Source organism: Rhinolophus hipposideros (assembly GCF_964194185.1).
Source record: "Rhinolophus hipposideros genome assembly, chromosome: X".
Taxonomy (NCBI): Eukaryota; Metazoa; Chordata; class Mammalia; order Chiroptera; family Rhinolophidae; genus Rhinolophus; species Rhinolophus hipposideros.
The window spans coordinates 112244125-112312670 of NC_138046.1; the positions used below are offsets into that span (position 1 = coordinate 112244125).

Sequence of the window (68546 nt, forward strand, 5' to 3'; positions counted from 1 at the left end):
CTCATATGTGGAATCTAAAGAACGAAATAAATGAACAAACAAAACAGAAACAAACTCAAAGACACAGAATAAACTGATGGTTGTGAGATGGGAAGGGGGCTTGGGAGGACAAGTGATAAAGGTGAAAGGGATTAAGATGTACAAACTGCCACTTATAAAAACAGTCATGGGGATGTAAAGCACAGCATAGAGACTATAGTCAATAATATGGTAATGTTTGATGCCAGATGGGTATTAGATCTGTCGGGGGATCACGTTATAAGGTATATACATGTCTAATCACTATGTGGTACACCTGAAACTAAGATAATATTGTATGTCAACTATAATTGAAAACTAAATTTAAAAAAAAGAATATCAGAATCAGTCCCCATAAAAATGAATTAAACTAGTGCATTAGCACTATAAAGTTTAGACATTAAGAATTGGAAAGCCTAGATATAAAATCCTGGATGATTCCATTCAAATCCCACCAAGACAGGGAACAACAGAGAGAGAGAGACAGAGAGCTCTCAGAACTTAGTGGCAAAGACAAGACTGACAAGGTATGCCCTTGTGAAAGCTTTTTAAGATGTACTTTGTTTTAATTACATTTTATAATCATCAGGAGACTAGCTTTGGCTACTATACAACATTGAACTTAATCCAAGGTTATTTTTTAGAGGTGAAATTGAAGATATCAGATTCTGGAAATGCTTAGAAGGAAATCATTCTGAATGGGGTTGGAGTAAGTGATCAATACAACACAGCAGCTAATGCCTTTCTTCTCCTGTACTTTCAGCTATCCTCTTTTAAATGTGTTTTAACACTATGAGCTGCCTCTGATCACTTTTGGGAATATGTGGGTTATAAACTATGAAGAAAGACAGATAACCATATGGATTTCATTGCTTAGCAAAGCACAATTTTGTGGTCATTAATTAACCAAGTTAATTTTTGTGTATGGTGTAAAAGCGGTCTACTTTCATTCTTTTACATGTGGTTATCCAGCTGTCCCAACATCATTTATTCAAGAGACTTTCTCCATTGTATGTTCTTGGTTCCTTTGTCGTAAGTTAGCTGTCCATATATGTGTGGCTTTATTTCTCGTTTCTCAATTCTGTTCCACTGGTCTCTGTCTGTTTTTCTGCCACCACCATACGATTTTGATTACTACAGCTTTGCAGCAAAGTTTGAAATCAGGGAGCATGACACCTCCAGCTTTGTTCTTTTTTCTCAAGATTGCTTTGGCTATTAGGGGTCTTTTGTGGTTCCATACAAATATTAGAATTTTTTGTTCTAATTCTATGAAAAATGCCATTGGGATTTTGATAGGGATTGCAGTCAAGCTGTAGATTGGTTATGGACATTTTAATGATGTTAATTTTTTCAATTCATAAGCACAGAATATGTTTCTATTTGTGTCTTCTTTTCAACAATGCCTTGTAGTCTTCAGTGTACATGTCTTTCAATTCCTATGTTAAGTTTATTCCTATGTATTTTATTCTTTTTCTTGCAATTGTGAATGGGATTGTTTTCTTCATTTTTCTTTCTGGTAGTTCGTAGTTAGTGTATAACAACACAACAGATTTTTGTATATTCAAAATGTATTAAAAGACTACGATTTCACTTATATGTGAAATCGAAAGAAACAAAAATGAACAAAGCAAAACAAAGACAGACTCATAAAAACAGAGAACAAACTGATGGTTGCCTGAGGGGAAGGGGGTACGTGGATGGGTGAAAAAGGTGAAGGGGAATAAGAGGTACAAGCTTCCAGTTACAAATTAAATAAGCCACAGAGATGTAGTGTACAGCATAGGGAATATAGTCAATATTGTAATAACGTTGCAGAGTGACAGATAAGGTCCACAAACTTAATACTCTTCAGTGAAACTACCACATTTGATAAAATATTTGATTCACAGCATCTTCAGCAATTTGTTATAATGTGGTTGTTTAGCCTTTGATAACTGATCCCACATAACTTAGCTGCTAATTCAAATGTGTAAATTTAATGTTTAAAAATAAACTGTATAGTGGGCCATCAGAAAAAAACTATCATCTAAACTTATCAACATCTTTTCCCTTTTTGTAATATTCTAAGATAAAATACAATCCATTGACATTCTGTAGCCATGTGTATATTTTTTTAAAGTACATTTTTGGCACAGTCCCCTCAACTATCACCTTCTCCAAGTGCAAAAAAGCTGTTGGACCCAGAAACAGGCCCATGAATAAATGCATAACTTAACGTAGGACAACAAATGCATTTTAAATCATTGGGGAATGAATGGACAATTTCATCAAGGGTATTGGGACAAGTGGTGATCACAATGGAAAAAAATACCCAACAATTCATAACATACCGAAAAAGTAAAAATTCTTCCTGATAGCCTACAAAAAAAAAAAAAAACAAAACAAGAAAACAGAATGCCAGATAAATGAAAAACCTAATTATGAAAAGCAAAGATTTAAAATATTGAAAAACGTATATATGAGAAAATTGGACTAGGGAAAGTTTTTGTAAATGAGAAACTATAACCATAAACCCTAAAGGAAACAGATTGACAAATCTGACTATATTAAAATAAAAACTCATGTGTATCCAAAAATACCATTAATAAATGAAAAGACATTATAGCCAAAGCTAATCTTCTGATGATTACAAAATATAATTAAAACAAAATGCATCTGAAAAAGATTTCACAAGGGCAGACTGAGGGGCAGGTACTTGTAACAAAAAAGCAACACTGGATTATTATACTGAAGATATAAACACAGAGATCAATTGGAAAATAAAGGCTCAATAGCCAATGGACAGAAGACAGGCATTTTTTTCCACAGGAACACAGGCTGTGTAAAAATGCGCCCAACCTCATCAGTAATCACGTGAATGAAAATTTAAACCGTAAGAAATTACCACTTCACACCTCTAGACTAGCAAAAATGTTAAAGTCTAGCAAAGCCAAGTGTTGGCAATGGAACCACTTTAGCTCTCATGCCCTGATCATAAGTGTTTAAATCGGTACAACACTTTGGGAAGCAATTTGGTAACATCTAATAAAGTTGAAGCTTAGAGAAGCAAACATGTGAGAGGTACTGGAAGAGCTCAGGTGGGGGTTGGTTTTTGGTTTTTTTGTCTACAAAGGAGGTGCCTTTTCTAAAGGAATTGCACATTTAAGACCAGGAGCCAAGCTGTGGAGAGTAACAGATAGGAAAAGGATACAGCGTAGGTCACCTCTGATAAACTGCCAAGTACCTTTCTAACTTCTGATGGTTTTGTTTATTAGCCCTTCACACGTAGTGATGTTTTAAAGGAGTGATGTTTTTAAAGGAGATCTTTGGCATATAACAAAAACCCATAGTCATGTGAATATTTTCCAACTTCTCCGTTGCTTTCTTCTGTGAAGATGTTGGATGTTGGCATTAGTCTTCCAAGTTTTGCAGGCCTGTGGGTTTCGGCATCGTTAAATGCATCTATCCCATGAAAGGGAGGCTGGTCATTTTTTTTTTTTTTGGTTGTTAATTTCTGTCTCCATATATCAATGCCGAGTTAAAACATAACGTAGTCACTATTTTTACTGTTATGTTGAATAACCGGCTAAGTCCTTTGTACGGTACTGGGTCTTCTATACCCAAGCTGCCAGATACGTTATCTTTTTGATGGTTTGTTATACATTTCATGGTATCTCTTTGATCATTTATTTTCATTCTCTCTTCATTGGGTACTGTGTGCCTGCTAAAACTCTGGGGATGCAAAGCTCAACAGGACACGATCCCTACCCTCCAAGAGCTTGCATAACATAAATATCTAACCTTAACCAATTTTAACACACAAATGGAAGATCACCCAATCCCCCCTTAAATGAACCCTTCCAGGACACATCAAGAACATCTAACTATTTCATTGCCTCCATTCCATTATCATTTAATATAGCCAGTTACCTAGAAGAGATGTGCAGAAATTAAAGAAAAAAAAACTGAGCATTTTGGAAAACTATAGTCAGTTTTTTAAAATTACATAAAACCAATGTGTATCATTGTTCTTGGTGAATGTAAAGACTGAAGTGGGCATGGCACTTAGTTTTTTTTTATATTTTTTCAGGTGTACAAAATATAGTTTCAGGTGTACAAAAGAATGTAATAAAAATTTATCATTTATGTCCCTTATACTGACAACCTCCCTCCCCCATCCACTACCCCTCTGACATCGCACACAGCCATTACATTTCCACTGCCTCTGTTCCTAATGTTATACTCCATTTCTTGTAAATACACACACACACACATATAAAATTGTAGCTGACATTCATTATTGTTCAGCCTCAGGTGTACATTGCAGTGATCAGGTATCTACATCATCCCTGAGGTGGTCTCCCTAATGAGACAAGTATACATCGGATACCCTACAAAATCTTTACATTATTGATTACGTTCCCCAAACTGACTTTCATATCCCCGTGGCAATCTTGTGGTTACCGATTGTGCTTTCTAATCCCCTCACCTTCTCCCTCATCCCCACCCCCCTCCCATCTAGCAACCCTCAGTTTTTTTCTCTTTATCTCTGAGGCTGTTTCTAATTAGTTCGTGCGTTTATTTTTTTCTTTCGATTCCACATATAAGTGAGGTATTATTTGTCTTTCTCTGACTTATTTCACTTAGCATGTTCTCTATAGGTCCATCCATATTGTTGCAAATGGTAATATTTCATTCTGCTTTATGGCTGCATAATACTCCATTGTATAAATGTACCAGTTTCTTAATCCAGTTGTCTACCGATGGGCATTTTGGTTGTTTCCATGCCTTGGCTATTGTGTATAGTGCTGCAATAAACATAGGGGTGCATAAATTGTTTTCAAATTGGAGTTTTGGATTTCTCCGGATACCCAGGAGTGGAATTGCTGGGTCATAAGGCAGTTCCATTTCCAGTTTTTTGAGATACTTCCATACTGTTTTCCATAATGGCTGCACCAATCTACAATCCCACCAACAGTGCACAAGGGTTCCCTTTTCTCCACATTCTCGCCAGCGCTTGGTTGTTGATTTATTGATGATAGCCATTTTGACTGGAGTGAGGTGGTATCTCATTGTGGTTTTTATTTGCATTTCTCTAATGATGAGTGAGGTTGAGCATTTTTTCACATGTCTGTTTGCCATCTGTATGTCCTTTTGGCACTTAGTATTCTTTAACATCCCACCACCTGATTTCTTTTAAAGGCAGCAATGGCCCAACATTGGACAGTTTGACTGCACTGGTATAAATTGTGATTTTACATGACTCAATCTTGAAACCTGATACTTGTTGGTAAATAATAAAAGCTAACATTTGAGCACTTGCTCTGTGCCAGGCACCAATCTAAGCATGGATTCTTTTAGTTGATCGTCATGACAATCCAGAGGGAGGCTGCTATAGATTGAAAGTTTGTGTCCCCCCAAGTTCGTTATGTTGAAATCCTAACCCCCAATGTGATGGTATCAGGAGGGGGGGTGCTTGGGAAGTGACTCAGTCATGAGGGTATTTTACAGCCTTTGTGAACAGGATTAGTGCCCTTATAAGAGATCGTAGAGTTCCCCTGACCCTCCTACCACGTGGAGACAGAGATGTTTATGAACCAGGAAGACGGCTCTCACCAAACATGGTCCTTAGATCTTGGACTTCCAGCCTCCAGATCTGTGAGAAATAAATGTCTGTTGTTTATAAGCCACCTAGCCAGTGTGTGGTGTTGTTATAGCAGCCTGAATGGACTAAGACAGAGGTGCAATTATTATCTGTTTTACAGAGGGCCACGGTCCCAGAGCCAGGATGGGGCAGGATTTGAAGCCAGTGGTCCAGGCCCAAAGCCTATGTATAAAACCACTTTTACATCCTGCATCCTAGAAGTAACTAGTATTTGCAGGAGTTGGCATTGCTTATCTTGAATGTGATGAGCAAACTGCAGAATCAGTAAGTATGTGTGAAGCACTGTGGACTTCTATGCTTGAAAATTTAGGATAGTTTCTCAAGCCAGCCTTGATCCTACTATTGAAAGCAAGGAGTGAAAAGAAGGAACAATGCTGTCTTGTAACTCTTGACTTGCGTGTCCAAAGATTGAATACAATTCAGTCTTGTTTCAGCCTCCCTAATTACCAAGACAATATGCATCTTTCCTGTTTCCAAAAGTGTTCCTTCCAGGGAGCCACAAACTTTGGCATCTCATACCAGTGTAGGATGTCCATGCAATTCACAGTACCATTTTACTTATAAGGTACCTGTTAGTGCTTTTTGTTATTCCCTTCAAAGATTTTACCATCTCTTTGCTAGTAAGAAGCCACCTATTGACTGCTGAACTTCAAGTGTGATACAGGGCTCTAAAATTCTGTCTTCACATTTACCACAGTCAAGGTAGACAATTTATGTTGCCATCTCTAAGACTTTCCTATTTCCTTAAACACTATGAATTCTGAACGCGGGGCATTAAGCACTCTTTGAATTCTAAAGTTAAATGTGTTAGATTCAATTAGTGTTCCCAATTCTTCACTCCCCTGTCATCCATATCCTGGCCATGGTCTCTTGGTTGACAGAGCATACGTCCTTACCTCTCAGCCTTGGGCTTGGCCATGCAATGTGCTTTGGCCAAGGGGAGTGACAGACATGGCACAGAGGTTGGAATGTGCTTGCGTCATCTTGCTGGCCCTCCTCTCCTGTCTTTCACCATAACATGTCTCAGATAGCTACTGGTCCAAGGAGATTGAGACGTGGAGCAGACTTAGACTCAACACACAGCTTGGAGCAAAGCCCAGCAGAGTCTAGCCTGGCTCTGGATCCGCTGAACCCCAGCCAATCCATAGATGGGTGAGAGAGAAATTAACATTTGTTAGTATAAACCATTGAAATTTCACGTTTGCTTGTTATGCAATATTATGGCAATAGTAGCTAATAGACAAACTTTTCTCCATCTGTTGTCTATTTTGAAGACCATCTGTATCAGTTTCCTGGGGCTGCTGTAACAAAGTACCACAAACTGGGTGGCTTAAACAACAGAAATTTATTGTCTCACAGTTCTGAAGGCCAGGGGTCCAAAATCGAAATGCCAGCAGAGTTGGTTCCTTCTGATGGCCATGAGGGAGGATCTGTTCCAGGCCTTTCTTCTCAGCTATACCTTGTCTTGTAAAATGGTGTTTTCCACATCTTCACATCATACATGTTTCTGGGTCTAAATTTCTCCTTTTTATAAAGACACCAATCATATTGGATAAGGGCCCACCCCAATGACATCCTCTTAACTTGATCACCTGCAAAGACCCTATTTCCAAATAAGGCCACATTCACAGGTCCTGGGGGTTAGGACTTCAACATTTTGGAGGGATACAATTCAACCATAACACCATCCCATATGTCTTTCTGGTGGGGGAGTAATTAAGACTGAAAGACCTGATGGCCTTTTGGTTAATGGAAAATCTACAAGTTTATCTTTTGTACATAGCTGTAACAGCAAAATTGGGTTTTGCTGTCTTCTAAATGTTTGTTTTACAAAGCACTTGTAGTAAATCACCTCCATTTCTACCCATCCCTTAACTAAAACGTGTGCTTTCTTTATAGCCTTCTGCTTAGTAAGTCTACATTTACTCCTTCATGCTTCTATTTCCAGCACCCTCATAGTGCCCTGTGGCTTTGGGCTGGGCTGGTGTTTTATGCTGCCTTTTTTTTTTTCCTTGCTGTTTAAGAGGCTGCCCACGTGTTCACGTTCTTTCCTCTACACTCTGCCTTGACTATGTCCCAGTGTCTTCTGTGACCCTCTGCAGAGGCTAGAGCCAAAGTGGCCAAGAAGTGCTACTGAAAGCTGTTCTAATACAATGGCACAACCGAATCCTGTAATTCTTCCCCTTATTATTCTTTGTATTTTGAATAAAACTGAAAAAGACTCAAGCACCAATTGAAATTTGTTCCGGTTTTACTCTTCACGGAAATAAACTTACCTAAACCCATGAAATCAAAGAACAATCCAGGCTTCAGTAAATTGCACATTTAGTTGAATAAAAAGTATAATCCTTTATCCTTGTGTTTACAACCTTCTAGCTGTGCAGGCAACATCTACACACTGGACAGGGTCTCCATATCCTTTCAGAATTGCAGGGGGGACTTGAAAATTTCTGCACTGCTCATTGCTTCCAAGTCTCCACTAATTGGCCTCCATCTACCACCACTTCTGTCATTTTTCAAATGCTGCGAGTATACATAAATCCCTTTTGGTGAGAACTGGGAGGTTAAAATTGGAGCCCCAGATGAATGGTTTACCCAATAGCCTTTTTAACAAGATCCATGAGAACATTTCAAACCCTTGGAAGTCAAACAGGAACTCATTTTAGCAATTACTATGGCAACGTCTATTGCTTTTGAAGCCACTTGTAACAATAAGTTGATATTTCAAACATCTCCTTCCAGCAGTGTTTCAGGCATGTTTCTGCAATGCTACCCATCTGGCTTCCCCCTTACCAGCACTCTAGGTCAGGACAACTCAAGGCGTGGTCCACGGCCCGGCAGCACCAACGTCTGCTGCTTACACTGTGAGAAATGCAGACTCCTGGGCGCTGCCCCAGACCTACTGAATCAGGCTATTTTAAGATCCTCAGGTAATCTTTATGGGTACTCAAGTTTGAGAAGCACTGCCCGTTTTTTCATTCCCATTTCTAAGTAGCACAACAACTACTGTTCCAACTGAACCTTTTAAAGTCCTCAGCCAGTGTTCTCGTAAAACTAATGGAGTAGCTTTTCACTGTGATGCTACTTTCAAATTTAAAATATTATAATACGGGGCTCTTTACCTAAGTGAAAAAAAAAAGGCTTCTGACCTTCTCCTTCCCCCCCTTTCCTCCTCTGCCACATACACGGTGAAAGAAAACAAACTCCTTCATGCCCTGCAGTGTCTTAGCAGAAGCTCAGGAACAAACACCTAATAGCAGAGAAACTCTGGGGTCTTTGAAGCAAAATCTTTGCCCAAGGCCTTTTGTCTCGAAGCCAGCAGGACCCACAAGAACCTAAGTGAGGACCGCACGCCAACTCCCACACCATCCTCTTACCCTTGCTGGCCTCTCGCTTGATTTGGACCACAGCAGACATCCTGGGCAGAGCCCCGCTCCCCCAGCCTCCAAGATCTCCTGCAGGAGCCCTCGCAGAATGGTTTCTGGTTTCTTCTTCGTGCAGTAGTCAGAAAGCCTCAAAGACATGATTTAGCCCGTAGAACTTCTGCTGCTGTACTAACACCATATTATACTGCTAGACCCTAAAAGCCACACATGATTATTTGGGTGCTACGTAGGTCCCTTGGAGCCTTATTCCTCTTAGGTTTCTGACTCTATGTCCAAAAACCTTGCTATCATGCCCCTCAGATAGACAGGAGACCAACTGTGCCAAGAGCAGCCCTTCCTTATTTTTGTTAATGTTTAATGCTTTACTTGGAAATAATTTTGAAGTTGCAATAAGAACCTCAGTAAATTTAATACTGATACAATATTTGTATTGAAACTACTGTTCATATTCCAGCGTGCCAATTGATATACTACTGCCTTTTACCGTATTTTCCCACCAATACGGGTGCCAGTGTAGGGTCACAAGTATCGCATTTAGCTGCCATGACTCTAGCATCCTTTAATCTGGAAACCTTTTCAGTCCTTTGTCTTTTTTGACATTGTTTAAAGAATACAGGCATTTTTTTAAATAGAACGTTTCTCATTTGAGGGGCTAATGTTTCCTCCTAATTCCTTCGGGTAAGGCATTCTTAGCCAAATACTACATAGGTGGTGATGAACCCTTCTCAGAGTATCAGAGGCACAGGCTGTCTGTCCGTCCTGTTTAATTTCTCCACTCAACAGTTACTTTTTCTCTTGCCATGGGTGGTAGGCTGACGAACAACCCCCTTAGAATATCCACACCATAATCCAAGAACCTTATGTGCTACCTTGGAGCGCAAAAGGGACTTCGCAGCTGTGGTTAAAGATCTTGAATTGGGGAGATTGTCATGGATCATCCAGGTGTGTCCGATGTAGTCAGTCCCCAGAGGGCCTTAAAACAGGGATGTAGGAAGGGTCAGAAGGGAAGGCAATGTGACAAGAGAGGCACTGAGATCTGAAGATACTATGCTGCTGGCTTTGAGACTGAAGTTAGAGAACAAGAGCCAAAGAATGCTACCAGGCTCTAGAAGCTGGAAAAGGCAGGAAACAGATTCTCCCCTAGGGCCTCCAGAAGGAACCAGCCCTGCAGACACCTTGATTTGAGCCCCGTTAGGACATTTCAGACTTCTGACCTCCAGCGCTGTATAAGTTCGTGTTATTTTAGGGAACCATTTGCAGTAATTTGTTTCAGCAGCAATAGGAAACTGATACACACCTCCTAAGCCATCTGTGGAACATTTAAAGCCACATAGATATGGTCATTGTCAAAATTTCCCCAAGATTTTTCATCAGTGGATGATTCTTGCCTGATGCAGTCTTCACTGTGATTATAAAATGTTCATTTTCAACTTCAGCACTCCCTCCCCCTTACCTAGTTGGCACTCAGCATTCTATGGTAAGCACCTTATGTGTGCATTTCCACCCCCCCCCTTTTTCTGTATATTGGTTTTACATACATGCTCACGACTTCCATTTTTTGATGGTTTACAATTTATTACTATGCTTAATTATTTTAGTGCACAAACCCTGCTGGATTTACCCAGCTGGAGTCAAGGACCAGCCTCCAACTGAGCATGAGCAGCCAGGATTAGTCTGTCTTGCCACCACGTCCCTCAAACAGATGAGGGCAGTGGCCCTGCTGCCTGGCCGGATTCAGGAACCGAGCTTTACACGCGCACGTGCGCACTCAGGCATGCTGAGAGCCTGACTCATTGATTCTGTTACGTTCCTGTGCAAAGTTGCAGAGAAAGGGGCCTGTTCCCTGATGCTTCATAAAGGAATTGCTCACTGAAATGACCACCACATGCTTGGCTGTTGCCTGGGCACACCATCTGCATTAATGAGCTGGCCAGGATGTCTCTGGGACCCCCAGATACAGGAGGTAAGCATACCTGTCCGGTCACATTTATCATCTGATTGCACAGGGAAATCACATCCAAGAGTATTCAAATAGCTTTCCAAAAGCACTGCACTATTTCTTGCCCATGTTCTATTTCTCATTTTTGAAATAATGAGTAAAGCAGAAATCAGTGGACTGACTGCACTAGGTAATTGAGATTTTAAATGGTTCTGGCCGAGGAGAACTGCTCTGCCAGTATTGATTTGAAGTTCTGACAGTAGGGTGAAGGGACCCAGCAACCGTTCCTTCTCTACCACTTCCCGTACAATGAAAGCAAAAACTGTAGGCCAGGGATTCTTAACATAGGGTCTATGGACAGAATTCTGCGTCTCTAAACTTGGACAGGAAAAGATTTCTATGTTCATTTTCACTAACCCCTAACTGAAATGTTGCATTTCCTTTAAGCATGAATGTAGGTGGCAAACCATGTTAGTATTGGCAGGACCTATGACTGTCAATAAATCAGATGCATTTCTTAACACATTTTCGTAGCTGTGGAGTGTATAAATATTTGTGTTCATTACTATTCAAAATTATGGTATCCAACCCACCACTAGATCCAACTGTGTAACAAGTTATTAAAGCACAAATATTAAATGAGAAATTTTTGAAAAACACAACTTGTTTCTGTGTAATTATTTCTACTCTGTGTACTAAAAGACATGTTTCTGAGGAAGGGCTCACAGGTTTCATCAGGCTGCCAAAGGAGTCCAAGGTACCAAAAAGGGTAAGACTGATGTCGGCTTTCAGACAGCAAATTCCGAAATGCTGGAACCTGGATTCACATGGTTACTAGCCATGGGACCCCAGGCACATTTCACATTTCGATTGCCTGCCTACTCAGTAATATTAACATCAAGTTCACAAAGCTATTTTAAGGCTGATCAAGATAATGTAAATGAAACTGGTTTATTCACCAAAAGCACAGTAATGTAAGAGACTATTTGGTACAAAAAGACATTCAGCAACAGGGTGATAGAAGGACGTTAAGTGTTTCCTCAAGGCCACACAGCAGCTCCTATCAAATAATGACAAAGTGGTGTTCCAAGGTGAGGAAGGAGCTGCTTATCACTCGAAGAACTGACTGCTTCCTTCCCTGAGAAAGGGAACAGTACTTAGAAAACAAGAACTGTCGCAGGACTTCACTTTGAGTTGCACTGCTCTAGAGCCTTAAACATAGGCCAGTGATATACAATATCACACACACTTCCTTCACCCTGTCCCACAAGTCACGGGAGGAGAATGAAATTTATCAGTTTGTCGAGACAAGCATAAACTCTTATGTCGGTAACCGCTAACGCAAGCAAGGGGGCTGTTCAACTGCGTGGGAAATAGTACCCTATTTTTCTTATGATATCGGTACTGCTCTAGCCCAGTAAAACATTGTCAACCCAGCTCTCCTCCAGACCATTAATCAAGTTTTTAAAATATTCAGTCACATTTTCAGGAGAAAGCAGCGTTTTCTTTTTTTAATAAACCAATTTTTGATTATCTGCTGATGTGCTGGATAAATTTAAACTACAGCTAGATCTATCTTATCTTTAATTAAAAAGTGGCTACATGATACTACTATACTATATTCTATTTTAGATTACACAGGAGACTGTAACACTGTGTAACACTACAGCCATTAAAGTAAAAAAACTGTGCTTAGATCTTATAACATTTCCTTGAAAATGCAGCAAAAGTAGAGGTTGTTTTTAGCTATCCGACTTTAGAATAAGCATGCTTTTCTTTTAAAACAATTACAAAAATGTTCAAAAATAATCAGGCATCATCCCTTCTCCAATACGAAGAAATGAGTAGGATCAGAATTTACCATTATCATCCAAAATAAAAATATTTATTTCCATTCCTTTCTTCCTTCTATACCACATTCCTTAAGCACTCCTGAATGCATCTTCCATGGTCTGGTACAACCTGACCCACCTCCACCTCCTTTGTAACTTGCATCTCTTGGCAGGACCTGTGTGCCACCCGATTTGTCAGTGGATTTAGCCTAGGTCCCAAACTAGTCTTCAAGCATAAGCCATGCAACCATATTAGTCAACACCATATCCAGACACCAGATATACTTGGTGTCTTTTCTAATATGCAACAAATCCAATTCTAGTAACCCTAAACAGCGTTCCAACAGTAACAGTACCAGCATTTTTAGGCTTATAGCTTACAGCGTCTTTGCAAAGCATTATAGAGTTGTTTGAGGGGTGGGTAGGATTAATTTCTATCAATGCCATTTTAAACTTTTATGCACAAGAAAAATATTTGCTGAAAACCAATCTAGTTCCAACACGACTCTTAACTCCTCTTATTATGTTATTGTTTCTTCTCCCATACCAACCTAATGAAAAAGAAAACACAGAGGCATACACTCATTTTTAAATATCTGTTAAGATACCATGAATCTATCTTGGGAGGAAGAATGTTCTGGGTTGACACTAATTCTATCTAAAAACAGACAATGAATGTTTCATTTTTAATGCTTTGCTTACTGCAAATTCCCCATAAATGAACTCTTTCCACTGATAAAGCATAAAACTTTTATAAAAACAACAGAATAACCAATGATGTCTAACAGTCCAAGTCAGTACACCCTCACCTTTGATGCGAATTGTTCCCCACAAATACACTACCAAGCTGGTAGTTACACGCACTCCCTTAGGTGAGTTTAAGTCCCTCTTGTTGCAGGTCTCTCCACAAACTATCCCCTATCTGTGCATCCAGAATCTTCCCAAAACTTCACAGCAGCGATCCAAAATGATCTTTATTTCCACATCTAATACACCGGGAAAGAGTGGGAATAGAAATAAGCTTTTGACTTTTAACTTTACAGTAAGGCCAAATCTTTTCCTATCCTCAGGTCAATTTGATAATGAAGAACTGGTGAATGTAACAGGTTGTGTATCATTTACCACAATGGTAAATGGAAGTCATTACTAGTGTTCAAAAAAGGCCCCAAGGCCACCCTATTATAAAGAGATAAATGGCGCAGAGTGATATAACAGAACTAAAAAAAGACCAAAAGGCACCTGTGTTCTGTGTGCTCAGATGTGAGCAAGGGACCTAACTAAAATAAAAGAACAGACACATAAAATTTCTCATCTGTAATTTTAATCAAAGCATTGCTAATTTATTTTTTAACTTTCTTATAAACACCAAATTTTAATATCTACGTCAATTAACTTTGGGAGAAAGAAACACCATCAAGAATTTCCTCCAGAACAAAATAATGATGCTCATTCCTCCAAACAACCAAATTCAGAGTCTACCGAAACCAAAAAAGCCCACACAGGGGGAAACAAGTAACAAAAATCACATTCTAGGGGCTCAGTGCATTTAGCAGCCTTCGCTATGCTATCTAATCATCCTTCAGCTGACTTTCAAAAAAATAACACCCTAGCTCATCAAAATATACATTTTCCATTTGCTTTTTTAAATTAAAAATAATTAAAAAAGAAAACTTGAAGGAATTCACAATCAATTGCCTGACTCGTTTTGATGTCATGTACAGCATATGAAGGTCAGGAAGGCTATTTGCAGCACACAGATTAGGGGACATTGATCTTCAAGGTTTAGCTTTCTTCCAAACAGCGTAAAATACCCACCTGGACAGGGAGTCAAGGAATAAAAGCAGGTAATTCAAGGAAGAACAGACAGCACTTAAAATTTGTTTGCTGGCCTACCAACTGGAAGATGGATGAAAGCTTCATAGCTCAGAGCATTGTGGTCATGAGAATTAAGGCCTCTTGAATAAGGCCCCTTTGCAGCCTGGACCCTCACCACCTGTGACATGGGGCGGGGAGGGGGGGCCTGAGCACAGAAGAGGCTAAAGGCACGTGCATCTCTTCTGAGGTAACACTACTGCTTCCAAGATCTCTAAGAATTTCTAGGGAATTCATACGAGAAGGTGGGGTGGGAGGGAGGGCGAGACAAAGAGGGAGGTGAGAGATGGGGACGGGGAAGGTGGGAGGTGGAGAAGGAGAGGGAAGAAGAAAAGGGGGGAAAGGTGGAAGGAGGGAGAAGAGCAGCAGGGGCGACAGAAGGCTGAAGCCTTTTTTCCGAATGTTATCAACCGATTTCTAACATCTTTCCACAGATAAACACAGACCTGACTGTAAAGAATGCTCTGGAGAAGAACCATGGGAAAGGTGGATGGTTGGTAGGTATCAATGCTTTCCACAGGCCAATGAAGAACACAGCCACGAAACAAGCACAGAGCACTCAACTCATCCCAGGGAGGACCCTGGAGAGTTCTCACGGGCCAGGGCCTCACAGCAGGCCAGCAGCAGTCACAGGAAGCTCTGCCACCTAAAGGAAGGGAGCTTTGGTCTGCAGCCTACAGTCCGTCTTTTAGAAAGAGGAAACACATTATAAATTTCCAATGACAATGCTCTCATTCTGGTTTTTCTCCGGTTTTCTTATTCCTCTGGACTAACTTTACTAAGTAGAACTAATGGAGAACGCCGTTAACTTTGAGATCCCCAGCATGATTTTTAGCTCTTGATTTCTATTGCAAATCAGAATCAAGTGAAGTGTAGAAACTAATATTCAAGTAAGATAATTTTAATATAAGAAAGTATAGTGCATGTCTTCAGTCTTTTTGCCTGCAGGTGAGGTGGTGTTTCAGACTAGGGCTTCTGAAAGCTTTAATACGCACGTCCATCTCTTGGAGGGCTGCTTAAGGCAGATCACGGGGCGCCACCTCCAGTGTTTCTCATTGGGCAGCAGGCCGGGTTTGCGTTAGAGAGTTTGCACGTCTAACTAGTTCCCAGGCAATGCTGCAGCTCTGGGACCATCTGCGAGAACACTGGTACCTGAACATTAAAACCTCGAGGGAGCTGCTGGCAGGCCATACCCCAGAATGTCTGAGGGTGGGACCCAGAAATCAGTATTGTTTTAAAGCTCCCAGGAGATTCCAAGGTGCAGCTAAGTTTGAAAACCAGGGCCGTATCTACTACAGAGCTAATTCTTTCTGTTTATTTAAAATGTTAGACTGGCATGTGATTGCCTTGGGTGTTCTGATCTGGCAACACGATGGTCAAAGGATACAATTCCAAGTACGAAGGGACACAGACGATCTCCTTTGAGAATTCCACAGGACAATACAGGCACCCGAGCTGTTCTTCGTAGAGTGACAGGGCTTCCGTCAAATTGACACAGTTTCCCTAAATCAAAGAGAAAAAAAACAAACAGTGGCATTCCTGAGTCCTGCTGAGGGTCCCACTCACTTGAAGGTCACTAATAGAGGACAACAATTCTAGCTTTAGATAAAAGTTCATCTTTGAAAATGAGATAAGGCTTCTTCTCTACAAATTGCATGGAGTTCTATTTATAGATCCATTAGCTCATTACCTTCTACCTCATTTACCAAACCATTTCAAATGATTAGAGTAGGAAGCAACACAAAAGCAGTGAGACCAATTTCTCATTAGTGACACATCCATTGTATCAACGCCATGCAATTAGCAAAGATTCATACACATAACCCATTCAAAATAAGTTTTCCCAGTAGTCACCATTGTGTTGAGAATGAAGTATCAAAAAGACAATATTCTCAATTTCCAGAATGGCGTCAACTCCGACTCTTGTAAGAGTCTACGATGTTGGCACAAAACTATATTCACACCCCCGTGCTTTCCCCCAAATCTGATTTATTTTAAGGCAAGAGAGACCAAAAGTTGATTCAGGGTGTATACACTAAGGACACTGTCCAGTTCCACTCCTTATCAAACATTTTCTCTTGACTTCATTGTTCTACCTTTTCTCCCTTCCGTGCTTCCGCTTTTTCAGCCTCCCTAGCAGCTCAGGGTGGTCAATGAGATACAGAAGACTGCTGGGGGCAAATGGGAAAGTTTTTTATTCTGGACAATCAAGGATAAATAGAGTGACCCACTCCTTCAACTTTCTTCTAGCCTATAACATAGATGTAACATTTGGCGCTGCAGCAGCCACTCTGTGACCATGAAGGAAAAAGGTAAAGAGAATCAGAGATGCTGGCCAAGACACAGTAGAGCTGCTGAATGAACACAGCATCTGCTTTGTTTCTACAGCAGTGATTCTCAATCTTTGATATACATATGGCTCACAGGTGATCTTGCTAAAATGCAGACTTTCATTCAGTAGGTCTGGGATAGGGTCTACCATTTTAACACAATTTTCCCCCAGGCGCTTTCAGAGCGGATTTAGAAAAGATGGGTATTAAGTACCAGTTATTTCCTTTTAACTTTGAAGTTCTTAACATTCGGAAGACTAATGAATGTATGTTCTGATTCCATTCCTTCATAAGAAGTTCACTATCAATTTGCCTCAAAATGGCCAAGTATAATGTAAGATGAAAATTATTCACAAATAAAGGCAGCCTGTGATGCAAGCATTTTTGAAGATGGCATTTCAAAACCAACCAACCAACCAGCCAGCCACAGGCAAGCGGGTAGACAGAACTATTCTGAGAGCAGGCCCTGGCGGTTTTAACTTAGCACATTTCTCAGCATGACGTCGTGCTTCACTGCCAGCCTGTTTAGTAACCCATCATCTAGGGTCTTGCAGTGGGATTTGGCCAAAGTTCCCTTCTCCAGCATATAATTTGATTTCAACATCAAGTTCACCATGAGAGCATATAAACACCACATGTGTAATTTAAGATTCACAAATAGAAAACACTGCTTGGTTGTTTTGGGAGCATATCACCACTGGGGAAGCTATAGAATGGAAAGGCCACCAAGGTACACAGTTCCATGGTTTCCCTTGCCATCTTAAAATTGACACTACACTCTCTTTACAGAGGGTATATGGGAGAACCTCTTACAGAGAATGTGGTAAGGAAATAGAATACTTCCAATTTGTTCTTCCCCAATACTGTCAAAATCCAGTTTAGAAAAAGAAAAAACTTACCACAAATAGAGATGTACCCAAAAAAAGTAACGTGACACATTTCACTTTCCTGTGCATTTAAATGGAACTGCATTTTTTTTTCTTAAGAAATGCACATGGGAAATGCAGAACAAAAACCTAATAGCAGAGAATTAAACACCTATCAAGGAAGAAAGGAAATAAGGGTGCAAGGTGGGCGGGGAGAGCACTCCAAGGGGGTAAATCCCAATTCAGCAGCTTTGTTCTAGGAAGTTCTTCTTGCCCCATGTTAGGTGTAGGTGACACTGTTTTACTTTAGATTTCTGTATTGTTTCCATCTTTTAAACTTAACAGCATATATTACTTCTGTAATGTAAAAAACAGGTACAGAAGAATAAATACATCCTTAATGAAACCATTTTTACCGTGTTCAAAAGCAAACGAAAGTAAACGTAATGATTCAGTAAATCACACATGTGAAACATCTATAAAGAACAGCAAAGGAATAATAGAAAAAAACAACACTGAAGATGGGTTACTTCTAGAAGGTGGGCACGGATTAGGGAGGATCGTAACTGTGTCTGTGGTACTGATAATGTTCAATTCTCATGTTGGGAGGAGTCAAGGGTTTGCTAATCTTTTGCATCCTAATTTACCTGAAGGTGACATACATATTTTTATATTATCAAAGAACATAGTTTCAATAGGGAGTGGAGGAGAGAAGGAAGGGAGGTCAAGTCCCGGGACCAGCCTGCCACTGAGTCCCATGAAAGCGATTCTTCCCCAGACTCAGATTTCCATTCCCCTGACCACCAGGGCCAACTCTGGCTCAATCCCAGGCACTCCGTGATGCTTTCTCCAGCTTTGTGGCACACTGACAAGGCGGTCTTCAAGCAGCCACAGTGACACTAGTGACATCATGAGCTCGTTACGTTGATGCAAACAATTTTAGCCAGGAACATTTGGCTTTTGTCAATCACCAAATGACAGGCCAAACAACATGTTCATCCCACCTTTAACTTGTACTCCAGTTGTAAGCAACACGCTTGGGGAAGGGAGGTGGGTGTGGATCAAGGGCATCTTCTGAGCACATCACGTGGCCGTTTACAAACATTACACTGTGGAAACGGTATCAGTACATCCCGACCCCAGCCACCCTGCGCTCTTGACGCCACGGCGGCTTCTCCAAAGGCTTACGCCCCCTTAGTCTGCTCAAATCTCACCATGTGACACCACACATTCAACCACCGAATGTACCACGTGATCCCAGGTATGATAAAATGAGACCGCCTTGAGTCTGCAACTGTAATGAACACAGGGCCAGGAAACATATCCTAATACATCTTTTGTACAATTCTTGGAAACCAGAACAGCTCTGGGAATATAATGCAATTTTTGGCAAAGGCAAGCTATCAAAGCCTGAATCATTAATATTTAACAAACAGGTGTGGTCATCTGTTAAGCCAGTGTTTCTATTAACCTTCCATAGTAAGATGACAGCTCCTCAAGAAGGCAGTCTACCACGGAAATAGTCACAATGACAGAAAACAGTCACACTTTCTTCCTAATTCTACCTGTTGTGTAATACGAACCAACTGTTTTGCAGTGGATCCAAATTGTTTTCAGTCTCTTGGTTAAAGACCCCAGAGCTTCACATTCTTCCCCAACTTAAGTTTCATGAGATTTCCTTCTATTTGCAGAAACATAAAAAGAACCAAATTCTATAGGTATGTTCTGCTTGAGAAATATCTACTCATGAAAAAACTCAACTCACTGAATTTGGGTTGCTTTTACAAGAATAAGCCGCCTTTGAGGTTTCATTGTAGATTTCCTGTAAAGTATGGGTCAGCAAACTTTCTGTAAAGAGCCAGGCGAATTATTTTAGGCTTTGCAGGTCATACAGTCTTCATTACAATCATTCAATGCTGCCCCCGTAGCGAGAAAGCAGCCATAGACACTATGTAATGAATGGGGGTAGCTGTGTGCCAAGGAAACCTTACAAAAACAAAGAGTAGGTGAGATTTGGCCCATAGTTTGCAGACCCGGGCTTTAAAGAGTCAAGTCTAGAATGTGTTAAAAAAAAAAAATCATCTCTAAACATCAGGGGGAAAATCCATTCATAGATAGTTGTCTGTTCCCCTGGAGCTTCCCAATACTTTCACCAAGTACAAGGTCTAAGATTAATCAGCATGTGTGAGGATCTTACATGCTGGGGTAAGAGAAGGAAAACAGAGTGGGCTGGAGCCTAATTCGAGGTGTCTCAGAATTGCTAAATTGTTTTCAGCATTATTAATCTCAGATCTTATAAACTGTCCAGGGGCTGCTTGAAAATGCCTCCTCAGGAAAATAAAGTTAAGACCTCTCTACTAGTTCTTGACATTGAAATATACTAATGCTTTTTTTAAAAGGTGGGGGGGGGAGGTTCTCCTGAAAACGCTGAAGAATTACAGGGACCAGAGTGCAATATTAACCTAAGTCAAGTGCTTATCTTCTGCTTATAAATCAAAGGATTTCTGCAGCAAGTAAAGAGACTAGATCATCCATTAGCTGCTTTTGCGGTCATTTTCAGAATTTTGTTAAGGACTTTAATACATTACATATGTTTTTATATGTATCAAAAAATACAAACTTTCTATTAAAATTAAGAATCCCCAAGAGAATGAGAAAAACACCACAGTTTTCTTCCATCTGCTGGCAGGAGCTCATACTACAGCCCAAGCAGTTTATGAAATCTAGGCTGATAAATTGGCTTTTCAATTAAGAATGGTGGGGGGGGGGGAGGATTGCAATCTGTGTCTCCACCTGGTGGCAGCAGCTCGTAGTACAGACAAAGCCCCAGCTTGATAAAGCAGAACACTAACTTAACAACACAACAGATGCCAGGTCAGCTATTTATAAACTTAACTGCTTCAAAGAATATAATCCAATTATGCCGTTCTACCCTTAACAGACAGAAATTTCAAGAATATGCATTCAAATTTCAAAATAGAGAATTCTTTTTTTTTTTTTTTTTTTTTTGAGAGTTTGGGGGAAAAAACAGTTAAGCAGCCTACCTGTGTAAAATATTTCCCATCCTGTTTCAGTACTTTCATGGAGAGGTCAAGAATCAGTCTAAGAAACTCCCATGTGGAATCTGAATGTTAAAAAAAATTTAAAATTTTATAAATACGGGTCTGCATGCATCAGAAACAACAGCTAAAGTCACTCACATTAATACTCAGCGATACCAAAAAAGGATAAAGAGCCATGAGCTTAAGACCCAATATTCGAGAGCTTATTCACAAATGATAATGTACTGTCATAAATTGGGTATCTAGCACATATGTGCATACACACAAGCAAGGTCAAAAGCAAACGTGCACGTAACTCAGCAGTGGTCTCACAACACCATAAAGATTCGACACAAAGGCAGTGGCTGAAATCTGCAAGATGACAGCCTGAAGTAAGGGGGAAAAGCAGCAATGTCCCAAGAGAGAAACTGCACGGGTCATCACGTAGGGACAGTGTCTGCAGACTCAGCAGGAAGACAAGGTTATAGAAAAATCATTAACACTGAAATCCCAACCCAGCAGTGATTTTCAGTGTGTAGTTTGAAAAGGGAAGTTGTCCCTGGTGTTGCTTAGACAGGCCATCAGTTTGTCCCACTGCAGCTTAAAAACAAAAAAATCGCATAATGTAAATAAATTATCAATCGAGCTGATGTCTCAATGATGTGATTATGAGTCATTGTATTTGTTTCAAATGACTGAGTTTTTTGCTCATTTAGTGGCAGAACAGGGTTTGACCAAAGCCAAATCCAGTTATCTTTCCTCCATGGGCCTCAGTTTAACTACCTTTAAAAAATGAAGGAACATAATTAGACAACCTCTAAGATCCTTCCATTCTCACATGGTGCCAAGAAAAACATTTCCATGAACACTGTTTTGGTTAAAAACACAACAAAATCTACCTTCTTCCGGAGATGTGGAGATTGGAACAGCTGTCAAATCATTAATCACATAATCAAACTCTCTCCCTTCTTTGGCGTACCTCTTCAGCACTGGAATACAGTCTTCTATTAGAACCTTCCAGAGAGAACAGCAATAGACTCGGGTAAGCCAACACATGTGGAAGTAGTTAAACACTTGTAGCGGAAGGGGGAAACACAAACGGGGGCTGTGAACCACAGCAATTGCCACATGAACAACGACTTCCACCTATGCCTGTAAAAGCTAAAATTCAGTGCTCACTACACATGCCGTATACGCCTTCTCATTTAATATAAACAATTTGACAGGTACTACTATCATCATCCCCATTTTACAAGTGGAGAAACAAATTTGAGAGGTTCCATAGCTTGCCCGAAGGCACTGATTAAGAAACGGAGCCAAGAAGTACACCTAAAGCGATCTTAGAGCCAACTTCCTGTTTTTAACCCTAATCTACTCATATATTGCCTCTCCTCCCACTATCTGTATTTTCATTTACTTTTTGTTTTTCTTTTACATGAAGTACTGAATGATTTCGTTGTGTGGATACATTTTTGTATCCTATTTCAAACTCAACCTACGGTTTTTCAATATCCTCTAACACTTCAAGTACTACCAGTAATAAAGCCATGTAATAATTACCAGCTCCCACACTCATTAATGAGGGGAGTACAAACATTAAGAGCTGGAATTCTCATACAGCTCCTTTACAGTAAATTCAGAAACTAAGTCTGCGGTTTGCCTTATCTTTGATTGAAGCTACCCATCTGGCTCTAAGGAACATCCTGAACTAGACAGGAGTTAATTCTCTTTTATCTTTCTAGTTACAAAATACACGCTCATGTAACAGTTTTTCACACATAGCAAATCAGAAATCAAGTTTTATGTAATTTCCTAAAATAATCTATTATTACAGATTTTTTCCTATGTTCTTACATATACCCTCAAAGTCACAATTTGTTTAAGAAACTGAATCTTACTGTCCTAATGTTCTATAACTTGCATCTATAATGTGCTATAACTTAAGGCATCATTCAAGTGTAACCATGCAAAGACATGAAAGGCATTAACACGCCAGAGCTGCCTTCAATCTACTTATCAATCCCATTTGATATGCTCAGATTTTTCCCCCGCTATGCCCATACAGATTCTTAGAAACATTCACTCACAAATGAACACAAGTGCTTGTTCTCTTTTATGAAAACGGGGATCACACACATCATTCTGAACTTGGAAATATTCACCTAACACATTTCCAGGCAGTGATGCTTTTAAAAACCGGTATCTTTCCACTACAAATGTTCTACCCTTACACCTTCAAGCCTTGGCTCCTACAAACACAGCCACGATAAACCTCCTTGTATAGATGCCTTCGTCTTTGTGGGCTAGATGCTCAAACATTAGATTGCCAAGACGAAAGGCATGTGTATTTGTTTTTAGTTTTGATGGCAAGTCACGCTCCAACCAGCAATGCACACGAGCACCTTCCCAGCCCTGGATGATGTCCCTCTTGTATTTTGTCAAGTCCCTCACTAATTAATATTTTCACATGAACTTCCTGGGCCACCCACAGGGGAGAGCATCTTGTCGTTAAGTTTACAGGTTATTCGGCTGTCGTCTTCAGAGAAATACCAGTCCACATCCTATATTCTTTTTTTATTTAGTTAGTTTTTAAATTTAAGTTGTAGAGGCTCTTTGTATTATTAAAAGAATTAATTCCTTGTCATGTTTGTTAGAAGTATTGTTTTCAGTCTGCCTTTTGGCTTTGTTTATAGTATTATGTTGTCATTACAGTTTCTGAGTTTCCTGTCCTTTCTTTAAAAGGTATCCTAACTCCCAATTTTCCTAAATATTTTAATTTCTTTATCTGGAGCTTTACCCATCTGAAATTAGTTTTTCTATGGCTTTTAGTTAGCTTTGTTCTCCTGCAGATGGACAGCCCACTATGCCAGCATCACTTATGAACTCAATCTGCTTTTCCCAAGTGAAATGAGTAACAGAGTGAAGAAATAAAAAACGGAGTCACTATGGTCAAGCTGATAAATGATTAGAATCAAATGGGCTGGGACATGAAGAAATGATTCCATTTTTGCCTTAACTAGCCTGGGAATTTAAACTTCGGAACTTGCCAGTCAGGCACCAAGGCTGGATACACATCCGTTAGGTAATTAGGAACGACCTCAAGACGAACTGTTTCATTGTCCAGACCACCGGACATCTCAAGTTTACCATCCTGGATCAATCCAGGGTCTAAGAATGCAGGACTCATTCTTCTCAAGAATGTACTTTTTACTGTAAGAGCCCTCAGCTTGTCTTTCCTCTTGGTATTGTCTAGTCGGGTTCTGATTTGCAAACCCTAAGACCTTTGAATAAATCTTTGCCATTTATTTCTAGCTAAAGCCTTCTGACTCTATGGAGCTGAGTCGACACATCTTAGGCCACATATAAGCTGTGTATGTTCAAGTCTCTGTACCGTTCCTCTTACAGCAGCTCTACTACGTCTTGACCGGTGTCTCTGATTACAGGGCCAGGCCTGTATCTACTGGCCTGAAGTACATAGAACCATTGAAACTGGTTTCCAAAAAAAAAAACAAACAAAAAAAAAACGTCAAAAAGTCCCAAGCTGAACCTCAGTCAAATTCAATTACATCAGAGGTTTAAATTTCAAAAATAGAAGCTATAGAGTCACCATTACAATAAGGATTATGCTAAGATCTTGATAGACAGCAACTGACGTTTGACTAGGTGGGGAAACACGACTCTTTACCTTTTTTTCTTCATGGTCACAGAGTGGCTGCTGCAGCACCAAATGTTACATGTATGTTACAGGTTGAAAAAGCAGTGGCACGAAAAGGAGAAAAGGTAGAACAACGAACTCCAGAGAAAATGTTTGATAAGGAGTGGAACTGGACAGTGTCCTTAGTGTATACATCCTGAAAAGACTTTTGTCCTCTCTTACCTTAAAATAAATCAGATTTGGGGAAAAACACGGGGGTGTGAATATAGTTTTGTGCCAACATCGTAGATTCTTATGAGGGATTTTCAAAGATGAACTTTTATCTAAAGCTAGCATTGTTGTCGTCTATTAGTGACCCTCGAGTGAGAGGGACCCTCAGCAGGACCCAGGAATGCCATTGTTTGCTTTTCTCTCTTTTATTTAGGGGAACTGTATCAATTTGATGATGGTGGGCTGCGCCCCCTGCAACTAGCAACGACTACTGGACCTGGAGCTGAGCTGCGCCCACAACTAAGACTGAAAGGACAACAACTTGGAAAAAGGTCCTGGAAGTGCACACTGTTCCCCAATAAAGTCCTGTTCCCCTTCCCCCAATAAAATTAAAAAAAAAAATCCCAAGGGAGTTTTTAGAACTAGACCAAATGATTTTGAAATTTATTTGTAATAAGTTCCTAAGAATAACTAAGAAAAAAATTTTTAAATAATCATAGTGGAGTTTTTTCTTTTTAATTTTTTATTGGGGAATATTGGGGGACAGTGTGTTTCTCAGGGCCCATCGGCTCCAAGTCGTTGTCCTTCAATCTAGCTGTGGATGGCACAGCTCAACTCCAGGTCCAGTTGCTGTTTTCAACCTTAATTGTGGAGGGTGCAGCCCACCATCCCATGCAGGAATTGAACTGGCAACCTTGCTGTTAAGAGCTTGCTCTCTAGCCAACTGAGTCATCCAGCCGCCCCAATAGTGAAGGGAGATTTGCCCTGTTGCTTATTATTTACTATAAAGCATAGTAATCAAATAGGAAGTATGATGTTGAATGAACACAGCATCTGCTTTGTTTCTACAGCAGTGATTCTCAATCTTTAATATACATATGGCTCACAGGTGATCTTGCTAAAATGCAGTTTTTCATTCAGTAGGTCTGGGATAGGGTCTACCATTTAAGCACAATTGTCCCCCAAGCGCTTTCTGAGCGGATTTAGAAAAGATGATCATTAAGTACCACCTATTTCCTTTTAACTCTAAAGTTCCTGACATTCGGAAGACTAATGAATGTATGTGCTGATGCCATTTCTTCATAAGAAGTTCACTATCAATTTGCCTCAAAATGGCCAAGTATAATGTAAGATGAGCCAGAGTGTGCAGAAGCAAGCCACATGACCCCAGGCCAACTCCTGAATAGTTGTACCTAACACATCCAAAGCTTGGCCTTTCAGATTTAACAAACAGGCCACCACCAAATTTTAACAACTGCTGGACACAGGACTTTTACAAAACCTTCCTGGCATGATTTAAATTTGTGAAATAAAACTGTCTTGCACATAATATAATTCTTTAAGTAAACTGCTAGATTTAATTTACTATTTTACTTAGACATCTTTTACATACATAGGAATCAATCTTTAGTTTTCTTTTTGTACTTCCTTAATGATTTTAGTACTAAATTATTCTATCATTATATAAGGAATGTAGAGTGCTTTGGAACATTTTCTATTTTCTAAAAAGGTTAACAGACTGTCTACTTTTCAAATGAGAAACAGTTGCAAAGATCTGGTGTTTCGTTAATGGCAGCAGCATTTTCATGGCCGGGGCTTGCCTGCTGCTGTCACACAGACCAGGAACTCCCCCCACCCCCACCCCTAGTGAGCTTGAGGAAAACTCAGCCTCAGAAGAATTTGCCAAGCTCCCCCTGGTGGTGGTTGTGTTCCAGAAAGGCGGCAGGGAAGAAAGGATGCATTGCTGCAACCAACTTCCTCAAGAGCCCAGCCATTTCAAAGAAAACACTCCTTTCCCCTTCCCTAAAATGTCCGACTGTCTGTTACCACCTGCCTTCAGACGGACTCTTAAGTGGAGAGATTGTCTTCCCGGTCCATTAATAAATCCCCCCACCTACATATCGCCTTTAATTATAACAGTCCGCAATTCCACAGTACTGGCAGATTTGGGGTTCTGCTTATATTTTTCTTAATCCATATAAAGATGCCAAAGAAGGAGTTAAGAATCTTAATCATCCCTCTAAAGTTACCTTATAACCTTGAATAAATGTCCTTTAAACTCTAAGCTTCTCCCCATGTAAGGATTAAATGTGTCAAAACACTCTAGGCAGAAGGTCTAACTATGTAAACATTATTTGCAAACAATGGCAATTTTTAGCTCATTGGGAAACAAATCTGTCATGCTCTGAAAGACCTAATCCCTGCCTCTCCCCTTTTAAATTTGCAAATAGTACCAGTGAAATATGTATCTTTCTTTCCTTTTTGTCCACAAAACAATCACAACTGCACTTTAATGTAGATTTAATTCCTCTCTCAGCTTAAAAAATTAATATGCATGTACCACGAAATCAAATTTAGATGTAAACACATTCGGGAAGATGGGGTAGGGGCAAGTCATTTATGTATCAACAAATTAAAATGCTCATCTAAATTGTCTATACATCTGGAAATACACAAGAGTCTGTTCAAACAAAATCCGTATTTGCTTGGTTATCTTGCCAAGTATTGTAGGGATGGACATCGAACATATGCATCCTCGAAATCCAATTATAAAATGTATCCTACAAATCCAATTATAAATCCAATTATAAAATGTATCCTACAAATGTAATGATTGGTCAACTTGCAAGCACAGTGAAATTTAGGACAGAAGCTAATCTGCTTAGCAAGAAGCAATTGTTCCTACATCAAACCTTTTAATCATCTACACTTTCCAGTTAAATGTCTAAATTCCCCCTGAAAGATCCAGACACAGAGAGATTTACTCAGGGTATAGAGACCAAAGCTGGTGGTTGCCAGGTCATAAAACCGTACATGACGTCTTTTATACAAAAATGATGTTATTAAATTCAGAGAATCTAGAGTTCTTTCTTATATGTACACACTGGTCCTAAATACAAATCTGCATATAACTCACAAAGAGACTGAAGGGTAAGCAGAACATGCTACCTTACCGCTTTGGCATATTGACTATTTTGAGTTGTATGTAGGCTCTTGAAAAACAGCTACTGTAATGTAGGGAGAGGCTTTCTCTGAACTTGCCTTTATCTGCCTTAAGACAGATCGCCCAAAAGGAACTCAACTGTCCTAGATCCCCTCCCTGGGGGATTCAACCAAGGAAGATGGCTCTTATCACAGGACAGAAGACTGACACAAAAGTTTGTCACAAACTACTCTTCCACCTATCTATGCTTTAAGGGCCTAATCATCTTTTCTAAGTCATTTACTCTCCTCTAAGACACCTTCATCCCTTTTCCCTATTGATACAATATTTAAGCCTAAACTCTAAAGCTGAGTTATTCATTTTTCTCTTGGAACTCCCATGTATACATGAGGTATACATGTTAACAAACTATTGTTTTTCTCTTGTTAATCTGCTTTTGATTACAGGAGTCTCAGCCGAAAACTAGAAGGGTAGAGGGAAAATTTTTCCTCCCTTACAAAAATTATCTATTTATCTTCTTAACCAATTATACTTAAACTTATTTTAGGAAGACACAATTCAGATCAATAACATGCCTATTATATTATCAGTTGACTTAAAAACATTATCTGGAAAACATAATTACCTGATAGCAGTCTCCTTTAAGATTGTCTAAGACGTCACCACATGTTTTTCGCATGTATTTCTTACACCCATCAATCACCATCTGGTCAATGTTCAAAGCGGGTTAAGGAGAAATTTACCCTGAATTTGGATGTATCAAAGAATTCTGAAACAGTAATAATACTTTAAAGATTAAGACAAACAAACATTTTATAACACTAATTTGGGTATGACAAGTTTAAAAAAAGATGAATGAGACAATGACTTTATTTTTGTACTGACACTCAAAAGGAACTGAATCTTTTCGTCTCATGCAGAAGCCATTTCAGCAATTGCTGAGCAGCAGACACAGTACCCAAGCAGCTTGCTCTTTAATTCACAACTAGATTATCTCTGCTTCTTTGTTGGTGGCCACATAAAAAGGCTATCAGTACTAAACTGAAATGCTTGTTCGAGGCACTCTTTATAACACATTTGACTCATAATGTTAACTGGAGTCTTAAAAGAAAAAAGGACAAAGAAAACAAAAGCAGCCCATTGTACTTGATCTCATACAACAAAGGATATCTCTACCATAGTGACCATCTTTGGTTTCAGTTTGACTATTTCACATAATATGCCCCCATCTCCACCTCCCAGGATCAGCACGTCTTTGCCAGTGTAATCTTCTTTGCCACTGCCCATGATGGCCCGGGTATATGCCAAATCACTCTCCGCCAGATCTAGAGAGGAGAAATAGACACAAAATGGTGCCACGACCCGCACCCACACACCACCTGACTCACTCTAGAAAGTGATGAAATCCAGCCTCAAATGTTTCAGTTTCAATATTTAAAAACTGTCAACAATGTACAAAGGTATTTTTTTGGATTGCAGAGTTTTCATCAACCCTACCCATCTGACACCTAATATAGGAGACTACATACATATATACATTAATCTTTGGGAAGAAAACTCACCGTTTAGAATGTACTACTGTGAATAATTAAAAGCAATTATGTCTTTCCAGATGAAATAATGACGTCTGAGTTGCTTCAAAATATGAAGAAGTGGACCAGGGTTTAGGAGAAACAAGACTGGCCAGGAGCTCATAACTACTGATACTCAATGGTGAATATATGTGGGTTCATTATACTATTTTGTCTACTTGAGTTTGAAGTTTCCCACAACAAAAAGATTGTTTTAAAATAAGCAATTACGTCTTTTGAAATATAATCCAAATACTCATCACTAAGAAATGAAGAAAAAGGGATGTCAACACAAAGTTATCCTGGCTATGCTATAAAACACCAAAGCCCAGACCATCCACAGGTTGATAGGACATAAATGCTCATTTCAAAAAGCAGCAGTACCAAGGACAAACCTGGGCAAAAACACAACAGTGGTATTTGTCAGGAAACCACCACAATCCAACACATCGTCAAATTGGAGAAAGGGACGAAATACTTACTAACATCCCCACTAAGGATGAGGATATTTCCAAACTGCTTCGAGTGTAGAATTTTAATGTTCTGATAAGGTGAATCTTTATCATATACCACTTCATCGATGTCATACTCAACCAGGCGGCCATCAGCAGTGGGCCAGTATCTATCAATGGCCCCTCCTCGAACTATGGGTGGTAATCTGGAAAAAAAAGGGAAACAGGAATGAGCCATACAAGAAGTCTGCTTAACATGAGGCTATCTTCAAAGTGGACCTGGGAGCCAGAGTGTGCAGAAGCAAGCCACGTGACCCGAGGGCAACTCCTGAATAATTGTACCTAACACGTCCAAAGTTTGGCCTTTCAGATTTAACAAACAGGCCATCACCAAATCTTAACTACTGCCGGACACAAGACTTTTACAAAACTTTCCTGGCATGATTTAAATTTTCCTAATAAAAAGTTGAAGGAGAAAATGGCCACTGCAGACTTCACCCCTAAATACTCCAGCAGGGATCTCTCAGGACTTCCTACAGAACCACACTGCCCTCACATTCGTGCTAGTGAACATGGATGTCAGAATCCATGTTTGAGTGTTCCCAATTGTACCGATGTCCTTTATAGTTCTTCTGCTTTTGAACAAAGAACTGTATACTATATTTGGCTGGGGGTTTCTTTTTTTTTCTTTTTTACCCTCAATCTGGAATAGTGTTTTTTCCTTGGTGTGTTTCATCTGACACTGACTGATATCTTGGAAAAGTCCAGACCAGGACCAGGTGTTCTGCAGAAAACTCCTCATGTGGCTTTGCTTAATGATCTCTTCATTAGAGTCAGGTTGACATATACAGGTGTCACATCAGGGTCATGAGATGTGTGCTTGTCCTGTTACTGGTGATGCTAAGTGTGACCACTGGTTAAAGCAGATGCCACCGGTCTCTCTATTGGCAAAGGTACCTTCCCTCCCTTGGAAATTACTAAGCAAGCTGTGGGGTGGAGTCCTCTGAAAGTGGGTGATGGTCCTGATCTCCCAACAAACCTTCACCAGTGGCTTTAACATCTAGAAGATTCTTGCCTGAGCCAATTATTACTGAAGTGGCTGCAAATGGATGCTTTTCTGATTCCCTTCTTCCGTAAGTACTCAGTATTTCAGATAGGGTGAGTGTACTAGAAACTACCAGCAGAGGACACTAAATGACAGAGAAAAACAGACCTGGAAAAGGGGCTTGGCAAATCTAACCCAAGACAAAAAAGAGAACTCACTGCACACATGACACAAGCATCTGCAAGTCACGTTCTCAGACACAGTGGTGTTTGATAGCAAAACAGCCAGACACGTAAAATGCTGGGAGACGCGACCTCTAACTGACTCTGGTGAGTTTCTTCCCCCCCCCCCCCCCCCGCCCACCCACCTGCTTCCGAGGACAGTCTAGACCGGTTAACTGAGGACAGTCTAGACCGGTTAACTGAGGACAGTCTAGACCGGTTGTAAGTTAACGAGGCTTCTTAGTACCAACATCGGTAAAGAGCACTGAGATGTACAAAGCAAGTTCCCATAAACTTAATCTCATTTTAAGTTGTCTCCTGACAACTTCTGATTTAACTACTTCATCTTTCAGGTGAACAAATTCAGCTATTTGAATGTTAAGCACACCAGCAGTTTTTCTTATGAAATGTGGAACCCTAACTAGGACACCCCCCTCTGCCAGCAGGCAAACAGGACTTGGGGTAAGTCTCTCCCACTCCTGGCTGATGGGTGGGGGGTACAGTGAGGTGGGAGATATATAAGCCACCTGTGGTACTACGTGGTGACAAATACCAAGTCACGGCTTTCAGGGGCAGAAACCTACCTCCTGGTTGACAGCCAGCCAGCTATAGGCTACTAGTGAACTACGCACAAACCCACTGAAAATAAACAATGCCCATTCTCAGCTGCGTCAACAGTGTCTTGGCTAAGGTTAAGAGCACTTTCCTCGATTGCAACACAATGGTTTGCAAAGACTGGCGAAGAAACAAGGATGTCTAACAGGATGGGGAAGCCATTCATTACCTTGAGGAAAGTGCGTGCTCATCCAGCATGACGTGCATCTCCCTGTAATGAGCTATTGGGAGATATTCTGGAACCCTACACAACTCTTGTTGCAACCTTCACTGCTGAAAAATCAAAACTGGATCATAGAGAGAAAGTCAGGCACCTATGTCCTCTGCACAGTGTAAACTGCAGTAAGTTTTTTCAACAGAACTTGACTGATATGAGCTTGTTGCCTCTTTTCTTTTGCAAAGTAGAATACAAAAATAAGTTTTGTAATAAATCCCACAGCTTCTTAGATGAAAATTCCCATTTAATTCATCAGCCACAGGGGAGTAATAATTTCAGATACTGTTACTGAGTTATTTGTTAATGACTGAATCTCTGTCATCCCCCAGAGAAAAGCGGCACCATCCTTGTCTTTTTGGAGCCAATAACAAAGGGCCTGCAACAAAGTCGTCTCGACCACTTCTCGCCCTCCACCCCAACTTCATGAAAAGATATAAAAACAGTGACAAGCCAAAACAAGGTCTGTATTTTGAACTGAAAATCTAAAGCTTAACTCCACTCTCACTTAGAAATTAGAAACTCCTATACCAAAAGCCACAAACCAATCAGACTTCTCGTGAATTCTGAAACTCATAAATGCGTTCCATCTGTTTCCTCACTCCTAGAAGTAACTCCAATAAAAACCAGACCAATAAAACTCAGAGGCATGTTGATGTTGGCCAATTCGTTATCACCAAGTTCAGACATTTTACAACACAGTGGGAACCCATTCAAGTGGATGCAGATAAAGAAAAGCCTTGCAAGAGAGAAAAGATGAAAAATTCAGAAAAGAAGGTGGGCGTGGGTGTGTTTAAGGAAGGGGGAGGGGCTGAGGACAGTAAACTGAACTTGGGCGGGGTAAACAAATCTGGGTGCTCTGACAGAAATCAACAAAGTGGCCCAGTTCCGCACTGTGTCATGTACTTTTCATTTGCAGTTCCCTGCTCTCTGCCCCATCAGAGGATAAACAACTTTCTAGTCATGTTACATCGCTCTGGAGCTTCCCTATGGACTACTCAAATTTAGCACGCTGAGCCAATAAGGACTCAAACATCCTAGCTCTTGCCAATAAGGATTCCCTCTTCTGAAAAGGGCCATGAACTGGAGAAATCTGTATTCCAGATGCTTCCTTCAGTGATGGTCTGACCTTGGTAAAGTCCCTGTGACTCTGCATCTATATGTTTGCCTTTATGAGCAAGGGACAAGCCTCCAACTTTGCTGGGCCTGACAAGGAGCCACCCAGGAAAGGCAAAAGCAAACTGCTGAGAACTACTTGTGAATACATGATTAATTCCCATTCTTAATTCCCAGAACCTACCCACTCTCTCTATCCCTTCCAATAAAGGTAGACACTGTTACTTCTATCAAAGCTCTTTTAACATGACACCATGGGCAAATACCTCCACACTGGCCGACAGAATTTTCTGTGGTGACATAAACGTTCTCTATCTGTGCTGTCCAATACGGCAGTCACTAGGCATTAATTAGCTATTGACATGAGACTAGTGAGACTGAGGGACTGAACTGTTTATTTTTAACTTAATTTTAAATGGCCACATGTGGCACAGTGGCTATGCTCCTAGACAGGGAAAGCTTCAGTCTTTATTACTGTTTGGGAAGAACCTACCTGCTCAAGGTTGGTGACATCTTGATTTCTGGTACCTTGCAAGTCGTACTTGAAAGCTTTGAGGCATGTTTTCTATCACCCCATCCTGTCATAAATCTCTTAACTGCTAATTCCACTCTGGGGCCCGGACCTCTGAGCAGAGACAGGTGACCTTCTGCCTTTACTAAACAGGGAGGGGAAGAGTTTTCTAGCTCCCCTTTGACAGGTGGCAGCCCCACCGGGCTCTGCTTTTCAGAATTCCATCTCCTTGGAATCACTCCACATGTCCTTTCTGCCTTTGTTTCATTTTATCCAGCATTTCTTTCTCTTTCTGTATGCATTTGTGTTGTCACATTTTGTCTCATTTCAGTGTGTAAGGCCCACTAGCTCAGTCTACCACGTTGCCAGAAGCAGAAGCTAACTTTGATCTTTCCCACGTCTTAAGCAGACACTACTCAGGGACACCACCACCATTCGGATTCTTTTATCGATTAACTGAATACAAAAGGACATTCAGGAGGGAACTTACCGCTTCACACGCCCAGTGCTGTCTTGACTCAGTTCTTTCATTCTTTCTTCTACTTTGTTCAAAAGCTACAATTAAAAGAAATCAATAGGCTTATAGAATAGGCTGAGTGGAACAGCTAAATTACAGACCAGGAGGTTGAAGCTGTATTGACCAGGCTATGCAATACGGGCAGGTACCCAAATACACCTAGTTCCCCCATCCCAACAGCAGCCTCCAGGCCTGGCTCAGTTCCACACTCCCAGGCCAACGAGCCCTCGTGGTGCTGACCTAACCTCAATCTCAGACACCAACAAAATCACAGGAAAGGAGGAAAGTTCAAGGATAATGCAAAGATAACATCCTGGTTAAGGTTTATAATTTCATTCCCTCCAGTGGTAAGTAAAATCAGTACCACGTAGTCCAGGGGAAACATGACAGCCATGTTCCTAAAAACTGAGGACCAGCTATTTGTTTTCTAAAATCAGTCATCTGGAGGGAGGAAAGTTCAAAGTTTACTGGGAAGTCAGCAATTAAGTAAAACAATTTTAACATCATTGAACTGAGCAGATTTGGTGATCCTCAAATAGTAGAGTAAATAAAAGCGAAACACCGACACTGTCAACTTCTTTGCCTTCCGCATCACCGTCGTAAGTCTGCAGGTCCAGCAACACCAATCCATGTGGGTAAATTCTCAAATTGGCAAAACTACAAAGGAAAGCACAATTTTAAGGTTAGGAATTGTACTGTGGCACTCCAAAGGAAATCAGATGTCAACCAAATTAAAAGGAAAGACCACTGCTCTTCTTCCCCTAAATCACATAGATCACCCTGTGGCTTTCGTATCAGAGCTTCTTCTTGGATGCGGGGGAGCCACCAGTTATTCAGGGAAAATTAAGAGAGAGTTGCCCAACGTTAAGGTTTCCAAAACAGGTTCTTGGGCCCAGAAAGTCATTCAGTAGCAAGTTCTGTGAATCTGATTTTTAAGAAGGTTGCCCAACAGGTGATTCAGTGAGGTTTAGTAAGCACTGGAAGGGAGTGGGGAAGGGCCAACTGGCTTTTCCCGATTACACTTAAGTTCAAAACAGAGCCAGGTGTTCCTGACTGCAAGCAGGTGGCAGTTAAATTCATTTGAGTTCAGGGTCAGCAAACTCCAGCCCTCCAGCCAGATCGAGCCAGCAGCAGGTTTTGTAAAGCCTGCACTCTAAAAATAGGGAGAGGGGTGAAGATATCTTTGAGAGGCATAAGGAGAGGGATGCCCATTACCACCATAGGGGTTGACCACATAGACTTATAAAGAGAGTAATGGAGGGGGTGGCTTCAAAAGTAAAAGTTTCCCTCATCTCACAGCTTTGTCTTCCGGGATTCTGTAAGACCATGGGGCTGAGCAGGGGGGAGGGGTATTTTAATAGAAAAACAAGGGAGAGAATGTGGGACATTTAACGAAGCCAGGTGGAATTCTAGTATTTTGTGTCCATTGGGGGAATGGAATGAAAGCCATCAAAAATACCCAGGAGTTCACATTTTTAAATTAATAGTGCAAATGACTAAGAATCTTAATAGCTTTGCATACTAAACCAGTCTAGATATAGTACAGATCTAGACTTAAGAAAATACGAAGAGCTCAACGCACTGCATATTCTGTTATCGGTCATTTCTTAATTTAGGTTCCTTTCCTACTCTGAGAACACACTGACTTTCACCTACATTTCGATTCTGTAAAATCTAGATAGTCTATAAAGTGTTAAGAATAAACAACTTGAACTCCTGGATCCCATCAGCTTCCTGTCAAGCTACTTGTAGCCACTCGCGTCCTGCATTTGACTATGGTCTGCATTAATGGAAATCACTTATAATAGTGCTACTCATAGGGGCTCAGCTGACCAGCTGTGTCAGCTTCCCCTGGAAGATTGCTGGAAATGCTATTTGTATGGCCATGGAAGGAGAACTGACTCTGGTGAACACACAATGTGATATATAGATGATGTATTACAGAATTGTGCACCTGAAATCTATGTAACTGGTTTTACTAACCAATGTCACCTCAATAAATTTAATAAAATTTTTTAAAAAGAAATGCTACTTGGGGCATTGCCCCAGACCTACCATATCAGAAACTCTTGGAGCAGGGCCCAGGAATCTGTGTTTTAACTACCTCCAGATCACTGCCTGCTGGTTTACACTGCTTATGCTGCCAGGGGTTCTGGGTCTTGACCACACAGTGGGAGGCTTTGGGGAAATACTGAGGCTCAGTGGACTCAGTCTCAGGGTGAGTGCCTGGCCATGGGATTTTGTGAAAGTGCTCCCAGGAGATTCTACTGTGCAGCTAGGGCCAAGAAACCCTGAATTCTAGCCCCCTCCTAAAAGCTGTCAAAGGAGAACAACAAAATCGCTGAACATCACGCCCCACTCCAAGTGCTCAGACCTGAAGAGAAACACTCAAGGCCGCCTCACCTGCCATTTTTGTTTACGTAGGTCGCTAAATAGCCATGGTCCTGCCAGGTGTGCACCGACTCGGTCATCCCCTGCTCCTGGAAAATGGACTGCAGGCCTTTTAGAATGGTTTCGCCGTCAGCTGGAGAACAAGGGGGAGAAGGCAAGATGGTCAGGGATGGACACATTCAGAAGGAAAGCCAATGAGACACAGTTTGATGACTGAACTTTATAAGAAAACCTGAGCAAAGAGTGGCCATGAGCTACAAACATTCTGGACCCTGCAAGGTTACACAGATTAACAGGTAACACAATAAGAACACAAACACTGACCACAAAATACCGTGTTTCCCTAAAAATAAGACCTAGCCAGACCGGGACTATATTATATTATATTAATTATATTATATTATATTTATTATATTATATTACTGGGTCTTATATTAATTTTTGCTCCAAAAGATGCATTAGAGCTGATGGTCCAGCTAGATCTTTTTGAGGAAACACGGTAGCTGTACCAACAATGGAGACAGATACTCAGCCAACTAGACGTAGCATAACAAAATATTCAGCCTAACCAGAAATCAAAGAAATACAAATACAATAAATGAGATTCCATTTTAGGTTAAATAATAAGGACATACAGTACTAGAAAGGAGATGTCCATTCACTGTAGATGGGCACAGGCATGCCTCGTTTTACTGCGCTTCACAGCTGATGGTGTTTTCATCAAAATTGAGGCAAGACCCCCCCACCACCAGCAAAAAGATTCCAACTCACTGAAGGCTCAGGTAATGGTTAACATTTTTTTAAGCAATAAAGTATTTTTAAATTAAGCTACATCCATTTTTAAGACATAATGCTACTGTGTTTCCCTGAAAATAAGACCTACTCCAAAAATAAGCCCCAGTTAAGATTATCACCCAGACGGACGCATTTAGTACGTTATAACGATGTTCCAGAAGAAGACATGACTGTACTTGAATAAATGTAGATTGTTGTACATGAAAAAATAAGACATCCCCTGAAAATACTCCCCGATGCATCTTTTGGAGCAAAAATTAATATAAGACCCGGTCTTATTTTTGGGGAAACACGGTATTGCACACTTAATAGAGGTTAAGATAAGAAACCAAGATGAGACAAAAGGAATTACTCTCTACTGTCCCATGAGCCCTCTGCAAGCTGGTGCTTTTTCCACATAAAGGAAACAACAGCATAGGCTGAAAAGTATTAAAATGAAGCATCCATGTGACCTGAACCCAGGTATAACAAACAAAGAGTCAAAGCTGATACAGGGTGGTTTCACAAGAAATTACAGAATTCCTTCCACAAATTGAGGAGTGCCCAAACTTGGACTGTAAGTTAAGGACATTTTCACTCTGCAGTCTACCTCTGGCGACCTTCAGAACTATGTTCCCAAGACCTTCCAGTGTGCAGTTATGAAGACGACAAAACGGACAGCAGATGCCTTATTCTGCTTGCACAGACTTTTTTTTTAAGTGTTAGTTACCATTTAAAAACCAACTGCACCTACCCCCACTGTACTGGTAGAATGCTAACTCCCAGAACCTTGGGAGTGTGACCTTATTTGGAAAAGAGTTGTTTGTAGACGTAATTAGTTTAAGATCTAGAGATGAGATCTTGGATTATCCAGGTGGATCCTAAATCTAATGACAAATGGCCTTATAAAAGACAGAAGAGAAGAAGACACAGGGAGAAAGAAAGACGCGCAGGTGATGTGAAGGCCAAAGCAAAGACTGGAGTGATACAGCCACAGGCAAAGAACATGGGAGCCCCCAGAAGCTGGAGGAGGCAGGCCAGGACCCCCCCTGGAACCTCCAGAGGAGTACCGCTGGGCCCACACTTTGCTCTCAGAGCTCCAGCCTCCAGACATGGGAGAATACGTTTCCATTTTAAGCAACCCATTTGTACGACGTTGTTACAGCAGCTCTAGCAGACTAACACCTAATACCCCCACTGAAATTCATGTCTGCAACTCTGTTGAAACAGCAAGTGGAGTAGCAAACCTGGCAGTGAAGGCAGGACGTTGTAGTCTTCTGAATACCCAAACACAGAGCAATTGCCAGACCACAAACCAAACTCACAGACACCAGGATTTAGAACAAACTAGACGACAAACCCCAACACAGGAGTAGGTGGTGACACCCCAACACAGGAGTAGGTGGTGACGAGGAGGCCACAGCCCAGAGACCTGCTTAGCACCAGCAATTGTGTGAGAGGAAGTTGAGCAAGTAAAGGGACTTCAAACCCCCCATGAAAACACCAACAGGGGTTCATCCACAAGAAAGGGGTCTCCTCCCTTTGAGAAGGCCACAAGAAGGAGAGAGAGCAGGCGGCCTTGGCAGGGCTGGAGATGCCAAGCATTGTGGATGGCCAAGATGAACTGAGGTCACTCCCAGGAAAAAGCCCCCATTGGGGAGAGACTTTGGAGCAGAATCCACACCACACACCCACAGGAACACAAGCATCGACCGACGCAAACAATGACCTTGTGTCTCATTAAAGTCTTGCTCATTCCCAATAACACTATGCCATTCGAAACCTCATTTGGCAGAAAATAATCTAGCTGGGTCGGCTATTCTGAAATTGGTTTCAGGAAATGAGAAGAAAGCTTGAATTATATCCCCAGAACTGTGGTATTAAGACTAAATTCTGCCTCCTAAAAACATTCCAATTTCAAACCTGATGAAAAGAACTGACCTTGTTCAGTTTGTGTTTGTCAAGGAAGGCTGGTGGGGTCAGGCCACCGTGGAAGTGACCGCACGGCAGGGTGGTAAAGACAAGTGTGCCCGGCGCGCCCGAGTCCCACACAGCCCAGCGGTGCTCACCCCAAAGAGCAAAGCCACTATGCAATTATTCAATCCTCCTGAACTAGAACAGATGTTTTCTGTTTTGAAAGTGTATAAAGCAAGTCAACACTCCTGGTAAATGGCCTCAACACTGGGATCTGCTGGCATATTACAACACAGAACACAAATGCCCCATGCTGGTACAGGGGACAATCCAGGCAGGGCCAGGCTGTGCCATGAATGAGGACCGGGTGCAGGGCCTAAGCTGGGGCAAAGTCTGTCCCTCCGACCAGAAAAAGGGGGTGTCTTTGATACATGTAAAGCCCTTGACTTCTGGCCAAGCTCAGCATGGCAACTGTCCCTTTTCTAACTGGCACAATTAGAGTGGGCTAATGGAGGCCGTCCGGCCAAGTTTCAAACTGAAGGAAAACAGTACGAAAGAAATCCAATTTGAAGTGCTGCTTATTTCTTCTATACTGTGGGCTAACCCTCAGTTCAGTGGAAACATGCCAGGTCTGAATGTTGTTCCTGACTGCCACCACCGCTTGGTCCCCATGGGCACTGAGTGTGCCAGCCTTGCCACTGATACCGGGGGACCATGCCATTTTGTCCACTGTCCATCTCACTTCATATTCACCCTACTCCTGACCTGGGGGCTTCTCCGTCACCCACACTGCTCCCAGCCCTTGGGGAAGACTCCAGAAAGGGGAGCCGGAACTGAAACAACTTCCTAGCATCACTTTTTCAGAATCACGGTTTAAAGTCCAAAGTGAAAGCCAAAGACATGAGCTCCACTTTGCAAAGTTTCTACCTCATCTAGACCAGCGGTTTTTAATCTTAGCTGCACATTATATAAGCATCAGAGTTTTAAAAATTCTGATGCCACATCCTAGACCAATTAAATGAAAATCTGGGAGGGGGCCCAGGCGTTAGTATTTCTTAAAGCTCCCTGGGAAATTCCAATGTGCAGCCACAGCTGAAAACCACTAATCTAAACCACTAAATGCAAACAACAAAAAGAAATCTCCACTATCTCCAAACTAATTACACCCAAGTCACCAAAAGGTTACAGTAGAAAATGTTCAACAAAACAGGTCTGAAAAAAGTCCAAACTCCTTGCTAAGTACAGCCACAGCCATGACCTGCCCCAAAACTGCTTTCCCATTTCAACCTGCACGCCCATCTAGTAAGCAACATGTAACATGACTAAGCAAAACGTACTTGGATCTATCAGCTTCCTCAACTGATGTTGACAATATGGTTTAAATGACTGTCCTGTCCCTCACAGGACTTTGGTAATCCCAGCCACACCCACTAAATGTGAGTACTTCCCCTCCCCTTGTGGGGAAGAAAAGGATCCCACACCCCAATTGCTCAGGGGCAGATAGATCCCTTGAGAACAAGGAGATGCTCTACATCCGAGTGCACATGAAGACGAACCTGGGGTCCGAGCATACTCAAATTTGGGAACAATGTGAAAAATGCCTACTAATCAGAAAATTCAAAAGTAGATTCAAATACTAAAAGGCATATAACCACACCCCTTTCAAGTAGACATGGTAATCCAAACTAGGATAATAAAATGCTGCTTGGCAGAAGTTCTTAGAAAACCTCTGCCAAGCAAGAATGGCGTGTGACTAGCAAACCACTCAGAGCCATCTAACGTACTCAGTACCACAGCGACCTGTGTTCCAGGGCAAAATGTGTCCTTGGTCCACTGGACTACTCAATGCCCCATTTCCAGACCACTATCCACTTCATGTGCTTATTCAACAATAACTTAAAAAGAAAGCAACTGGGGATGGGGGTGGGGGGAATAAAGGCCCAAGTTTCAACTCCCTGCCTTATTTTCTCCCAGGGATCCATTTATAGACCTCTGTAGGAAAACTTCATTCTTCTGACCTTGACCATTGGTTCCAGATGGATGAATCCCAATCTGTCCATCCAGCTGGACCCTGCCTCCCGCCCAACTGCTCACCCCACTGTCCCAATCACTAGTCTGAAGTCAAAACCAGGCTCCACTTCCCTACTCCCTCCCATCAACAGTTAGTGCGGGGCACTAAGACTTCCCACTAAGATCTCCTGTAACCGTCCCGCTGAAGTTTCTCCCACAAATCCCCCCCTGTGGCCTCTCTACCCTAGCCACACTCACCCGCCAGGACACCCCTCACTTACACACCACTTTGCAGGGTTCCTTTAAGGAACCCTATCCCAGTGTTCATTCCTTCCGTCACTCCCATTTCATCACTGATCCATCAGGTGGGCAACCATGTATGCAGAAGTTAAGTAAATTAGCTGTAAGCACCAACCTTATTAGCCTGACAAGTTGAGTGATTCATGTTGAATAAAAACCTAAGTCACCAGGCACCCTGGCAAAAAGGTGGGGAAACACGCTTCAATTATATTCCCACTTCTTCAGCTTGAAGAGGTTCAAATACTGTAATCCCCTTCAACAGAGTGGATTCCATTAGAGGCTGCCCTCAGGAAATAAACAATTCTCACACATCCAGAACAAGCAATTCTCAGACAGGCAGAAAAACTCATGACTCCTTCCACCTATGACCCTGACTTGTGCCTTGAAGTATTTTTCAACTTCAAAAACTTCAACGAAGGCAACTCAGGATATAGGGTATGAGGGCTTTCTTGAAGCTACCCAACCCCGAACCCACCATGCGGGCCACCATCCCTTCGGCAGCGCCAAGACACCACCATGGCCTCCCAAGCCATGGGCCAGAGCTGCGCTGGTCTCCTGCGAAATTAGGGGGTTGGAACAGGCAATTTGCAGCTGTGTTCATTTCTGCTTTCTGGATCACATTCAAGCAAGCCCTGGCTTATGAAATTAGGAGATGAATTTCTATTCTCATCAAGAATATCTTTAATTACTCAGGCTGCACATTCCGTCAAGTCCCCCACCCTCAATTTGCTTGCCTCCTACGTGTCTAACAGCTCAAGAAACTATTTAAGCTCCAGGGGGGGGGGAGTTAATTATCCCCTCATTGCACCATGCCCAAGTGGTGAGGCCCCAAGCCCAGCCTCGCCGAACCTGCCCACCTCCTACTCCCCAGACCATGTTTCCAAAGCCCAGCACCCTCACTCCCCTGCCTCCACCAGCACACTTCCCCTTTAAGTACAGCTCCGAGGGCCCTCCTGTGGGCAGGGTCCATCCCCACTCCCTCACCGCCTCCTTTCACAGAGGTGATTCTGTAGGAGGTGGGCCCAGAAACTGGCTGACAGCAGACCCTGTGCAGCTCACTGCAAGGGGAAGCATAAATGCAGGCGTCCTTTCCCCAAACCCGAGATGCTGATGTCAGAGCACCTAAGAGCCAGGTTTGGGTGATACTGGTTCCCTTCCCATATAAACCAGCTTTCTGGTTTTCTTCATTATCCCCTAAAAACCTAAAAGAGGGAAAACGAGAAACTGGACTCCAATACAGTTTGAAGTCATTCAAGTATGTGCTCTAAAAATCCACTCAGATGGCCTATCTTGACCGTGGTGGTGGTTACACAACCATATGTGCTGGTCAAAACTGAGAGAATGTACACTCAAATGTATTCCATGTGAATTATATATCAAGTTAAAAAATCGATTGCAGAGACACTACCACAACTGGCTCCACTCTGAAAATAGCATTCCTCACGGGCTCCTTCTCATCCAACACACTTGCCCACAACCGCCTGAGGGTTCAAGATCATCTTTTTCTTTTTAATTAATTTATTTATCTTAAGTGTGTTTTTCCAGGACCCATCAGCTCCAAGTCAAGTAGCTGTTTCAATCTAGTTGTGGAGGGTGCAGCTCACTGTGGCCCATGTGGGGATCGAACCAGCAACCTTGTTAAGAGCACAGCGCTCTAACCATGGAGCTACCCGACAGCCCCCTCCAGATCATCTTTTGAACTCAGGACATTCTAGGTGTAATCAAAAACATGAATGTTGGGCCGACCTGGTGGCTCAGGCAGTTGGAGCTCCATGCTCCTAACTCCGAAGGCTGCCGGTTCGATTCCCACATGGGCCAGTGGGCTCTCACCACAGGGTTGCCAGTTGAACTCATCGAGTCCCGCAAGGAATGGTGGGCTCTGTCCCCTGCAACTAAAAAAATTAAACACGGCACCTTGAGCTGAGCTGCCGCTGAGCTCCTGAATGGCTCAGTTGGTTGGAGCACATCCTCTCAACCACAAGGTTGTCAGTTCGATTCCTCAAGTCCCACAAGGGACGGTGGGGAGCGCCCCCTGCAACTAAAATGGAACACGGCACCTTGAGCTGAACTCCCGGATGGCTCAGTTGGTTGGAGCACGTCCTCTCAACCACAAGGTTGCCGGTTCGACTCCCGCAAGGGATGGTGGGCTGCGCCCCCTGCAACTAGCAACGGCAACTGGCCATGGAACTGAGCTGCACCCTCCACAACTAAGACTGAAAGGACAGCAACTTGACCTGGATAAAAGTCCTGGAAGTACACACTGTTCCCCAATAAAGTCCTGTTCCCCTTCCCCAATAAAATCTTTAAAAAAAAAAACAAAACAAAAAAACATGAATGTTGGCGAGCAGCGAGTCCAGATTACTGAATCAAGTGATACAGAAAGGGTCTTCGTATTTCCCAATCAAAAGAGCTTAACCCTTAAAAATATTGAGATTCTTTTTAAAATGTTAACAAAGGGTCTGTGTGCATCAGAAGACTTCTCAGGCATGCACAAGCCTAATGAATTCCCAGGGATTAAAGTGAAGATCAAGCAGGTGCTTCCTCAGGCCCCTCTTACTTCAACAGCTTGGTTTTATATTCCCACGTCCAGTTCTTTATATAACAGCAGCAACATGATTAATCCCATGACACAAAACCCAAGCCAACAGGAGTGTTCAGAGCAGCATGATTCATAACAATCAAAAAGTGGAAACACCTCAACTGCCCATAAATGGATAAACAAAATGTGGCATATCCATACCACGAACTATTATTCATCCATAGGAGACCCGAGTACTGACACATGCTATAGTATGGATGACTGCTGAAGACATGATGCTAAGGGAAAGGAGCCAGTCTCAAAGGACCACATATTGTATGAGTCCATCTATATGACCTGGACAGAAACAGCAAATCCCTAGACGCAGAAAGCAAATTAGTGGGTGCCAGGGGCTAGGAGGAATGGGAGTGATGGCTAAGGGGTACAGATTTCTGTCTGGGGTGATGAAAATACTCTAAAATCGTGGTGATGATTGCACAAGTCTGAACATACAACCATCCCTTGGTAGCCAAGGGGGATTGGTTCCAGGACCCCCCCCCATGGATACCCAAATCTAGGAATGCTCAAGTCTCTTATATAAAACAGTGTATATAACCTCAAGTCTCTTATATAAAACAGCGTATATATAACCTATACACTTCCTCCCGTATCCGTTATATTATCTCTAGGTTACTAATAACACCTAGTACAACATAAATGCTATGTAAATAGTTGTTGTACTATCTTGTTTGGGGAATAATGCCAAGGAAAAAAGTCTGTACATGTTCAGTCAGCAACGTTAACTTTTTTCCAAATATTTTTCTATCTGCACTTGATTGAGTCCATAGACGAGGAAGGCCGAGTGTACTGAAAATCAGTATACTTTACATAAGGGAACTGACGTGTGAGTCACAGCTCAGTAAAGTGTCCCAACACATCCAAACACAAGAGCTGTACTTTTAGATTCTCAGTTACTGTGAGGTAATCAAAGCAACAGAAAGTTCCAGCAGTTCGTTTATCCCCTTCAATCAACCAGGCCCGAGGCACCAGGTTAAAGGGGCTTCAAGGAGCGGTCTTCTCTACCCATCCCCACCAGTCACCGAGGAACAAGTGTCTGGGTGGTGGGTGTGTGCAGACACTGCCCCAGGTGCTGGCGATGGCTTTCCTGACACTAACGCGCACCTGCCTCGGTTCAATCAAAGCAACGATGTACAGTGTGGGTACTAAAGTTAATAATACTCTTGTATATTTGAAAGTTGGTACAAGAGTAAATCTTAAAAATTCTCATCAGAAGAAAAAACTGTAATTATGTGTGGTGATGGATATTAATTAGACTTACTGTGGTTATCATTTTACAATATATACAAATATCAAATCACGTTATACACCTGAAAGTAACAATGGTATATGTCAATAATACCTCCAAAAAAACAACTTACAGTAGCGAGATGATGCTTCAAAATACAGAAAGGGCCAATGACAAACAATTTGAAGCTCTTATTTTCAGAGCACGGTTTCTGATATTCATAGAAAAGAGTAGCCAAACCAGGAAAAAATTAACTACAGAAAAGAAGAAAAAGACCTACTGGAGCTGGATTGACAGCCCTACAACACAGACATAACACCCAAGCTCTTTTCAGGCAAACACGCATTAAGGAAAACCATATGGGACTGATTACAGTCCCAGCCACAATAACGACTTACAGCTCGCATTCCAGTACACTTGGCTCACTGCAAACGTGCTAATTATTTCACCGCCCTGCCTTCCCTTTCCCACTGCAGGAGAGCAGTTAAGGGGCATTTCCCACCGCCCCCAACACCTACTTGAAAGAGGGCAGAAGGCTCGCTCTCCTTTCAAATACCAACCCAGTTCCTCTAGGAACCAATCGCCTTATGAAATTAAAGGAGGGTTTATAAAAATATAATTTATGAGACACAATCCTAATCCCTCTTTAGTTTAGAACCCAAACATTAATGAATATTGTACCCCCTTCTTGCTAAGTCCATTTCCCCCACAAGCCTCCGCTGGCATAGAGTGGCACCTCTGTGAAGCTGTCAAGTGGCTCAAACTGGGCACTCTCGTTCTGACGCCCACATGGGAGGTGAACCAAGTTATAAAGCACAGAAAGGGAGACTAGGCCAAAACCTGGCTTTCATTTGAGGGGACAGTAAGTTTCTGGTCATGAGATGCTGAACACGGGGCCACCTGACCTCCCAGAAGGAATCGTTTGAGCAACATAAGGCATCCTATGACCCCATGGAAGCAAGGAACGTGTTTTCAGAGACGAGGAAGGAGTAAACTCGGGCCGGAGCTGTGGAGGAGAGCAGGGAAGACCGCCAAGGCAGAGGACATGGATAAGAGGTCAGGGCCACAGAGAGCCCTCTCTGGGGGCTGCGTGACACCCCAAAGGAAGAAGTTAAAGGAGGGATGCTAAAGCAGGCCCAGCAGCACCATAAAAGGGAAAAGCCAGGTGGCAAGAGGGGACTTACAGAGTTTGAGATTGCAGGACAGGAGAAAACTTAAGGCACCTGAACCAGGAAAAATGACCAGCCCTTACCTTTAGTTCAAAACTGCTGTCCATAGTCCACCATGAGGTGTGAAAAGGGTCCCAGCTGCCACCTGTCACCTCCCTCTTCCCCTCATCTGACAGAGCAGCAGGAGAACAGGTTTCAGGCTGGCCTGAGGTCAGACAGCAATGGTTTCCTTCAGCTCCGCCCAGAAGGAGAACAAGAATTCTTTCCCAAACTAGAAACTGTGTGACGGCCACTTTTATTATCCAGGAGCACTTCACCAACATGAGGAATGCCCAGTTCTCTTCCTACTAACTTGAAGTGGGCAGAATCCCTTACAGGTCAGACCTATTACCATACGCGTTTGTATAAACAATTCTAGGGTTTCTGCCCAAGCTTCTATGTCAGGCTGAGAATCACAAACAGAACAGCATTTCCACGGAAAAAGCAATTTGGACTTCGTGATGTCAAAAATCACCTTTACATCAGAGCTGCGCGAGGCGGCCGCGGCACCTTCCCTTCCCCTGGCTTTGGCTAGGGCAGACTCAGAGAAGCCATTCAGGCCTGCCCCCTGCGGAATGGCCTTCCACGGAGACCCCTCGGCACCTAGGGGGCACTGGAAAACTGAGTGTGACTGCAGAACAGCAGAGATGAAAGATGAAGGACACAAGTCATAACTGCCCAGACACAGGGAGGGGCGAGTGCAGTGATGGATTCCAGACTTGGAAAAGGTCATGTGGGGGCCTGGGAATCTGTACTTGTAAATTTTTCCACATGGCTCTGAAGCAAGCCACCAGACTTAGACAGTCTAAAGGCTGGGGTGGGCAAACTTGTTCTGTAAAGGGCCACTCAGGAAAGACTGCAGGCTTCCTAGGCCAAATCAGGTCTGTGTCTCAAACGTATGTGTTTGTGTGTTTCACCACCCTTTAAAAATGCAAAAGTCATACTTAGCTGGAGGGCCATACTACAAGAGGTCAGAAAGCAGGATTTGGTTCAAGGGCCTTAGTTTGGTGACCCATGGTCTAAGGTGCTTTCAGCTCTATATTCCTAAATAACAGAGACAGGGACACTCAGTTGTAATTCTACAACCTGAATTTCCAGAAATCATATTGTTAGAATTTGAGACTAGAATAATAATATTATTTCCTACATTCAAGTTAGCAACTTATTAAATGTGGGCAGAAAACAGCTAATAACCTATATAACTAGCACGCCTGCTTTTTAGGAATACATAGAAGTGACATTAGCAGCTAACAGAAACCCCACACTAGAGAATGAAACTAGTCTCAAATCACTAATCTACACTCCCACTTCAAGAACCTAGAAAAAGTAAAACCCAAAGCAAGGAGAGGAAGGAAATAATGGTAACAGCAGAAATCAAGGAAATTGAAAACAGAAAAACTATAAAGAAAAATCAATGAAGCAAAAAGCTATTTCTCTGAAAATAATCAAATTAACAAACTCTAGCAAGATTGTCAAAGAAAAAAAAGACACTAATTGACAATATTACGAATAAAACAAAAGATATCATTACAGACCCTACAGACACCGAAAGGATAATAAAGGAATCCTACAAACAACTCTACACAAATAAATGTGACAACTTAAAAAGGAAATGAAACAATTCCTCAAAAAGCACAAACTATCACAACTCACCAATATAAAACAGATAATCCGAATAGCCCTACAAATATTAAGGAAATTGAATCTGTAATTTTAAAACTAAAAAGAAAGTCTTGACACTCAGATAATTTCACTGGAGAACTCTACCAAATATTTAAAAAACGAACACCAATTCTGCATAATCCCTTCCAGAAAACAGAAAGGAAAGACTTCCTCCCAATTCATTTCATGAAGCCATTATGCTAACACAAAGGCCAAAACAGTCCAAAAAGAAACCTACAGACCAGACCATTATCGTTCACGAACAGAAACACAAAAATCTTTAACAAATCCTTAGCAAGTCCTTAACAAGTAAGAATTCAGCAATATATAAAAATAATTATATACCATGACCCAGTGGGATTTATTCAGGTATGCAAGGCTGGTTGAGTATTTTCTTAAATCAATGCAATGCACCCTATTAATAGGCTAAAGAAAAAAAATCACGACATTAATTGATGCAAACAAAGTATTTGACAAAAATTCAACACCCATCCAAAATAAAAACACACAGAAAAATAGTAATAGAGACTCCCACCACTTGATAAACAGCATGTACAAAAACCTACAGCTAGCATCGCACTTAATGGTATGTAATAGACTGAAAGCTAATGAGGCAAGGATGTCCACTCTCACTGCTGTTATTCAACATAATAATACGAAAGCCTAGCCAGTGTAGTAAGGCAGAGAGGTCAAGACAGTGCCCAAGGCCACACAGCTAGTTAGCGGTAGAGCCAGGATTCAAACTCAAGCAAGTAGCCAGGATCCAAAAATGAGCGCTTCTAATCAAGGTATTGTGTTCCCTTCCTTAGTTATATTTGCAACAAGAACAAGCCATTTGTCCCATACACCAAAACAGCAGTGGTTATCTACTTGTGATAAGATTTCAGTTCGGGTTCCTCCTTTATATTTCCCCATACCCTATACATAATCTAAAATGAGCAAATAGCTTTTAAAGCAATATATATATATATAAAGACAAATGCATACACCATTATTTGAACAGCCTCTGCAGTTTCAATTAAACTGCCAGATCCTTTACTCAAAGGAAAAGAAATACACACAGGAACTCCATTAACAATTTTTAACATTCACAAAATGCGGTTTTAAAAAAGTCATCCTAACATATTCTTGCATATCACATCAAAGGGAATCAGCTGATGGTAAGCGCTTTTCTTTCTCTCTCTCTCCAACCTAGACAAACTCCATGTAGCAGCATCAAACACTTGGACAAGCCAGCCCACAAACCTCTTCCTCAAAACCCCCAAACCAACTGGACCACTCAGCTGCAGCATTATGCAGTTCAAAGATTCAGTGTTAAACCATTTCTAAACCTACACCATTACTGTTTCCCAAAGCATGATCCAAGGTACCAATCCTGAAAAATACTCCAAGGGTTCCATGTTGAGCCAAGTTTGAGATACATTCTATATTCATGTCTAGAAATTCAGAATGCTCCCTTATCACATCAATCTTGCTTGACCACTGTAATCTATACTCCTTCAGAAGCAACAATTTGGTGAAATATAAGTGCTCTAGGAATTGGTCAGGATTCTCACTGGGGAAATTTCCATTCTATGGAAAATGGAATCATGCAACACAAATTCATGGAAGTGTTATTTCCAAAATCAGTGTCTTTTAAAAATTCTGCTTTACTAACTCAAAGAGTTCCTTTATGTAAAGTAGACCAGCCTTCAAATCACGTGCCAACCCATTATTTTCTGCCTCTTGCTTTTGCCAGCAGAACTTTCCTTATCTATCAGTCGGTTCAATTCACACCTCTTTATAAGTGAGCATCTTTATCCACTGGCACAATTTCAAAGTACTCAGCCCTAAGTACTGCAATTTAGTGTTAAGTATTCTATGTATCATCTGACACTCTTCCAAACATTTTATTGGACATCCCACTCACCCAGTGTGTGGCATTTTGATATCATTAACGCCTTCATGCAGAGGGAGAAATGAAGGTGCATGTGAAACTACCCAGAGGGTCAAGTCAGCTCAGGAATCTAGAACATGCTACCTGCTGCCGGCTCTTAACAGCTCCTTCTGAGTCTGCGGCTTAGCACATAAATGCATTTGCTCACAAGTGTGCACTAGCTCAGTGGCTCCTTCCGGAACACAGATGATAGTATCAGTTTAATGAAATCCAGGCCCACCACAACGGAGGGCCCCAGAGTTGTTTTTCCTGGGGTCTGGAAAAGTGCCTAGTTGTAAGGATTTAAAAGAGCATTTGTGCAATGGTTTACATACTTGGTTTGCAGATTCAATTGAGGAGGTTTCCCAACTTCTTGAAAGAACTGAGCCTGTAATTAAACTACCATGAAATGGTGGTTGGAGCCGCAGCGCACACCAGCAGGCTTGGGTTACAACTGCAGTGAAATGGTGGATTCAAATGCCTGGAATATCCTGACTCCAAAAACTAAACTCAATAAAAGCTTTATTGAACACATTTTTAAACAGACACCCAACCACAATCCAGTAACTTTCTAACTAATCCTCACTTACCAAAGCTTAGTATAACCATGGTGGTCTCAATTCAAATCATAAAGCCTTGTCTGGGTACCAAACCCAACCCCAAAAGCTCTAACTTTTCTGAGACCACAGCCCTTCCGTCTATCTCCCAAGAAGGTAGCAACGGCCTGCAAGTGCTGATTCAAACATGGCCAATTTCATTATACAAGTGAGGGGATGCAAAGATTCCAAATTGGTCACTCCTCCACTGCAAAACAAAACCGGCTTGCCCCCTCAAAAAAACCACAAGGTATGTTGTCTCCGGGTTGCTTATGAAACTGGAAAACACTCTCCTTCAGAAACATAACGTGCAGGGCTTCAGATTACTGGGAAAAGTACCTCTCTTGTTAGCAGAGGTGGGGATCATTCCTAATGCCTGGATTATGGAGTCAATGTCTTAAACAGCTGTTATCCCTTCCAAAGCATGTAAAACAGAGAACTACCAAGTAAGAACTTGCACAAACTAATTTTACCATAAAAGACCTCTCTATATTTAAAGAAGTGAGTATAACTTTAGAACTATACTCTAAAATGAATCATGGTTTATACAAATTTTTAATGGCAAGCTCATAAAACGAATTCCCAGCAATGTGCAATTCTTCAGCTTGGATTCAAAAAGAGTATGATCAAGTTCAATTAAGAATCTATTGCAGGGGCCGGCCCAGTGGCTCAGGCGGTTAGAGCTCCATGCTCCTAACTCCGAAGGCTGCTGGTTCGATTCCACATGAGCCAGTGGGCTCTCAACCACAAGGTCACCAGTTCAATTCCTCAAGTCCCGCAAGGGATGGTGGGCTCTGCCCCCTGCAACTAAGATTGAACACGGCACCTTGAGCTGAGCTGCCGCTGAGCTCTCGGATGGCTCAGTTGGTTGGAGTACGGGCTCTCAACCACAAGGTTGCTGGTTCGACTCCCGCAAGGGATGGTGGGCTGTGCCCCCTGCAACTAGCAACTGCAACTGGACACTTGACTTGGAAAAAAGGCCTGGAAGTACACACTGTTCCCCAATAAAGTCCTGTTCCCCTTCCTAGATTAAAAAAAAAAAAAATTTTAATTTAAAAAATAAAAAAAAACAAGAATCTATTGCAGTTAGGGGAATGGGATTTACAGAAAAAAAAAATCCCAACACAGCAAAAGAGCATCCTGAATGAAGGCAGACTCCAATGAGGACCTCCTCCTAGTAGTCCTACGACATTTTAAAATACAATTAAGGTACCAGAGAATACCTAAAGGTCAAAAAATGTCTTCCCAAAGTTGTTCAATTCTGTCCAGGAACCTCCTGGCTACTTGGAAGCACAAGGAGTGTGAAACTCAAGTGTGTTGAGCAAAAACTGGGTAGAAATACACCTTGCAAATGCCGATAAGGAGCTCAGCTTTACCCAGAGGGCAATTTGGAGGATCCACAGAAGATTTTAAACTGGGAAAAGGGGAGCTATCTGTTGAGTTCTGATGATCCAGCCCTTCCCAAAAATGGAGACAAAGAGATTGTGGCCAAGAAATGTAGCCAGGGAAAAGGTGAGCAAGGAATTTGAGTGTGTAGGGACTTAATGACTTGAAGATTGGGGCAGGGGTGGGTAGGTGCCGCCCCCAAAGGCTTTTCAGTTTTTAATGAGAATCCTATTATAGTGGTTCTCAGACTTAATCAGCAACAGAATTACTGGGATAAAACTGGTTTTAAAATGCAAATTCTGGGAACTCTTTCCTCTCCCAGACTGTGATTCCGTCAATCTAGAGTGGGGCCCAAGCAGGCGGTTTTTTTCCACTCCCAGTCACCAGCCCCCCACCCCAGGCTTCACTGTTAAAGTGGGGGTGTGAATTGTTTATCACTGTGCTGAACTGGGATAATGACAGTGCTGAAAGATTAGGGAAAAGCTTCTTCTACTCTTGAACAACAAAAACACTACATGCAATTAAAACTGGATTGTTTAGGTTTTAAGCTTATAGTTACAGCTATTTAAAACACATGAAGATGTGAGTTACATAAATGTCTAATGACTGCGTTGTACACCTGAAACTAAAATAATATTGTATGTCAACTGTAATTGAAAAGTAATTTTAAAAAAAGAGGAGAGAAGGGAGGGAAAGAATTACCCAGTTACCATAACTGTGATTATTGATATGTTAATAGCTTGATTATAGTCGTTATGTCACAATGTATACAATATATCAAAATATCAAAATATCAAAGTACCAAATATCAAAATATCAAAATACCTTAAATATAAACAATTATTTGTCATTTATATCTAAATAAAGCTGAAAATTAAAAAAAATATAATGTGAAACACCTGAAACAAATATGCTTCCAGCAGAAAGCAGCTCAACAAATGCATGGAAGAGTGGGAGCCTGGGGGATGGGCCAAAGGTTCAGGAAATTACGGACGGTCACCTGAAGCCACAACCTCAATTGAAATGGAAGAGCTGGCCATGCCATGTGCTAACCAACCCCAGTGCAAACTTTGAAGGAAGCCATCCTCCCTCCGTACCTATTGATTTGTGCATAATGAAGACTTCCAAAAAGGACCAGGGGAATTTTGCTGATAATTTGTCATCTTACACTGGGGTTTCTTTACCCCAGCACTACTGACATTTTGAGCTCCCAATGTTGTGGGGGCTGTCCTGTGTACTCTAGGATGTTTAATAACACCCCTGGTCTACTGGATGCTAGTAATATCCCAGGTGTGACAACCAAAAATGTCTCCAGATATTACCAAACGTTCTGGGGGAGGGGATGAGTGGAGAGAGAGCGGGCTTTTCAGAATCACTGCCCTATGCTGAGAGAATTCGCAGCTGCTGAATTAACAAAGGCTCTGGAATCAAACAGACATGACTGTGAATCCCAGCTACTCACCCCACTCATAAGGTGAAAAACTGCAATGGGCCTATTTATTCATCTTTAAAATGGGGATAACAGGACCTACCATCCAGATCAGGTAAAATAACATGTCATGTGCTTAGGGCAATGCCTAGCCCAGGAGACATTTGATAAACACCAGCTTTTACATTTTCCAAGAGTTGTTTTGAAGAACCAGGAACATCTGCTTACAGCTCTGGCTGTAGGTGGAAACCTACTCCTCCTAAAAAAACAATACACAGAAATGGCAGTCCCAGTTCTCTTTCCAGCTCCTAGGGGGTCCAAGCCTAGGATCCATAAGTTCCTAAAGGGCCACTGAATACAATTCCGGGGTCTTTGAACTTGGATGGAAAAAATATATATCCTTATGTTTACTAACTGAAATATAGCATTTTCTTCAAGTATGCTCGTCAAACCACATTATCAACTATACCTGGCCACGGTCACTATAAAATCACAGCTTTTTCTTATCACATCACAGCTGAAATACCCATTTTCTCAGGTCTACTTCAAAATTATTAAAGTTATTAGGCTTGCTGCTAGATCATGTTGTTTGTTATTAAAGAAGCACAGATTACTATGCCACATATTTGGGGTTAATTGGCTATGTGCATTTTAAATAACTGAATTATTTTACACATTTAAAATTCTTATTCTGAGAAGAACTCCACAGGCTTGCTTCCCTGATGAGTGTCAAGGCACAAAGAAATTGAAGAAACTCCTTCCCTAAACCTTTCCAATAAGCCCAAAATTGCCAAGCAGCCTTCTGTTCTTATTAAACAAGATTTTTGTTGTGAAGCGAATTGGTGAATTTGAGTGACACAGTCACTTTGCTTCCCTACTATATAGAAAAGCATAGATCAGTGGTCCTAAAGACAGACAGAACTAGCTTTGCACCTTTACCATAACATCAATCGGATCCATTTAAGCAGCACTTATCAGACATCAATGATGTTCCGCAACTGTGTCCAGGATACACATCCTGGAGATCTGCCTTCAAAGATGCTCCCAGCCCAGAAGACAAGGACATCAAAAGGAAGATGGCTAGGGTGGCCAGATGGCTCAGTCGGTTGGAGCGCGTCCTCTCAACCACAAGGTTGCCGGTTTGATTCCTTGACTCCCACAAGGGATGGTGGGCTGCGCCCCCTGCAACTAGTAACGGCAACTGGACCTGGAGCTGAGCTGCGCCCTCCACAACTAAGACTGAAAGAACAACAACTTGACTTGGAAAAAAAGTCCTGGAAGTACACACTGTTCCCCAATAAAGTCCTGTTCCCCTTCCCCAATAAAATGTAAGGCCCACTGGGGAATACATAAAAAAACTAAAAAATAACATACATATATATGCGTGTGTGTGTATATATATATAAAAGAAGATGGCTAGACCTTTCCAGGACTGACTGGCCAGCATAGACTATGCTCTGACAGGCAGAGGCCACACAGACCTCGTTCACCTCTGTATATCCAGCATGCTCACTGGCTAGCACATTTGACTAGAAACAAACCATGTGTCCTCCACCAGCCCAGAGAGGCTTAAACTCTACAAACACAGGACATGTTTATTCTTGTTAGACTCAGGTTGAGAAATCACGAAATGTTTTCTGGGCTCAAGTGTCCTCAGAGTACAATAGTTCACTTACAAGGTGACCAGAGATTTTTTTTTTCAGCAAAAATTAAAATTTCCCGGGTTACCTCATCAGCCAGCACACTAAACAGGCACCACCCAGACCAAATTTATAATTGCCCTTAGTGGCCCAGTGACTGTTGGGTATTAGCAGGATTGCATGGGTAACTAAGTTCTATGGAATCACAATATAATAACATAGCGGTTTCAAATTTAATTCCATTAAAATCACATCACAGAACTGCATTAGGAAGGATTACTGACAAATGGGAAAAAGAACACGAATCCAGGCTCCACAGGCATTTGACTCACCCTTGAGTCACATCCAATACTCATGCCAAGAGTAATGGTTTTTGACTCATTATTACCAATTAAAATAAATGTTTTTGGAGACCTCACAGGTGGCAGGTTTCTCACAAAGTGCCCCCTATTGAAAACCAAAAGAACCTAGAAGAGCCTAGTCTAGCCAGATCCTCTTATTTTACAAAGTGTGGATGGCTACTGACAAGTGAGGGTGACATGCCTCCCCCCAAATCAAATGGGGGGGGGGAATACAGTAAGAATCAAACTTATCTTACTCCCAAAACACTTTTGTAGGGACGCAAGATCTATTATAACATAGATGCGTAGGTACATATCCCCCTCCTTAGTGTTATTTCTTTCTAGAATGTTCTTTACCTTGTCATCAAAACTTTTAAGATTAGCAGGCTGGGAATTAAGAATAGCTGGGAATTCTCAATCTTTTTTTACTTTCTCTTCACACAACTAAAGTTAGATGTCACTTCCACACCTTGCTAACTCTGAACCTGCCAGGTTCTCCTGCTCCCTCCCAAACTGCACGTCCATGGTTCTGTCTCCATTGCTGGCTAGTGCCAGTTCAAAGTGTTCAAGTTCTCTTGTTTTTTTCTTCATACTTATGTGAAGGTTTCCCCCCACTTTTACAACAGAACACAGAAGCAGCCCATTGCATGCCATCCTTTCAACAGGCAACACCTGAATTAAGTTGAAAGCTGTTTAAGGGTTAAGGGAAGGACACTCAGACTGAGAAAAGTGCCAGAATCCTTGGGCCTCCTTACACTCTAAAATTTCATGCTAAGTACAGGTGAGTGTTCACAGGTGCTTACCACCAGGGTCCCTTCCTAGACTCACCTCTTAGCAGCTAGGTGACTTTGAACCACTATTCCTTCAAGCCTCACCCTCACCTCTATAATTGAGTATCCTAGACCCTTCACTGACCAATACCAGCTTTAACTAGCAGGGTAATTCAATAAAACCTTAAGCTATCTCACACCCCACTAACTGCAAGCCCCAAGCCCCACTTTTTCTCCATATTCTTCCCAGCAGTCTCCCTTCCCTCCATCCTCACCTAAGAAATGTGGAAACTAAAAAATGCTTTGTTTTCTCCAAATCACTTCCCGACCACCCAAATACATTGATATTACTCAACAACCTTGTAGTATTCTACAACTCCCTTAACATTAAAAGTCCTATGAAGTGTTCACTGTTCTTCCCTCCCTCCTTTTTAACCACAGGGAATATGAGACTGAGGCTGAGAAATAAGGCCAAATCACGTGCAGAGCCAATCAAGACAGGGCGCAAACCTAGATCTTGCTCCAATCCTCAGTCTTTTTATTAAGTCTGTGCCTCCGGAGATCCTTTAAGTTTGGGGGAGAAAATGCAAAGTAAGTACTCCTAAGTTCAAAAACGGGAAGAGAAAGTCAGTGTTTTAAATAACAAAAAAGGCTGATCCATCTAATTCAAGGAAAAAGCAGGATGTGGACGAGATGCTCCAAGTGGGACGTACGGAACGCGCAGATTCAAGTCTGCAGCACTCGTACGTTAAAAAGCCACCAGAAAAGACCCGCAGTCCTACCCCTCCCCCACTTATAAGCACCCATAAAGCATGCAAAATACCCCTCCCCCCCATAATTCCCGCACACAGTTCCAACTTCCCGAGCCCACTGTTCATGTCGCCTCAGTTTTCCGAGCCTCCCCGATGCCGAGAGTTGTGGTTCCCGTGCCCAGACTTCATCCCCCACCCCCATAATAATAATAATCGTTTCCTTTTCCCGTCCCCCGTCCCTTTCCGGGCGATCGTCTCCTACGCAGCCGCCTAAGAATTCTGCAAGCGCGGCGCGGTCCTTTCTCAGCCCGAGCTCCCGCGAGGGGAGCCCCCGTCCCCGAGGGCGATTTACCCGCCTCGGAAAATGGGAAAAGGTCACGCGGGCGGCCCCGCGCGAACCACACCTCGCTCTGCCGCCGCCCGTGCACTCCGGTCCTATGGGGGGGCCGCGAACGTGGAGGGGGGTGTTCCCCCCGCGCCGGGCAGCGCGAAGGGGACCCCGGCGGGGGCAGTCAAGCCCGCGTGGTGCGCGAGTGGACGACCTGGGACCCGAAGGGCGGCTCCGCTGGGAGGGGGACCCAGCGCGGCCCCCCCAAGCCCCACGGTGCGGCCGGGACGGAGCGCGGCGCGAACTAGAGCGCGGCCTCCGCCCGGCCGCCGGTGCACGCGGTCCCGCAGCGCGCATTGTTCAGCCGGCGGCGTGCGCCCCGCCCGGCGCCCGCCGGCCCCAGCCCTCTGGGCGGCGGGGGCTGCCGGGCAGGTGGTGGCCGCGCGCCCTCACCTTTGGCGCCGAGCATGAAGTCGAGCGTGCTGTGCCGTGCTGCTGCCATAGTGAGGCGAGGCCCTGGGCCATGCCTGGGGGAGGCGGCCACGGGAGACTGAGGGGCCGTGCGGCGGGTCAGGCTGCGGCCAGTGGGGACTGCGCCGCGCCGCGGAAGCAGAGGATAGGAGGAGGGAGGGACCGCCGGGAGCCACCCGGGGCGCAGGGGCGGGGTTGGGCCCGCCTCCGGGAGGGAGGAAGCGCGGATGCCCGCAGCCCCGAACTTAGAGCGCAGGGGGGTGAGGCCTCGCTAATGCAATGGTGGAAACGTGGGCGCCGTGCTCCCTGGCGTGCGTCACCAATGGCCGCGCCCTGCGCCTAGGATCGGGCGGGCGCTCCAGCCATCCGTTAGGTCACCTTAGGTTTAAACAGCGCAGCACGACTTCCGGGGGGAGCCCACCCCCTGTGCTTCCCCCGAGACCAACCCCCCAAGCCAAGGCCCCTCTTATTTCCTGGCCAAGTCAAGAAAATAAAATGCTAGGATCCACCCTGTAGTCTAAAAGTACTGTACTGCCGCATTTTTCTTAACTCTACAAACGCTACAGTTAAATCCATTAGAATTATTACTACCATTATTACTAGCAAGGGTTGGCCATGCATTTCAGGACCGAATGAGAAGCTCCTGGGCATTTAGATTACCTACATTTTCAAACAAAGTGGGAATGGGATGAGAAGCAAGTGAGGGTTAACGTTGTTAATGTTGATTTGGGAAATTACAGATTCTAGAGCTGCTCCTCCATCACTCGTGGCTCTATTCTTGGCAGTGAACCTTTACGCTGTGCTCTTGTCTTTGACTTTAGGATTACGGCTAGTGTTCAAGGTGTGCCAAAGAGAGAACACTCAATGTCTGTACATTAAAGCCCTCCTTTATTACACTAACAATATCACTGGGCAAATGCCTCCATCATCCCGTCAGTCTTTTGTACCTCTCTCGGCATTCAGAAGCTCCACGGGAATTACTGTACTAGCTGGACAAAGTTTAGATCAGTGAACTCACGTACCTTCACAAAAGCAGAACCTAGATAAAGTCATGTTTCCTGCAGGCAGCCCCTAGTGCTGTTTTGCTGAGTCCTTCACCTTTCTCCAAGCACTGGGTAATGTCTTCACAAGTGTTCTTCAATAAACCATCTTGTTAAGAACTGGATCCACTTTTTAGTACCTGCATTAATTTTTTCCTAGTACTCTCAGCCACTTGTTTGCTGTTCTGCATGTTTTTCCTTCTGTGGTTCCCAGGTTCTCAATTTCCTTAGCTACTCTGTTATCTCAACCTTCAATCTCTATACTTCAGACTGCAGCTCCTGCTTTCTTCCTGGGACAGTCTCCAGTTCTTGCCATTCCTGTGGACTTAGGTCACTGGAACTGTAAGTTGTCCTCAGCCACACTGCAGGGGCAGTGGAGCTCCACAGGTCTCAAGAGTACCTCTTCCCACTCAGCAGCAGGGTGGACCTCTGGTGCAGATAACCTGTGCAGTGGCACGGGCAAGGGTTCAAAAGAGCCCTGCACTTGGTTTAATGCTCTACTCTCACTGTCTTGAAATTCTTAATAATTTTTTTTTTAACTTTTATTTATTTTAAATGTGTTTTTTCAGGACCCATCGGCTCCAAGTCAAGCAGTTGTCCCAATCTAGTTGTGGAGGGCGCAGCTCACACTGGCCCGTGCGAGGCTCGAACTGGCAAACCTGATGCTACGAGCATCCCGCTCCAACCAACTGACCTAACCGGCCGCCCAAAATTCTTAATTTTTGAACCAGGAGCCCAGTGTCTTTGTTTTGCATTGGGCCTGTCAATTATGTAGCCAGTCCTGCTCAGCAGCTTGTGTCCTGCTGCGCAGGAAGCAGTGACCAGTGCTAGTGCCTCACCTTGCTTCTGCAAGGTTCAAAATAGACAGAGATGAAAATTCTTGAGCTGCTTTGCCATGAACTAATCAGATATCCATAACAAAAGTGGAATTTTAACAAAAATGCTTCATGATGTTAGCAAAACATCAGAGATAAGTGGGCCTCGAATGGAACTGACGTTGGGGTAGTTTTAGGAGTTATTGTAAGGATGTTCTCAATGCATATATCACCTACCCATGACACAATCCTGGCAAGATTGTTAAAGGTAGGACATATACAGGAACCACGGGCTTGAGGCTTCTTTAAACATCTCCAACTGGGCTATGAGTGCCTATTTGCGTGTTCTCATTGCCTGGGTTTTATAATCTAGGCCCCTGGTTTCAAAGCCTGTTACAGGACAAATAATCACTTTGTGGGAATTACTTGTTACAGTTTCTGGGAATTGCCAGAATCCTGCAACAAAAAAGCAGGACTTACCCAACTATAGCCTGCATTCCAGAAGCAACTTCCTAATCAACAAAATCTTGGCAATGACAAAAATGTGGATATCGTGGATGTCCTCTGGACAGACCTCATCCACTCTTGGCCAAAAAGGAGGCTTAAGACAGAGAAAAGCAGCCCCGACCATCCATCCGGAAACTGGCCAGGCATTTTCTTGTTGAACATAAGCAATTCCCCAGAACACCAACGTCTGACAAGGCCACTCTGTGACCAGGATGGGACAAGACAAAAACAAGACCACTCAGTCGGAACCATGTCGGAACACGGACAAAGCATGAACCTTGTCCAAACCACAAATATCACCAAACATTCCCCCATCTTAGCTAATGAGTGACTGCTGCTACTTTACTCATCACAGCCTGTCTAGTCATCCCTGCTTCCAGGTGAGATTTATTAAGACACCCAATCGTGGAATTACCTCTGCTTTCTGATAGCATCTGGTCCAAAAGTACCTGATACAGGCCCAATCCTGTGTGTGGTCTTTTCTGACAACCTCTTGCTGCGATGCCCCCATGGTGCCCCAAGGTGTGCGTTCTCCTTCACTGCAAGGAGAAAATCTACTCGTTCCATTCCAGGTGTATCCCTGGGGGTGAGTGGCTGAAGGGCAGTAAGAATAGTGACTGTGCCATCTGGAGGCTCGAGTCTCCCAGGCAGACTGCGCCTGCCGTTCCTGGCGCAGCTTCTCACGGCCTTTCTGAAACTGAGCTTTCATACCTATAAACTGCTCCATTACATTATGGAGAGTTTCGGCGGACACCACACTCTGCTCGCCGTGCCATGTGTCATGCAGGGTGTCACGCAGGGTCTCAGCTCCCGCTCCCCACATAAGAACGCAGGATATGGTGAGGCCAAAAAGGAACACCCATGGAGCCATAGATAGGGGAGTCATACCACTATATTCTCACTGGTGGCTGGGTGAGACACACGAAGTAGGAGCCACACCATCCTCAATCCGCTGTCCACTTTTCTGCCTGCCAACCAGCCAACCAACCAACGCAGCCACGGCAGTTGCATCATTAGCCAATTGGCCAACTGGCTACAGCCAACGGCCAATCACCACCCGAGCCAGCACTTCCCCCTGCCCCACGTGAGGCGGAGAGCCTGGAAACTGCTCTCTGGGACTCTGTCCCCACAGTGACAATAAGACAAAGTCAATGCATGGAGTAAAAAACAATTGGTGACCCTCTTAGCAAAACTAAGTATAATGTCAGGTATTACTTTTATCTAAAACTCACACTCACATGGACCCACCTGCATGTTCACAGTCAGGCCAACTTAAACATTTCCAACAGAGTTTTTATATATAAACTCTGAGGAAGAATCACACTGTCCTGCATGGTTAGCAACAATAACTATCAACTGGGAAGAAGGAAGTTGAAATGGAAAAGAGCCCTCCATTAAAAAGGAGAAGGTGGTGGTGAGGGGGTAGTGGAGTACTAACTGGACACGTCCCCAGGCTGTAAGAACCTGGAGGCCAGCCATTACGCTGCTGTCCCAAACCTTCCTGGCGAAGAGAGATGGGGAGCTGGCAGCACTTAGCAGGTGCACCTGCCATCAAAGCTAGTACCTTTTGTTTTACTGTTTTGTTTTTTGCTTTTTCACCAGTCCCTTTGGGACCATTGGAGACATTCTGCTTCCCTGTCCCCTGTGTTCAGGTGTGATGAAAGCACTTTCTCTCTTAAAAACCCTGGCCTTAGCTATTAGGGTTAGAATGGCTGATAGAAATCTGGATGCCTCCCTCGCCATTTCTCCGATGAATGTGGGCCTCACCTGGCTAGTTAAGCACAATTAAATTCCTTATTAAGAGTAGTGTGTAACCGAGAGTGGTCTGGAATCTTTGACACAAGGTTTCTCAACTTAGCTGCACACTGGAATCACCAGGGGAGTTTTAAAAATAGCACCTGCCTGAGCCCCAGCCCAACTGCAGCTCAGGCATCAAGCTTGTTAAATAAATAAATAAAAACCCAGGAGTTTCTAATGTAAGGCCAAGGGTGCCAGTGCCAAGTCTAGAAGCAGTGTGAACCACAATAGATACAACTCTGCACACACGAGGATGGCTCTAATATAGGTAAATGAGTAAATCTTAAAAATCAGAAAATAAGTGTTGGTGAGGATGTGGAGAAATTGGAACCCTCATGCATTGCTGGTGGGAATGTAAAATGGGCAGCAGCTGTTGAAAACAGTCTGGAGGTTCCTCAAAAGGTGAAATAGAGTTACCATATGACCCAGCAATTCTACTCTTGGGTTTGTACCCAAGAGAATGGAAAACAGGTATTCAAAAAAAAAAAAACAGCTTGTACACAAATGTTTATAGCAGCACTATTTACAATCGCCATACGTGGAAACGACTATAGACCATATATAAACAACTATAGACCAGTATAAACAACTATAGTCCATCAATAGAGGAATAGATAAGCAAAATATTATTCAGCCATAAAAAGGAATGATATACTAGAACGTGCTATAACACAGATGAACCTTGAAAACATGCTAAGTGAAATAAGCCAGCCACAAAATGAGAAATAATGTATAATTCCACGTGAAATGTCCAGAAAAGATAAATCCATAGAGATAGAAATTTGGTTAGTGGTTGCCAGGGGCTGGAGAGGAGAGAAGGGAGGTGACTGCTTGATGGGAATGGGGTTTCCTTTTGGGGTGACGAAAATGTCTTGGAATTAGATACAAGTGGTGGTTTCCCAACCACCAGCACTAAATACCAGTGAATTTTTTACTGTAAAATGGTTAATTCTATGTTATGTGAATTTTACCTCAATTTTTTTTTAAAAAAGTTTGTAGCCAAACCAAGTTTTTAAGGTAAAGCTGTATAGACTTTTTTATTATGTGAACTTCATCACCTGAAGCAAATTTCAAGTAAATGTCTAATGGGAGGGAGTTGAAGTGAGGTGTTCGCAAAAAAAACACCAAAACAGCAAAACTGAAGGCTGCTGGGAAACCAGCCTCATGGTTGCAGTCTTCCCGGAGAAAAGCACTCCTCAGCCTCAAAAACTAACTTATTTCATCCTTACAATGGCCCTGGGGGTAGGTGCAATTATCCCCATTTTACAAAGGAGTTAACTAAAGCACAAGGAGTTTAGGTTCCTAGAAAGTGGTAGAGTCAGGACTTGAACAGGCAGGTGGCTCCAGAGTTGGCAGGCTCTTCAGTCCTTCCTGGTGCTGCCTCTGATTGCCCTGCCTGTTGTCTCAGTGTCCTCACTTTTCTTACAACTCCCCAAAGAGAAGGTGTGTGAGTCTGCCTGCTTCCCTCCCCATCAGGCAGTGTGTCACTGGAGAAAGTGTCCCCACTTCTCTACTCTCTGGATCTATTGCCTGGATCTATTACCAAACGATTTCTGGGGTGAATTTCTATCCCACCTCTTACTAGCTGTGTGACAGTGGACTGGTTCATCAACCTCTCTGTGCTGCCTTCCTACCTCTGTAAAATGGAGCTAATAACTGTACCCATCTCATAGAGCTGTTGTGAGGATTAAGCGATTAAGTGAATCAATATATGATAAGCACAGAGGGCAGTATCTGACACATGACATGTATTTGGTAAACGGGAGGTAGCTACAATGATGAGAATGCTGATATTATTATTAAGGTATACCCTACCCCAGCCACCAAGCTCCTTCAGGACTCCTGACTTTTCCACCCTTGTGCTCCCAGTGCTTGGTGCCATCGTGTTTGGCACACAGTAGGCCCTCAATATCTGTCTTTTGAAATGAACTGAGGAATAGAACAGCATGCTCAGCACCCCAAAGGACCCTAAGCAGAGACAACTTCTCTGGGGTCAGGTGTTGGGGAAGGGAGATGAGGGTGACAGCCTACCCATGTGACCTCCCTAATCTGTTCCTCATCATTCAATGCATAGTCCTGACTACCAGGGTGCTGGGCAATCCACAGCCTATTCAGAAGCTCTTTAACAATTCATTGGTACAATTTTCTGGATGATTATTTATGAAAAGTAAATGACAAAAAGAAGGTTTTCCTTAAGACATTTCAAGCCAGCACCCCCAGTGCCAGTCACTTGTGTCCTCCCTGACCCTGTTAGAACTAGCATGTAGTACACAAAAGGATGAAAAATCGGTTCCTGCTATTACCCTACAGCCACTTTCCTCACCTCTGCAGATTCAGTGCCCTGAAACGTGCCTGCACACCCCCATATGGTTCCTCCAGTTTGAGAAAGCCTAACTTAGAGGGAGGATTGGCAGCCTGACACTACGTCACTCAGCCCTGAGAAGACACACCAGGCCAGCGATTCTTAAGAGAACCTCCACTTGAGACTCTTTACAAAGCCCTCGTATCTCCACGTGAAATGCTGTCCAGCCTACCCCACTTCCTCCTTTCCTCTCATTTCCAACAAGGAATGGTGGATTACAAAGAAGGGAGACTTAATCGTTGTAATACATTAGCTAAGTGCTTCAAATAATGACACAATGAAAATTGTTACCAAAGGAAATATAATAATAAAGCACATTTGGGTCCAAAAAAGTAATGCCCTGATTTCTTGTCTGAATGTAGCATTTACTACAGCTATACTCAAAGATGTGACTAAATTCTCAACTGTTAGTGCTAGTTATACTTTTTTTTTTCCTGTAAGACTGATTCTTTTCTTCAGTAGTCGCTAGAGAGGCTGTTTACAGAATGATTAGGATCAGGGCCTTTTGTGGGTCCGTCTGGACCCCAATCTTGATTCTTCCATTTGCTTGCAGATAACCTTTGACAAATGATCCCTCTGATCTTTGGAAGTTTCTTCGTCTGTGAAGGAGGTATCATAACAGCACCTCTTTCACAAAATTGTTCTGAGGCTGAAATAAATTAATAGAAGTAGAGCACAGTGCCTGGCATGCAGAAAGCTCCATGGAAGGATTAATTATTAATATTAATGAGTTAAGACTGATGCTTAACTGGTAGTTTCCTTTGCCCCAATCCAAATGGTGGGTACCTCGGAGTTTATAAGGCAATTCCCATTTTACTTACCATTTCCCTACAGTAGAGCTAAAAGATTTCTAAAGCCCACAGAGGGTCCACTTATCTTTAAATATATATGATATAACTCAGCAGTCGGAGGCAGTCCCAGAAGCTGATTGCAGTGGGATTGGATGTGAGCTGCCGTTTCCCAGCATGACAGCACGATGTCCTTTCACCTGCCAGACCCTTGGGTCCTTGTCCTTACCTGAAACACCTCCTTTCTCCAGTGGAAAAGCCCACATGTGAGCATTCAAGGCCCAGCTCAAGAGCCACCTCCATTCCATTCGCTTGCTCACCTATATTCCCACAGAACAGCGGTCAGCTCTCCAGTGAAGAACTTTCCTCTTTGCATTAGCGGCAGCATGCTAGTGTCCCTCGAACTTGACCTATGTCTCTCTCCAGCCAACCCCCCTTCCTTAATGGGACTAAAATCCAGAAAGTTTGAGGGACCATCCCAAGGTCAGGTGCCTGTTAGTGAAATGAAGGTTCAGGGACCAGGACCCTGGTGCCCCAGTTCCCAGACCAGGGCTATTTTCTTTAAACTACATTGTCCTCATGTCCAGCTTCCATTGTGGAATGTCCTCTATGGGCTACAGTATTTGTAAAGTACTGTGAGTTCTTTACATATGTCATTTGTAGTCTTTACAACCCAGCAGAGTTGTTTCCCCTGTTTAAAGACGTAGACACTGAGGCCAAGTGACTTGCTCAAAGCCACATGCCAGTCTGTGGCAGAGCAAGGCTTGGAGCGTAACTCAGTCTGACTCCAAAGTCAGGAGAATTTCTGGTCTACAACGTTGCTGCTCAGTAATGGAAATGAGAGCAGAAAAAAAAGCACTGAATGGGTCATTTAAAACACACTCATTCTACATGCAGACAATTGTTGCTTTAAGTAAAGGATAGAAGAAAAAGAGAGATTACATTTTGGCATGCAAAGGCAAAACAATAAATATTTTTTTTCCTGTTCCTGGATCTCATTGCAGCTTCTTCAAAGCAAGTGAATTTATGCATGTTGACACATCTCTTATTTCAAAATCTTATTTGGCTCGGTTTTCGGCTTCTTCCCCTTGGCACAACCAGTCCCGTGACTCCCCTCTGTCATGCTCTGAAAATCTGCCTAAAATCATTATGCAGCAGTTACTGCTAAGATCCACACCGGAAATGATAATTCAGTGCTCTCCACTAAGCTATAGGTTTCTTCTGGTTTCATAGCATATGGCCTGGCATATCACCATGTTAATCATAAGGGTCTTACATTTTAAGGATATATTGATATTAATATTTAAAACTATGTTCATTGGGGAGCACCTTTCTAGTTGATAGATGGGATGCTGACCAATTCATGAATCACTGAAAGTCAATTAGATCTTTAAAAAATTAATAAAAAAAATAAAAACATGTTCATTGCATCAGGAAATTTGTTCTTTAATGATCTTAAATCACAGCTTTTCAAAATTATTTACAAATATGTAGCTTTCTCATTTTTGTCTGAAATAGTAGATTTTGTTTCAATCTAAGTATACCTATTGACATTAAAACTCCATAAGTGAAAATCAGTGTATATTATTTTAAACTTGCTTCCTTTAAAAACACCAGGTTACTGCACTTTGGCTATTTACAATTAATCAAAAATAATTTAGAAATTTTACATTATCATGCTTGTGCAAAAAAGAAAATTGTACTGCCAAGCAAGAAGCCTGCCAAATGGGAAAAATAAAGCTAAAGAACATTCTGTTGCTGTACAATTGGTAAGATCTTCAATTGGGCCACACCAACATCATGTGCCTCCTGCCGTGATGTACTGAGAAGGACCCAACATCCCTTCAGTGGTCTTCTTGCCAAAAGTGCACAACCTAAATCTAATTATGAAGAAACATCAGACAAACTCAAACTAAGGGATCTTCCACAAACTAAGGGATCTTCCTACATCCTCCAAAAAGTGTCAAGGTCAAGAAATACAAAGAAAAGCTGAGGAACTGTTCCAGATGAAAAGAAATTAAGGAGACATTACAACTAAATCACAATATGTGACTCTGGATTGGGTCCTGGACCAGGAAAGAAAAATAGCCATAGTAGATATTATTGGGACAATTGACAAAAGTGGAACAAGGGCTTTGTAGCAACATTAAATTTCCTGACTTTGATTAGTGTACTGTAATTACATAAAAGAATGTCCTTGTTCTTAGGAATTACACCCTGAACGTTTTGAGTGAAGGGACATAATGTCTCCAACTAACTCATGGTTTGGGAAAAATATATATGCACACATAAATAAAAATGGCAAAATATCAACAATGGTTGAGTCTGGGTAAGGGGTGTACAAGAGTTCCTTGTACTCTTTTTGCAACTTTTCTGTGTGTGCATTTAAAATTATATCAAAATGAAAGGGTTATCAAGAACAGTGAATGTATAGAAAATATATGAATGTTAAAAAGAAGGGGAAAAAAGCAACGTTCCTGAAGTGTATATAACACAGCAGCGTCTAAGACATGTTTAAATGTCACGGTAACAGGCAAGCTTGACTTAAGGGAAACAGTCTGCCTTTTAAACCGCAGGTTTAAGGAAAATAGAAGGTGGCTTTTTTGATACTTTCAGCCCATTGTTCACAGACTTAATGAAAAACCTCAGATTAAAACGTCATCCAGCCTCTGTCATTCTTTACCAGGCCTCCAGGTCACAGCTCATCTTCACTAACAACTTTGACACCTCAGTTCAATGCCTGCCTCATCCTAGGTGGAGTTTTGGCTTCTCTGTAGGAGATTGGGCCAAGGGCATGTCTCAGCTCCAGTAACTCTGGATACTTGGGGTGGGGGATGGGAGGAAGCAGCTTCCTGTAAAGGCCACGGGCCACTCAGAATATATGTGCTTTGTCTTTTCTTTGATCATATCAAGACCTTCAGTCCCGGACCACCCTATTTCCTCCTCACTTTATTACTCACCCCATTTCCGTTCACTCCCCCTAGTTAGTCATCACATCCTTAACACCCCTAGCCATAGTCCTTTGTCCCTGCAAATTCCCAACCCCGGATCAGTCCAGCCTTTTACCTTCTCATACAAACGTATCTATTCCCCCCTCTCCGCCTCCCCCCCCCATGTGACTGGGCTTTCACTCCATTTGGCAATCTGTGTTTACTTTTGCTTGGTTCTTTTATTACTTGGTCTTTCTTTGTTATTTTACATTGTTGAAACCTTTTCCTGTGGCTTCCATGACCTCACTATCTTCTGGTGCCCACTACTTCTTTGACTTGACAGCTCCTTCACAAACTTCTTCACAGATTCTTCTCTCTCTGTTTTCTCTCTATATGTTGAACTTCTGCAGGGTTTCATTCTTGGCATGTTTTCTCTCCTTACCCTTTACCTGTGGTTCTCAAACCTAGCTGCATATTAGAATCATGTGAGCTTTCAAAAATCATTTTGCCTGGGTCCCATCCTTGATTTGATTGGTGGTATGGCCTGGGCATTGGGGGTTTTCAGTCTTTTCAAGTGATTGTAGAGTGCAGCCAAGG

General features: G+C 42.4%; 1 protein-coding gene across 5 annotated transcripts; it reads right to left on the reverse strand.

The window, feature by feature from the left end:
- Window positions 1-12837: 12837 nt before the first annotated feature.
- Window positions 12838-59009, reverse strand: SMS (spermine synthase). Of its 5 annotated transcripts, none has more exons than XM_081043968.1 (11): window positions 58733-59009; window positions 36403-36523; window positions 34566-34656; window positions 33973-34037; window positions 29791-29966; window positions 28908-29062; window positions 28363-28452; window positions 21828-21942; window positions 20932-21011; window positions 16079-16194; window positions 12838-14634 (listed from the first exon to the last, which is right to left on the reverse strand). In XM_081043968.1, exons 1-11 carry the CDS (start codon window positions 58761-58763, stop codon window positions 14595-14597), a joined length of 1080 nt encoding a protein of 359 aa, XP_080900094.1. In that variant the 5' UTR covers window positions 58764-59009; the 3' UTR covers window positions 12838-14594. The 5 variants fall into 5 exon arrangements, with proteins under 5 accessions (XP_080900094.1, XP_080900093.1, XP_080900095.1 ...); XM_081043967.1 differs by lacking the exon at window positions 58733-59009 and adding an exon at window positions 57693-58023; XM_081043969.1 differs by lacking the exon at window positions 58733-59009 and adding an exon at window positions 57316-57631.
- Between the last annotated feature and the right edge of the window lie 9537 nt (window positions 59010-68546).

Bases quoted from the DNA above. Each gene is read 5' to 3' on its own strand.
- SMS (XM_081043967.1), bottom strand. From the start codon at position 57,741: ATGGCAGCAGCACGGCACAGCACGCTCGACTTCATGCTCGGCGCCAAA. The intron at 29,967-33,972 runs GTAAGTTCCCTC...TTTTTTTTCCAG, and splicing joins AGCACTGGGCGTGTGAAGCG to ATTACCACCCATAGTTCGAG. The intron at 28,453-28,907 runs ATATCCTTTGTT...CCCGCTTTGAAC, and splicing joins AGATGGTCACTATGGTAGAG to ATTGACCAGATGGTGATTGA.